At 46.4% G+C, this 72089-nt stretch overlaps 1 protein-coding gene across 2 annotated transcripts; it reads right to left on the bottom strand.

Moving 5' to 3' along the window:
* Positions 1-37870: 37870 nt before the first annotated feature.
* LOC125448412 (phospholipase A2 inhibitor CNF-like) lies at positions 37871-53072 on the bottom strand. 2 transcript variants are annotated; one of them, XM_048523727.2, is made up of 6 exons: positions 52850-53072; positions 49572-49688; positions 46407-46544; positions 44357-44479; positions 41300-41440; positions 37871-38216 (listed from the first exon to the last, which is right to left on the bottom strand). In XM_048523727.2, the coding sequence occupies exons 1-6, from the start codon at positions 52896-52898 to the stop codon at positions 38161-38163; spliced, it is 624 nt and encodes a 207-aa protein (XP_048379684.1). In that variant the 5' UTR covers positions 52899-53072; the 3' UTR covers positions 37871-38160. The 2 variants fall into 2 exon arrangements, with proteins under 2 accessions (XP_048379684.1, XP_048379685.1); XM_048523728.2 differs by lacking the exon at positions 52850-53072 and adding an exon at positions 52022-52120.
* Between the last annotated feature and the right edge of the window lie 19017 nt (positions 53073-72089).

Genomic DNA, 72089 nt, shown 5'->3' with positions numbered 1-72089 from the left:
ATTTTGCAAGAAGGTCTCCTCTCATTCTTTGAAACTTCAGAGGATTCGGAGGGGATGTGAGGGAAAAAGAAAAGACCACCCAGGGGGTTGGTGGGAATCTGGAACTTACTGCCTGTAAGGCTGGGAGAGGCAGAAACCCTCGTCATCTTGAAGAAGTGTTTAAATGTACAGTTGTGGTGTTAAGGCGCACAGGGGTGTGGGCCAAGTGCTGGAAAATGGGGTCAGAATAGTTAGATAGTTGCTTTTGCCTGACATGGACTGGATGGGCTGAAGGGCCGTTTTCTGTGGTGTAGATCTCTGTTGACTCTATATTCATTTCCTGTGCTGATAACCCAGCTCAGGCTTTCCGAAGAGCAGCAAAGAACTAACTGCAAGGTTAAAGATCAGCTTAGACCAAGTTTGTTCAATTAATTACTTTGTAGTTTAACATATTGAAACAGAAACTAATGCCTGGAAGGTTAACTTTCAATTTATCCATTCACTTTTGATTTCCCCGATCTTACTTATCTCAATCCTGATTGTGCAATTTTTAATTGTGTACTTTCACGCCAATTATTTACTTTACTGTATTTGACACAGTGCCACATGGCAGGTTGGTTAGCAAGTTAGAAATGTTTGGAATTGATGTGTCCTCAGCAGCATGGTTTAGATGTTGGTTAAAACAAAGGAAACGCGGGAAAGGTATAGGTGGGCATTTCTCAAATTTGAGTCAAGTGATGTTCCCGAGGGAGTGGTGTCGTGACGCTTGCTTCTTCTGAATAAATGGAGATCGAGGTTGAGGGCAAAATGTCTAAATTTGCAGATGACACTAAGCTAACAAGAATAGTGATTTATGAGAATGATGCTGAGCGACTTCAGAGGGACATTGATAAGTTGGTCAAATTGGCACAGGCCAGGCAGATACATTTCAATGCAGAGACATGAAAGGTAATGCATTTCCGTGAAAGAAGCATGGAGTAGGAGAGACAGTGCAGATAAAAAGTGTAAACTGTTGGCATTTAACACTACAAGCTGAAACTCTAATCCTTTTGTAAATGTACCCTTACATTCACACACAAGCATGTGCAAACATGCATATACATACACACACAGACACACACACACACAGACAGACAGACAGACAGACACACACACATACATACATGCACACACACACACACACACACACACACACACGGACAAGAAAGCAAAAACATGGGTGTTACAGATGGTGGGAAAGTCTGGGGAGGTGGTCTGATGGTTCCTGTTTACAGGATCTGTTGAGTTGGTTCCTGTGCTGGCCAGAATGCAGCTTTGAGATGATAATTATCGGATCAGCCTTGATCTCATTGAATGGCAGAGTAGATGTAATGATTGGCTTACCTGCAAACTATACGATAAATGGAAAAGCCCTGGAGAAAATTGATGCACAGAGACATCTGGGTGTTCAGGTCCATTGTACCCTGAAGGTGACAACACATGTCAATAGACTGGTCAAGAAGGCATATGGCATGCTTTCATTCATCGGATGGGATATCGAGTATAAGCATTGACAGGCCATGTTACAGTTGTATAGGACTTTGGTTCGGCCACATTTGGAGAACTGTGTACAGTTCTGGTCGCCACATTACCAAAAGGATGTGGATGCTTTGGAGATGGTGCAGAGGAGGTTCACCAGGATGTTGCCTGGTGTGGAGGGTGCTAGCTATGAAGAAAGGTAGAGTAGATTAGGATTATTTACATTAGAAAGACAGAGATTGAGAGGGGGGCCTGATTGACGTCTACAAAATCATGACAGGTATAGACAGGGTGTATAGCAATAATTTTTTGCCCAGAGTGGTTGACTCAATTACTAGAGGTAACGATTTCAAGGTGAAAGGGGAAATGTTTAAGGGAGATATGTGTGGAAAGTTCTTTACACAGAGGGTGGTGGGTGCCTGGAACGCGGAGGTGGTAGAGGTGGGCATCTTAGCGTCATTTAAGATGTATCTAGACAGAAACATGAATGGGCAGGAAGCAGAGGGATACAGATCTTCGGAAAATAGGCAACAGGTTTAGATAGAGGATCTGGATCAGCGTAGGCTTGGAGGGCTGAAGGGCCTGTTCCTGTGCTGTAATTTTATTTGTTCTTTGTACCTCAGCTAATGGTGAGTGGAATGTTGCTTTGATGTCAAGGACAGTCACTACTTGATTTATCCTATTTGCACAAAGAGATGCATGGGGCTAAGTGGTCTGAGTGGAACCCAAACTAAATGCCCACGAGTAAGTAGTTGGTATGTGGCTAATGCTTGACAGTATGTGCTTCTCGGGAGAGAATTTGCTGCTAGCGAGTTTTGAGAAATTTGTAGCTCAGGTTGAGGTTCTAGATGTGACTTTGCTCGCTGAGCTGGAAGGTTAGTTTTCAGACGTTTCGTCACCATTCTAGGTAACATCATCAGTGAGACTCTGACGAAGCGCTGGTGTTATGTCCCACTTTCTATTTATCTGTTTAGGGTTCCTTGGGTTGGTGATGTCATTTCCTGCATTGGTGATGTCATTTCCTGTTCTTTTTCTCAGGGATGGTAGATGGGCTCCAAATCAATGTGTTTGTTGATGGAGTTCCGGTTGGAATGCCATGCTTCTAGGAATTCTCGTGCGTGTCTCTGTTTGGCTTGTCCTAGGACGGATGTGTTGTCCCAATCAAAGTGGTGTCCTTCCTCATCTGTATGTAAGGATACGAGTGATAGTGGGTCATGTCGTTTTGTGGCTAGTTGATGTTCATGTATGTTTGATGTAGGGGAGAGTGGTTATGGTTTCTGGGCCCGTTTTGTCTGTTTGTTTGGGTTTGTTGCTGAGAAATTGGCGGACTGTGTTCATTGGGTACCCATTCTTTTTGAATACGCTGTGTAGGTGATTTTCTTCTTCTTCTCTTCTCCCCTACATCAAAGACATTTCTGAAATGACTGCCAGACTACTCGGACCTCTTGGCATCAGGGTAGCCCACAAACCCACCAACACACTAAAACAGCAGCTAATGAACTTAAAAGACCCTATACAGACAACAAATAAAACAAACGTCATCTACAAAATACCTTGCAAGAACTGTGACAAACACTACATTGGACAAACTGGCAGAAAGCTAGCCACCAGGATACACGAACATCAACTAGCCACAAAACGACATGACTCACATATCACTCGTATCCTTACATACAGATGAGGAAGGACACCACTTTGATTGGGACAACACATCCATCCTAGGACAAGCCAAACAGAGACACGCACGAGAATTCCTGGAAGCGTGGCATTCCAACCGGAACTCCATCAACAAACACATTGATTTGGAGCCAATCTACCATCCCCTTGAGAAAAAGAACAGGAAATAGCATCACCAATGCAGGAAATGACATCACCAACCCAAGGAAACCTAACCAGATAAATAGAAAGTGGGACATAACACCAGCGCTTCATCGGAGGCTCACTGATGATGTTACCTAGAATGGTAACGAAACATCTGGGAAAAAACCTTACAGCTCAGTGAACCAGCTTACATCTCGAACACAATAAAGACCCACTCTCTTGTGGACCGAGAGGAGGGGAGCGCTGTGTTGGAGGTGAAAGGAGGACGTCGGGTTGGCTGTGCACCCTTGCGACCAGTGGATCTTAATGCTGGCTTCGGCCTAACGCTGGTTCAGGGGAGCAGCCAACCTGCAACGACGGCTGCGGCAAGTGCTCGTGCCCCAGGTCAGGGGGTCCGGATCACCATCCGTGTTTCTGTAAAGAAGGTGGATGAAGGTGCACCTGTGGACCGCACCTTCTTCGTGAAGAAGGTCCTGTTGGACCGTTGTGGGTTTGCTGCTGCGGACATTTACTGCCTGCAGGATTTCCCCGGAGGAGGTTTTTACGATGTGACCTTCCGGAGTGCCAAGCTTTGCGAGCGCTTCCTGGAGGTTTTCAAGGAGAAAGGAGGTGAGGGCCCCCTCTCTGTATTGACCGCTGTCCCACTGTTTGTGATGCCAGCACAGAGGAGCCGTATGGTGACTGTACACATGTACAACCCACATGTGCCAGCAGTTGATGTCCTGACCTTCCTCGGAAGGTATGTGAAGGTGGAAGGGGACCTAACTGACATCGTGGACCCCTTTGGCATCTGGACGAGTAAGAGGCAGGTCAAGGTGATGCTGAGGATGGGCGCAGACGGGAATGTCGCACACCCACCGTCCAGCTTCGCGATTGGCGGGAGCAGGGGCTACCTGACCTATGCAGGGCAACCTAAAGTCTGCCATGCCTGTGGTAGGTCAGGTCACGTGGCGGCCGACTGCAAAGCCACCATCTGCAGGAACTGCAGGGAGGAGGGACACCTTGCAACGGATTGCCCACGAGAGAAAAGCTGCAACCTTTGCGGGGAAGCGGGCCACTTCTATAGGGCATGCCCGCGGCGGGGTACCACCTACGCCCAGGTCGCCGGCAGGGGCAATGCGGGGCCAGCCCCCCCGGAGGAGAGGAAGGCACCAGGGCCCAGCAAGGACCCCACTAATGTGCAGGAGGGCCAGGCCGTGCAGGAGGGCCCAGCCCTGCAGGATGGGCCCGAGGCCAGCAAAGCGCCCCTGCAGGCTCCGCTCCCCCCCGACAACCCGGAGCCAATGGAGGCGGCGACAGGCGACCCAGGGGAGTGGACAACAGTCCAGAAAGCGAGGAGGAAGGTGCGTCGATGGGCCCAGGAACCGCAACAATCAGGCGGGAAGAGGCAGCTACAGGGGGGCTATAAGAGCTCCTCTGACGAGGAGGATTCGGAGAGGGCCCACCCGAAGCAGAAGTTAAAGGTCTCGAGGGGGAAGGAAAGCAGCACCCCGCTTCCAGGTGACGGGAGGCGTCCTGAGGCTCACTCCGACACCCAGTGACGTGCCGCTGGAGCACTGGAGGGCCCCCCGGAACTTCCAGGCGGGAAGGAGGAAACAGCACGTCCCCAGCCTGACCCGGAGCCGGACCCTCCTGCCTCCGCACCCCTGATGGGGGGATGCCACCCGGAAGGCAGCACGGACGGTTTCCTGAGCCCAGAGAGCGTCCAGCAGTTAGCCCGGGCAATGGGCATGAAGGGACAGATGGAGGGGCTGGACCTTGGACTTGGGGAGGGTACAGTGGTCACTGCCCACAATGGGGGTACGAGTTGCGAGCATTAATGTGCGCAGCGTCAAGTCAACTGCGAGATGTGTGTCCACGTTGGCCTACCTGACCACCATCAAGTCGGACCTCCTGTTTCTGCAGGAGTGTGGGATACCGCACCTCAGCAGGTACAGGAAATGGTCCGGCGCCTGGACCTGTGGGCCTTCATCTGGTCGGAGGGTAACGACTGTCGCTCCTCGGGCCTGGCTATTCTGCTGCGGGGGCGCAACTTCACCATCTCTCAAGATCAGGAGGTGGTGGGGGGGCGCCTCCTAGTGGCTGACATCACCTACAGGAATGCTCCCCTGAGGCTGATCAACGTGTACGCCCCAGTGGTACGGAGTGAGCGGTTGGCCGTCCTGCAGCGGCTTCCACCCCTGCTGGCTACGTCCAGGCCGGTCATCCTAGGCGGAGACTTCAACTGCATCATCGATGCAGATGGAAGATCCGGCGTGGGGACAGCGGGTGGGGGGATTCAACTGGATGTCACGTCCAGATTCCTGATGGGCACGGTGAAGGACGCCAAGCTGCTCGACGTCTTCAGCACCCCTGCAGATGGAGTGCAGCGGAGGTACACCTGGTCGCGGCCAGATGGGTCTATCCGCTCAAGGATAGACTTCCTGTTTGTGTCACGGACGTTCTCGGTCAGATCCACCGGTGTCGAGCCGGTGTTCTTCTCTGACCACTGCCTCCTGTTGGCCGACTGTCACTTACAGGACGACCAGCCGGCCGGCATGGGGACGTGGAAGCTCAACACGACTCTGTTGACCCCAGAGAACGTCGAGGAGCTTAAGAGGGAGTACGCCGGTTGGAGAACGGTGAAACCCCTCTTTGAGTCTCCAGGCGACTGGTGGGAGACGGTGAAGGAGAACATCAAGAGGTTCTTTGTCCTCAAGGGTGTTCAGAAGGCAAGAGAGAGGCGGGGAAAGCTGTCGCGACTCCAGAAAAGGGTGCAGAGCCTGCTCCTTCTGCAGTTGATGGGGGTCGATGTCACGGAGGACCTCCGCGAGGTGAGGGGCCAGCAAGCCTCGCTCTTCGCCGCGGAGGCCTCCAGGATAATCTTCCGGTCCAGGGTCCGCTCCGTGGAGCAGGACGAGACGTGCTCGCGTTTCTTCTTTCAGAAGGTGCACAAAGAGTGCTCTGTGCTTAGCCGGCTGAAGGAGGACGACGGCTCGGTGACGTCGTCTCGGCCCGACGTTTTGAGGATCAGCAGATCCTTCTATGCCGGACTGTACGACACGAAGCCCACGGACAGCACGGCCTCCGAGTCGTTCCTGTCATCTATCACGGAGGTCTTAGACGACGGCACGAGGGAGTGGCTGGACCGGCCGATATCCCTGGACGAGCTGGCCAGAGCCCTCAAGTCCTTGCAGAGGAATAGGACTCCCGGAAGCGACGGCTTACCGGTCGAGCTGTATTCTGCTCTGTGGGGCCTGGTCGGCCAGGACCTGCTGGAGGTGTACGATAGTGCGCTTCGGGCAGGGGAAATGTGCAAGTCCATGAGGAAGGGCATCATTACCCTCATTTACAAGAGGAAGGGGGAGAGGGAAGAAATTAAGAATTGGCGTCCCATTTCACTTTTGAACGTGGACTACAAAATCCTGGCCAAGGTCATTGCCAACCGGGTCAGGTCTGTCCTGGAGTCAGTGATTCACCCTGACCAAACCTGTGCTGTGCCGGGCAGGAAGATCGCTGAGAGCCTCGCGCTCATCAGGGATACGATCGCCTACGTACAGGACAGGCGGGTGGACACCTGCCTCGTCAGCCTGGACCAGGAGAAGGCCTTCGACAGGGTCTTCTCCAAATTGGGGTTCGGGGAGGGCATCCGCAATTGGATCCGGCTGCTCTACTCCAACATCGTTAGCGCAGTCTCGATCAACGGGTGGGAATCAGACAGTTTTCCTGTTAGATCTGGAGTCAGGCAGGGCTGCCCGCTCTCTCCTGCCTTGTTCGTGTGCTGTGTGGAGTCCTTCGCCGCCTCCATCAGGAAGGACGTGAGCCTGAAGGGCGTGACTATCCCAGGCAGCGGAGGTCTTCAGGTCAAGACCTCCCTGTACATGGATGATGTCGCCGTCTTCTGCACCGATCGTCGGTCGGTGAGTAGGCTGTTGGACATCTGCGGCCAGTTTGAACTGGCCTCGGGTGCCAAAGTCAATAGGGGTAAGAGCGAGGTCATGTTCTTCGGGAACTGGGACGACCGCTCCTTCATCCCCTTCACCGTCAGGACAGACTACCTGAAGGTGCTGGGTGTTTGGTTTGGTGGAGCTGGGGCATGCACTAAGACTTGGGAGGAGCGTATCGCCAAATTTAAGCAGAAGCTGGGCAGGTGGACGCTCCGGTCCCTCTCCATCGCGGTTAAGAACCTGGTTGTCAGGTGCGAGGGGCTTTCGGTACTGTTGTATGTGGCGCAGGCCTGGCCTATTCCCTGGGCCTGCGCCGCTGCGGTCACCCGGGCCATCTTCCACTTCATTTGGGGGTCGAGGATGGACCGGGTCTGCAGAGACACCATGTACAAAGACCTGGAAAATGGGGGAAAGGGTGTACCGAACACCACCCTCACCCTGACGGCTACCTTTGTGTGTGGCTGCATCAAGCTGTGCGTAGATCCTCAGTACGCAAACACCAAGTGTCACTACTTACCGAGGTTCTACCTGTCCCCGGTGTTGCGAAGGATGGGCCTGGCCTCGTTGCCGCGGAACGCTCCGAGTAGTTGGACTGTTCCGTACCACCTGTCCTTCGTGGAGAAATTTTTGAAGGGAAACACCTTTGACCACAAGGCCGTCAGGCAGTGGTCAGCATGTAGTATCCTCGAGACCCTTCGGGAAAGGGAGAGGGTGGATCCCGTCGTGTGGTTCCCCACGCAGACTGCCAAAGTCGTTTGGCAGAATGCCTCATCACCGGAACTTTCAAACAAGCACAAGGACATTGCTTGGCTGGCAGTGAGAGGGGCTCTGCCAGTGAGATCCTTTATGCATGCCTGGAATCTCTGCACTACTGCACGCTGCCCTCGAGGTGGCTGCGGGGGGGACGAGACTGTTGATCACCTCCTTCTGGAGTGTGCCTATGCGCAGGAGGTCTGGAGGGGGATGCAGTGGTATTTGTCGAGGTTCGTCCCGAGCAGCTCCATGACGCGGGACTCCGTGCTCTACGGGCTGTTTCCGGGGACGCACACCGAGACCAACATCAACTGCGCCTGGAGGACCATCAATGCGGTGAAAGATGCTCTTTGGTCTGCCCGCAACTTGCTGGTCTGCCAGCTGAAAGAACTGACCCCGACCGAGTGTTGCAGACTGGCGCACTCCAAGGTCCAGGACTACGTGCTGAGGGACGAGCTAAAGCTTGGGGCAGCCGCAGCCAAGGCGCGGTGGGGAAAGACCACCGTATGAAACCCCTTGTCCAGAAAAGGGAAAAGAATCCTATCTGGTAACTGGGCCCAGCTGGCGCCTTCCCCAACTGGTCAGGGGGCCAAGTGGGACTGTGCGGGGTGACGACTGCCGGGGCGGTTTCTTTGCTTTTTTTTTTCTCTGTTTTGTTTTTTTTTATCCTTTAGTTGGTGTACGTACCCCCGGGTAATCCAGAGTGGCTTGCATGACTGGGTAGGTGTATAAATGTTTTATTTTTTGTACATTCTATGAATAAAGTATATTTTTTCAAATAAAAAAAAGGTGACGAAACGTCTGAAAACAAACCTTCCAGCTCAGCGAGCAAACTCACATCCAGAATTTGTTGCTTTTGATTTCTCTCACATACATGACCTGATTGATGGGACATAACTGGGCAATTTCCATTTTCTCTAGCAGCGACCAGCTGGTGCAGCTGTACTGCAGCAAGCTGACCCAGGGGAGTGGAGAGGAAGGGGTAGGGTATAGATTGTTCTGGAGCATTGGCCTTTCAAATGCTCCTCCTCTTGGTGAGAAGCTCAAAAGAAGTGGGCTGGTGGGGTTGGTAGGTGTACAGTTCTTATGACTTTACATACCCCTCTTTATTGTTCTCACTCCCCTGTGCCCCCTCCCCAAACAAGGGGAGAATTTATTCCAAGTCTTAGATTGGTTAGGAACTCCTGGACTGGCATCAGTGGACGTGTCTTTTACCAGGCAACAAACCACATACAGAATGAGAAATCCCCTTTACCCAAAGGAAACAAGTTCTTGAAATTAAATGAAGGACAGCACAGATATGAAACAAAGAAAGGCAGAAATTTTTGGAGAAATTCAGCACAGGGAGAGAATGTCTCCCAGTAGGGAGAGAAAATATTGCTAAAGTTCCAATTTCTTTTCTGATGAAAACGGTCACGAAGATTGAAAAATGAGGCAAACAAAAAAAACCCATTAATTCAATTCAGGAATTATCGCCAGCTCCCTGGAAGGAAATGATGGCCATTGTTGATTGTTAGGAATAATCCATCTGGATCACTAATGCTCCACTAATCACTTCAGGAAAAGTCCTTAGGATATCCTTAAGTTAGGACAGATACCATCTGACAGATTTTGCTTCCAGGCACTATTTTTATTCCTATAGCTCAGTTTTTTAAAAATTTAAATCAACCTCTTCTGTGCCTGTCAGGTGCCTGGAAATTTTTCTAGCCTCCCTTCCACAGGAAACAAATAAACAGGGCACTCAACATGAAAATTAACCTGAAATAAAAGTAATGACCTTTGTCACCAGTTAATAGGAATTTGGCTGTTGCAGCAAGTTTTCTCACTTCACTTCCCTCATCTTGTTTATAAATTTATGATGCTGTCAAAAAATCATTTCCCGTTTTGTTTTTGGGTCGATGTTCTGAATAGCTGTAGTGGATTTATGGCTTTGCACTGGAGGGAAAGCTACCAGACAGTCTAAAAAAAAATCTATCCTTGATATAAACAAGGTATGCTTTACTGCATGCGAAGAGAACCTAGGTACAAATTACATTCATCAGATAGATGTTATAACATGGCATCATTGGAGATCTGGGATAACTGGTCTGCCCCTTTCAAAAGCTGAGGGTCAGCTGCTTTCCTCACCACAAATCTTCACAGCGGCATCTGATTGGGTTGAATTCAATGCCGTCTTCGATGTTAGCCCTTCCAGGCCATTTCCTTACATGACCGCGGCCTCATAAAGCAGCCCTGGCACCAGCCAGTGATTGCTGATGTTGGGCACCCAAATTGGTACATGCATGAGGACACATACTGTGTTTCACCAATTCTGTCTAGGAGTTACAATATTCAGCTCAAGCGACACCTTCTGTTTGCATAAAATTCTGTCTCGGTTGAAGTAGCAATAGGGAATGTAGCTGAATGAACCATCCCAAGAGAATTCGCAGCAGGACAACAGCATAAAATGTGACACTGAGCCATCTGACGAGATACCAACTCAGATGATGAAAGCCTTGGTGAAAACTTACAGAGATTCTCACATGACAGCACGGGAAGCTGTGGAGGACTGATAGACATGAGAGAGAGGAGGCTGGCTGTATTTTTCACATCTGCTTCTTGAGTGGATAAACATTCAAGTCTTGATAAAGTTATGCATGTCCCTTTACCCAAGGCTTTGAAGAGCTGGTATTAGACAGTCGGAAGACTTCTGAATCATAGAAACCCTACAGTGTGGAAGCAGGCCATTCAGCCCATTGATGATCATACTACCCAGACCTACTCCTCCAATCCTACCCATGTAACCCTGCATTTCCCATGGCAAATCCATTTATCCTGCTCATCCTTGGATACTACAGGACTATTTAACATGGCCAATCCACCCTAACCTGCACATCTTTGGATTGTGGGTTGAAATTGAAGCACTCAGAGAAAACCCACACAGATGTGGGGAGAACATGCAAACTCTGCCCAGGCAGTTGTCCAAGGGCCTTGTAGCTGTAAAATGTCATAGTGCTGCACATCAGGATATGTGCACAGGAAGGATATTATCAAGCTGGAGAGAGTTCACAAAAAGTTCAGCAGGATGCTCCTGGGAATTGCGGATTTGAGTCATAAGGAGAGGCTGGAATTTTTTTCACTGGAACACTGGAGGTTGAGGCGTGGCCTATAGATGTTTTTGAATTCATGAGGGAAATAGATAGGGCAAATAGCAGGTATCTTCTGGCCGAGGATGGTGGATTTCAAGTCAAGGGGGTGTATGTTCAATGAGAGAGGAGAAAGATTGAAAGAAAAACAGAAAGGACAACATTTATACACAGAAATGGAACGAACTGCCAATGGAAGTGATGGATGTGGGCACAGTTACAATGTTTAAAAGACACTGGAACAAGTTCAGGAATAGGAAGGATTTGGAGGGATATGGGCCAAGTGCGGGCAGGTGGAACCAGTTTAGTTTGTGAATATGGTCAACTTGTACAAGCCTCACCCTTGCTTGTTTTACCAAAATGCAATACCAATTCAACTCCATCTGCCACTCCTCAGCCAGCCCATTGATCCAATTGATCAAGATCTCTTTGTAATTTTTGATAACCTTCTTCACTGTCCTCTATGCCACCAATTTTGGAGTCATCCGCAATCTTAATAACCATGCCTTCTATGTTCTCCCCTCAATCATTTCTGTATTTGTAATTGCGGTTTCACAAGCATTAATCATAAGGGTACTAGGAGCAAATGGTGAGAGAAGATAGAGTCATACAGCAAGGAAAGATGCCCTTAGTTCAACTTGTCCATGTTGATCAGGTTGCCCAAACTAAACAATCCCTATTTACTTGCATTTAGCCTATATCCCTCTAAACACTTCCTATTCACTTACCTCGCCAAAGCTCTTTTAAATGTTGTAACTACACCTGCATCCATCAATTCCTCTGGTGGTTCATTCCACTTGCGAATCACACTCTTTGTGAAAAAAGTTGTTCCTTGGGCCCCTTTTAAATCTTTCTCCTATCACCATAAAACTACGCCCTCTAATTTTGTACTCCCCTACCTGAGGGAAAAGACCTTTGCTATTCGCCATATCTGTACCCCTCATGATTTTATAAACTGTGAGGAAGTCACCCATCAAACTCCTGGAAAAGGAGGAAAGAATTCCCAGTCTATCCAGCCTCTCCTTATAACTCAAACCCTCCAGTCCCAGTACCATCCCATTCTGGATCTTTTCTGCACCTTTTCCTGTTTAATAATATCTTTTCAATAGCAGAACAACAAGAAATTTACACAGCAGTCCTGTTGGAATTAGAGGACACAGCACCATGCAAGTAAATGAGCTACGTCCTGTTTTTACAGTAAATGACTAACATATAGTTTATTTTATGTCAATGTTGCATGAAGCCATAGTGATTTAGGAATGTACAAATATCTTGTTTTGAGCTGTAAATGGGGACAGAGTAGCTTGGAGCTTGGCTGTGAGGCTTCTCCCATGCTGCTTCGGTACAACCTTGAATAAAGTCCACCCTGGTACATCCCCCTCAGACTGTAGACTTGATTTGTCTAATTTCCTCCAACACTACTGCCCCGGTCATTTTAGATGGTAGTAATCGTAGGTTTGGAAGCTGTTGTTTGAGGAGCTTGGTGAGTTACTGTGGCGCATCTTGTAGATGGTTCACACTGCTGCTACTGAGCATCGGTGGTGGGGGGAGTGAACGTTTGTGGATGTGATACCAATCAAAATGGTGTCGAGTTTCTTGAGTGTTGTTGGGGCTGCACTCATCCAGGCAAGTGGGGAGTATTCCATCCCACTCCTGACTTGTGCCCTGTAGGGTTTGGGGAATCAGGAGATGGTTCCCAGCCTTTGACCTCTCGTCACTGCAGCATTTATTTAGTGAGTCCAGTTCAGGTCTCTGGTAACCCCCAGGATGCCTGTGTCATAGAGTGTTAGAGTCATACAGCATAGAATGAGGCCTTTCAGCTCACAGTGTCTGTGTTAACCAACAAACACCAACCTACAGAAATCCTATTTCCCCGTGCTTGGTCCACATTCTACAATGCCTTGGCTGGGACTTATCCAAATGCTTCTTAAATGTTGTGAGAGGACCTGCTTCCACCATCCTTTCAGGCAGTGTGTCCACATTTCTACCAGCCCCTGGGTGGAAAAATCTTTTCTCAGTTCTCTTCTAAACCATTTACTCACCACCTTAAACTTATACCCTCTGGTCCTAGCCTTTGGGAAAATATTTTCACAATCTACTCTGTCTCTGCTTCTCATAATGCTGTATTTTTCAATCAGATCACCCTTCAACCTCCGCTGCTCCAGGGAAAGCAAGCCCAATCTCTCCTTATAACTGAGGCTTTGCATCCCAGGCAACATCCTAGTGAATCTCCTCTGTACCCTCTGCAGTGCAATCATGCCCTTCTCAAAGTGTGGTGACCAGAACCAACGCTTTAGAAAGATGTAACAAGACTTCCTTGCTCCTGTATCCTATGCCCAACTAATGAGGACAAGCATCATATATGTCTTATTCTCCACCCTGTCTACATGTGCTGACACCTTCAGGGATCTATGCACTTGTACACAAAGGTCACTTTGTTCCTCAGTACCACCTAGTGACCTACCATTCACTTTTGTATGTCCTTCCCTCATTAGGCCTTCCAAAGTGCATCACCTCACACTTATCAGGATCAAACACATTCTGATATTGCTCTGCCCAATTTATCAGCCAATAAATGTCAGCCTGTAGCCTGAGGCCATCCTCCTCACTAACACCAATTGTCATGTCATCTGCAAACTTATTAATTATAACTTCTACTTTCACATCCAAGTCATTAGTGTACATAACAAACACAAATGTTCCAGCACCAAGTCCTGTGTTACACTGCTGGTTACAGGCTGTTAATCACAAAAACAATCCACTACCATCACGTTCCAAGCCAATGTTGGATCTAGTTTGCCAGTTTGTCTTGGATCCCATTGGGTCTCACCTTTTGGACCAGCTTTCCATGCGAGACTTTGTCAAAGGCCATACTGCAGTCCACATAAACCACATCTACTGCATTACTCTCATCGATACATTTAGTCATCTTTTCAAAAAACTCTATTAAATTAATCCAGCAAGATCACCCTTGTACTAATCTGAGCATATTATCCTGGTCATAGAAGATCATCACAGAATCCCTACAGTATGGAAACAGTTCCTTTGGCCCAACAAGTTCTCACTGACCCTCAGAGCATTCCCATCTGGACCCATTCCCTATAACCCACCTAATCTGCACTTCCCTGAAAACTGCAGGCAGTTTAGCACGGCCAATCCACCCTAACCTGCACATCTTTGGACTGTGGGTAGAAACCCACACAGACACAGGGACAATGTGAAAACTCCACACAGACTGTTGCCTGACGGTAGCATTGAACCTGGGCCTCTGGCACTGTGAGGCAGCAGTGCTAACCACTGAACCACTGACTTGCTCCCATTTTTTCCACAAAGGAAATTCATGCCTTTCCAAGTAACGATTAACTACGTCCCTCAGAACCTTTTCCAATAATTTCTCCAGCACTGGAGTCAGAATAACCGGTCCGTAATGACCTGGCCTATCCCTGCTGCTCTTCCGGAACAAAGGAATCACCCTAATTATCCTCCGCTCATCTGGTACTTCACCTGTTGCCAGTGAGGCATTAAACATCTCAGTATTGACCTCCGACAGTGCGGCGCTCCCTCAGCACTGACCCTCAGAGAGTGAGCACTCCCTGAGCACTGACCATCTGACAGTGCTGCATTCCCTCAGTACTGACCCTCTGACAGTGCAGTGCTCCCTCAGCACTGACCTTCTGACAGTTCTGCGCTCCCTCAGTACTGACGCTCTGACAGTGCTGCGCTCCCTTAGTACTGACCCACTGACAGTGCAGTGCTCCCTCAGTACCGACACTCTGACAGTGTGGCGCTCCCTCAGTACTGTCCCTCTGACAGTGCAGCACTCCCTCAGTTCTGACCCTCTGACAGTGCAGTGCTCCCTCAGTACTGACGCTCTGACAGTTCTGCGCTCCCTCAGTACTGACACTCTGAAAGTGCTCCACTCCCTCAGTACTGACGCTCTGACAGTGCAGTGCTCCCTCAGTACTGACGCTCTGACAGTGCAGTGCTCCCTCAGTACTGACGCTGTGATAGTGCTCCACTCCCTCAGTACTGACACTCTGACAGTGCAGCACTCCCTCAGCACTGATGCTCTGACAGTGTTGCGCTTCCTCAGTACTGACACTCAGACAGTGCAGTGCTCCCTCAGTGACAGTGCTCCACTCCCTCAGTACTGACCCTCTGACAGTGCAGTGCTCCCTCAGCACTGACCCTCTGACAGTTCTGCGCTCCCTCAGTACTGACGCTCTGACAGTGCAGTGCTCCCTCTGTACTGACCCTCTGACAGTGCTCCACTCCCTCAGTACTGACACTCTGACAGTGCAGTGCTCCCTCAGTACTGACCCTCCGACAGTGCAGTGCTCCCTCAGTACTGACCCTCTGACAGTTCTGCGCTCCCTCAGTAGTGACCCTCTGACAGTGCAGAGCTCCCTCAGTACTGACGCTCTGACAGTGCAGTGCTCCCTCAGCACTGACCCTCTGACAGTTCTGCGCTCCCTCAGTACTGACGCTCTGACAGTGCAGTGCTCCCTCTGTACTGACCCTCTGACAGTGCAGTGCTCCCTCAGTACTGACCCTCTGACAGTTCTGCGCTCCCTCAGTACTGACCCTCTGACAGTGCAGTGCTCCCTCAGTACTGACGCTCTGACAGTGCAGTGCTCCCTCAGTACTGACGCTCTGACAGTGCAGTGCTCCCTCTGTACTGACCCTCTGACAGTGCAGTGCTCCCTCAGTACTGACCCTCTGACAGTTCTGCGCTCCCTCAGTACTGACGCTCTGACAGTGCAGTGCTCCCTCTGTACTGACCCTCTGACAGTGCAGTGCTCCCTCAGTACTGACCCTCTGACAGTTCTGCGCTCCCTCAGTACTGACGCTCTGACAGTGCAGTGCTCCCTCAGTACTGACCCTCTGACAGTGCAGTGCTCCCTCAGTACTGACCCTCTGACAGTGCAGTGCTCCCTCAGTACTGACCCTCTGACAGTGCAGTGCTCCCTCTGTACTGACCCTCTGACAGTGCAGTGCTCCCTCAGTACTGACCCTCTGACAGTTCTGCGCTCCCTCAGTACTGACGCTCTGACAGTGCAGTGCTCCCTCAGCACTGACCCTTCGACAGTGCGACACTCCCTCAGTACTGACCCTCCGACAGTGCAGTGCTCCCTCTGTACTGACCCTCTGACAGTTCTGCGCTCCCTCAGTACTGACCCTCTGACAGTGCGGCGCTCCCCCAGTACTGACCATCCGACAGTGCAGTGCTCCCTTAGTACTGACACTCTGACAATGTAGCGCTTCCTCAGTACTGACCCTCTGACAGTGCCCACTCCCTCAGTGATGATATGCAGATCATTCAGCTCCCCTCAGCCTCACGACTGGCTGCTGGTTGCCATTTGTTGCCAGCAGTGTGACTGGGCCCTGTACTATTCCCCTATGAGTCTGACACACCATATCAGTCTAACTACAGAATGACAGACAGTTTGTACCCTGCAGTGTGACCACAATCGCATCTGGACTTACTCTGCAGCACCTCTCTAATTGGTGGCAGAAAGTTCTTTAATCCTGTTTGTTCATCCTCTGCAGAATATTTATTTCCTGAGTGTGTTAAATTACTTTGTTGTACTGATGCTCTGACAGTGCTGCGCTCCCTCAGTACCTGGGAACTAGGCCACGGATGTGGTAACTATGGTAAGCACTGCATAATTACCAGACCACATCAGATAACCATCTCGCCTTTTGTAAACCTCTCATCTGAGGAACAGGGTGACATCTCGTTTCAAACATTGAAAGTGAAATTGAACAATTGTATGCTTTTTTCCCAGATTAATATGCATCTCATAGCCATAGACTCATAGAGTTCTGCAGCATGGAGACTGACCCTTTGCTCCAACTCATCCACGCTGACCAAGTGTCCTAAATTAATCTAGCCCTACTTGCCAGTATTTGGACCATATCCCTCTAAACCCTTCCTATCTGTGTAACCACCCAGATGCCTTTTAAATGTTGTAGTTGTACCAGCCTCCACCACTTCCTCTGGCAACTCATTCCATACACGCACCACCCTCTGTGTGAAAAAGTTTCCCCTAAGGTCCCTTTTAAATCCTTCCCCTCTCACCTTAACCTGCCCTCTAGATTTGGATTCCCATAACCTAGGAAAAACCTTTGCCGATTCACCCTATCCATGCCCTTCAAAATTTTATAAACTATATAAACTCACCCATTAGCCTCCAGAATAAACAGCCCCAGTTTATTCAACCTCTCCCTACAGATCAGACCCTCCAACCTCAGCAACATACTGGTGAAACGTTTCTGTAACCTTTCAAGTTTGACAACATCTTTCCTATAGCGGGGGAGACCAGAACTGAATGCAGTATTCAAAAAGTGGCCTAACCAATGTCCTATACAGCTGCAACATGACCCTCACAACTCCTGCCTAATAAAGGCAAGCATACCCATGCACCTTCTCCACTACTGTGTCTACCTGCGACTCCAATACAAGGAACTATGAACCTGCAGCCCAAGATCTCTTTGTTCAGCAACACTCCCAGGAACTAACCATTAACTACATTCGCCCTGCCCTGATTTGCCTTCCCAAAATGCAAAACCTCACATTTATCTAAATCGACCTCTGTCTGCCATTCTTCTGCCCAATTGTCCATCTGATAAAGGCTCCATTGTACTCCAAAATAAACTTCTTCACTCCGCCATCAATTTTAGTGTCATCTGCAAATTTACAAAGCATACCTCCAGTATTCGCATCCAATTCATTTACATAAATGACAAAAAGCAGTGGACCTAACGCTGATTCTTGTCGAACGCTTTGCTGAAGTCCATATAGACAACATTGTGCCTTCATCAATCTTCTTTGTCACTTCATCAAAAAACTCAGTCAAGTTAATGAAACATAATTTCCTACACACAAAGCCACATTGACAATCCCAAATCATCCCTTGCCTTTCCAAATACAGTAAACCCTGTCCCTCAAAATACCCTCCAACAAATTACCCACTGCTGACATAAGACTCACTGGTTTCAGATCCTGATTTTCCTTACCACCTTTCTTAAATAATGGCACCACATTAGTAACCCTCCAGCCTTTCGGCACCTCACCCATGGCTATTGATGACACAAATAGAGATAGTGGGAACTGCCAATGCTGGAGAATCTGACATAACACAGTGTGATGCTGGATGAACACAGCAGGCCAAGCAGCATCAGAGGAGCAGGAAAGCTGACGTTTCAGGCCGAGTCCCATCTTCAGAAATGGCGTGGGGTGGAAGGGGATTCTGAAATAAATAGGGATAGAGGGGGAGGCAGATGGAAGATGGATGAAGGAGCAGTCCTCCTTGCCACCTATCCCCTCCTCCCACCTCAAGCCCCACCCCCATTTCCTACCTACTCTAACCTCAGCCCACCCCCCTGACTTGTCCACCCTCCCTGGACTGACCAATCCCATCCCTAACTCCCCACCTACCATCACCTTTACTGGCTCCATCCCCACCTCTTTGACCTGTCCGTCTTGTTGATGCAAATATCTCAGCAAGGGGCTCAGCTATCACTTCCCTAGCTTCCCACAAGGTTCTGGGAGGCACCTGATCAGATCCTGAGGATTTATCCACTTTTATGCATTTTAAGACCTCCAACACCTCCCTCACTGTAAAATGAACACTTTTTAAGATAAAATAAGATGCAGAGCTGGATGAACACAGCAGGCTAAGCAGCATCAGAGGAGCAGGAAAGCTGACGTTTCGGGCCTAGACACTTCTTCAGAAACGGGGGAGGGGAAGGGGGTTCTGAAATAAATAGGGAGACGGGGGAGACGGATAGAAGATGGATAGAGGAGAAGATAGGTGGAGAGGAGACAGGCGGGTCAATGAGGCGGGGATGGAGCCAGTAAAGATGAGTGTAGGTGGAGTGTTATGAATGAAATAGGTCAGTCCAGGGAGGACAGACAGGTCATGGAGGCGGCATGAGGTTGGTAGGTGGGAAATGGAGGTGTGGCTTGAGTTGGGTGGAGGGGATAGGTGAAAGGAAGAACAGGCTAGGGAGGCGGGGACGAGCTGGGCTGGTTTTGGGATGCAGTGGGGGAGGGGGAGATTTTGAAGCTTGTGAAGTCCACATTGATACCATTGGGCTGCAGGGTTCCCAAGCGGAATATGAGTTGCTGTTCCTGCAATCTTCGGGTGGCATCATTGTGGCACTGCAGGAGGCCCAGGATGGACATGTCATCTAAGGAATGGGAGAAGGAGTTAAAATGGTTTGTGACTGGGAGGTGCAGTTGTTTAGTGCGAGCTGAGCATAGGTGTTCTGCAAAGCAGTCTCCAAGCCTCCAGCATCTGCAGTCCCTACTGTCTCTGAAACTTTTCAAGATGGCACCATTTATCTCTCCATGTCTCTAACACCCATTGAACTCAATAACTGTTTATTCATTCATAAGAAGTGACTATCCCTGTCAAGGTCAGCATTTATTGCCAACCCACCAATTGCCCCTACCAGAGATAAGAATCAATCAAAGTTTAGTCTTAGTTCTACAAGAGACCATTATTAGTCCTGGTGAACAGTGCAGAAAAAATCCCTTTCCTTATCACATCCACTCCACTCAAAAATAACCCTTCAACTATTTTAACCTCATTTTCCAGCACCTCTGGACTTGGTGAAACAGCCCCCATGTTTCACATAATGATGGTCATTTGTCTCATTTTGAAACTTAATAAGTATTCAATGATTTATTAAAAAATGATTTCTCATTGAGTTATTTCTATTGCATGGCTAAATGCCGACATGCTTTTTGCAACTTTTCACTGTTACTCATTTGGTACATGAGACAATAAAGCTAATTCAATTCAATTCAAGTATCTACATACAATATTGTGAGTAGTTTAAAGATTGGAAAGATTATCGACGGGCTGTTTCTGTAGTTTGATAAAATTTGATAAATTCTTCTTTTCATTTTTGTGAATCAGCACACAATATTTGCTGGAATTCATACGAGAACGATAGGATTTTAAGGAGTTTTTGGGTTGAGTTATAGTTTGTGGGTATGTAGACATTAGGCTATAACATCTCACCAGAATTCAGAGGAATACCTTAATTGTTCTATCATGAAATCAGACAGGACAGAACAGCCTTTTGGGTGGGTTGTCATTGGAAAGTTATCCTGACTTTTAGCCCGTATTTGTCCTTCAGTTCTCAATAGACTGTGAAGATTGCCTGAAAAGTGTTGGCAGTGAGTGGATCATGTGCAGAGATCCTGTTTACATTTGATTACCCCACCAGTGGCATGGAAATCAGAATTGTACTCTACAAGGTCCTAGATCCAGGCAGTACAGAGGGTACATATACAACATATGTGTACATATATACAGGGAGAGGGGTATTAAAGGGCAGTTTGGAAGATAAACAATGCTGAACTGAGTTGAATTGAAATAGCTTTATTGTCACATGTACCAAATGAGTAACAGTGAAAAGTTACAAAAAGCTGCTTACCCCACCGCCTTAAGTACAAAGGTACCCAGGTAAGATTCTTGGGTACAAATTCTTTGGGTAAAAATAGAAAAATAAAGGAATGTAAAGTCCAGCACTACAGACCTTCAACAGTACAAAATCAGCAATAATAAATGAGAAAAACCCTCCAGGAAAATGATAAAGCCAACTATTACTTCAGCGTGTGGACCAAAATTAAATCCAATGCTGCAATATGCTAGTCTCACAAATTTCCTGTCTCTTTCCATTTGGGGTGGGATTTACATATTTCCATTCAAAGCATGATTTATATTTCACCCTCTATGTGTGTAAATGTGCCGTGTTACTGAAGCCATTTTGTAAAAGGGCTGGTATGGTATATGATATTGAAATAAAAACCGAAAGAACGGGGGATGCTGTAAATCAGGAGCAAAAACAGAAGTTGCTGGAAAAGCTCAGCAGGTCTGGCAGCATCTGAGACAAAAAATAATCAGAGTTAATGTTTCGGATCTGGTGACCCTTCCTCAGGTTCACCGGACCTGAAATGTTACTACGATATTGAAATGTTTGTTATGTAGTTTAACATGAGCAGGAATGTGGTGCTGCCCTTCTAAACATGCATGGATATGTCAGAGCTATCCAGCTCATGGATGCAAGGTTAGATATGGCACTGAAGCATTTGGAATGGCTGGGGAAATCCTCCAAAATAAGTTGGGATATTTGGAAAACGGCACAGTCTCAAAGAGAAAATACGTAGGCATGATTAGTACATGATGGGGGGAGCAGGATACGTTCGCCAAATCACCTCGATTCACCATTAGCTGGGATAATGGAATTTCCTGCATTTATACATCCTCATTCACAACCTCAGGAAGTCCCTAATCAATTCAACAGCTGATCAAACATTCCAGTTCTGAGGAATAGTCACTGGATCCGAAGCGTTACATCTGATTTTTCTTCACAGCTGCTGCCAGGCCAGCTGAGCTTTTACGGAAACTTCTGTCTTTATTTCAGTTCTGTACCCCAGAGGGATCTGAACCCAGTTTGGAGCCAGCTGTGCCATTGGTATGGGATGGGATTATTAATTTTCTGTAATAGCTCATTATCCTATGGACCCAGTGGCTGTTAATTTGTAGGATACAGGCCTAGAAATTTGGTTCAGTCAGTGACCAGTGATAAAGGAAATTGAATTGATCAAAGTCTGCTTTTAAGAAAGAAATAATTCAATCTCGTTACTCTACTTGCAAAGCAGCAGCAGGGCTTTAAAGTGTGAAGTATGTGCTGGTCAGGCAAAGACAACAAGCTGGTGTGTATTTTGTGATTTTTGAGAAGAGACAGGTGAATGTATATTCACTCTTCATTCATTACCATGCTCCCTGACCTGGCCAACTCCATAATGATCCAACTCTAGCCCCTGAACATAGTTAGTTATTGATCATAGTCTGAATAAAGCATCGGGTATAAAAAAGGAGAATTTTATTCATAAAATGGACAGGTTTCTTGTGAGGAGTGTAAACTGTAGCAGAGATCGGATGTAAACGAGGGAATTCGATTTTTCCTGAGATATTGAACATCCTTCCCTCTGTTGTCAATTGGAATGCATCCTTCAACAAAATCGATTTGCTCTTCCTGATCCACCCAGGTGTCCATTCCCCAGGTTTGAACTGGCATGGGCTCAGGAAAGGGACATCTCTCCTTTTTAACTTGAAAGGTCAAGACAGATTAGTAAATGTAGAGCACTCCTGGCCCCTTTCCTCAACTTTCTCTTACCCCTTAGAGGTGTCCCATCGTGGACAGATGCTGACTTGCAAACATTCAGCTGCTGGCACTGTGGAGACTGTTCAGGAAGCTCTGAGGCTGGGCAGAGCACTGTAAGGAGGTAAATCCCTGCCGAGCTCAACATTCCTGTCAGTCAACAGGCTCAGATCCTCCTTCTGTGTTCAATGGAGTGACAGCCTGCCTTTGAAAGATTCCACTTGTCCTTAAATCAGAGACAGTGGAGAATAAACAGCGATAAAATGACGATCAGCTGTAAGCTATCAGTTTAACAGAGGGCTGAATGGTCTATCGTACCACAACCTAGTCAAAGACACAATCAGTGAGACTGCCAGTTATGGTAATGCCATTTATATCATTTAGCCTTGAGGTTGACCCGTCAAGTCATACTGATGTATGCATGAGGTTATTTTTCCAAAAAATACCATACTCCACGAAGCAAAATTTTTTTCACTGTACCTCAGTACATGTCACTTAATCCCTGATCTAGCAATAATCAGAATCTAACTGAACGTTGAACTTTGTGACCCTTAAATGAGTGTAGCATTCTATAGAGTTTAAAAAAATCTCAGTGAAAGGCGCTCTTTGGCTCACAGAATCCCTACAGTATGGAAACAGTTCCTTTGGCCCAACAAGTTCTCACTGACCCTCAGAGCATTCCCATCTGGACCCATTCCCTATAACCCACCTAATCTGCACTTCCCTGAAAACTGCAGGCAGTTTAGCACGGCCAATCCACCCTAACCTGCACATCTTTGGACTGTGGGTAGAAACCCACACAGACACAGGGACAATGTGAAAACTCCACACAGACTGTTGCCTGACGGTAGCATTGAACCTGGGCCTCTGGCACTGTGAGGCAGCAGTGCTAACCACTGAACCACTGACTTGCTCCCATTTTTTCCACAAAGGAAATTCATGCCTTTCCAAGTAACGATTAACTACGTCCCTCAGAACCTTTTCCAATAATTTCTCCAGCACTGGAGTCAGAATAACCGGTCCGTAATGACCTGGCCTATCCCTGCTGCTCTTCCGGAACAAAGGAATCACCCTAATTATCCTCCGCTCATCTGGTACTTCACCTGTTGCCAGTGAGGCATTAAACATCTCAGTATTGACCTCCGACAGTGCGGCGCTCCCTCAGCACTGACCCTCAGAGAGTGAGCACTCCCTGAGCACTGACCATCTGACAGTGCTGCATTCCCTCAGTACTGACCCTCTGACAGTGCAGTGCTCCCTCAGCACTGACCTTCTGACAGTTCTGCGCTCCCTCAGTACTGACGCTCTGACAGTGCTGCGCTCCCTTAGTACTGACCCACTGACAGTGCAGTGCTCCCTCAGTACCGACACTCTGACAGTGTGGCGCTCCCTCAGTACTGACACTCTGAAAGTGCTCCACTCCCTCAGTACTGAAGCTCTGACAGTGCAGTGCTCCCTCAGTACTGACGCTCTGACAGTGCAGTGCTCCCTCAGTACTGACGCTGTGATAGTGCTCCACTCCCTCAGTACTGACGCTCTGACAGTGCAGTCCTCCCTCAGTACTGACACTCTGACAGTGCAGCACTCCCTCAGTACTGACCCTCTGAAAGTGCTCCACTCCCTCAGTACTGACGCTCTGACAGTGCAGTGCTCCCTCAGTACTGACGCTCTGACAGTGCAGTGCTCCCTCAGTACTGACGCTGTGATAGTGCTCCACTCCCTCAGTACTGACGCTCTGACAGTGCAGTCCTCCCTCAGTACTGACACTCTGACAGTGCAGCACTCCCTCAGTACTGACCCTCTGAAAGTGCTCCACTCCCTCAGTACTGACGCTCTGACAGTGCAGTGCTCCCTCAGTACTGACGCTCTGACAGTGCAGTGCTCCCTCAGTACTGACGCTCTGACAGTGCTGCGCTCCCTTAGTACTGACCCACTGACAGTGCAGTGCTCCCTCAGTACCGACACTCTGACAGTGTGGCGCTCCCTCAGTACTGTCCCTCTGACAGTGCAGCACTCCCTCAGTTCTGACCCTCTGACAGTGCAGTGCTCCCTCAGTACTGACGCTCTGACAGTTCTGCGCTCCCTCAGTACTGACACTCTGAAAGTGCTCCACTCCCTCAGTACTGACGCTCTGACAGTGCAGTGCTCCCTCAGTACTGACGCTGTGATAGTGCTCCACTCCCTCAGTACTGACACTCTGACAGTGCAGCACTCCCTCAGCACTGATGCTCTGACAGTGTTGCGCTTCCTCAGTACTGACACTCAGACAGTGCAGTGCTCCCTCAGTGACAGTGCTCCACTCCCTCAGTACTGACCCTCTGACAGTGCAGTGCTCCCTCAGCACTGACCCTCTGACAGTTCTGCGCTCCCTCAGTACTGACGCTCTGACAGTGCAGTGCTCCCTCTGTACTGACCCTCTGACAGTGCTCCACTCCCTCAGTACTGACACTCTGACAGTGCAGTGCTCCCTCAGTACTGACCCTCCGACAGTGCAGTGCTCCCTCAGTACTGACCCTCTGACAGTTCTGCGCTCCCTCAGTAGTGACCCTCTGACAGTGCAGAGCTCCCTCAGTACTGACGCTCTGACAGTGCAGTGCTCCCTCAGCACTGACCCTCTGACAGTTCTGCGCTCCCTCAGTACTGACGCTCTGACAGTGCAGTGCTCCCTCTGTACTGACCCTCTGACAGTGCAGTGCTCCCTCAGTACTGACCCTCTGACAGTTCTGCGCTCCCTCAGTACTGACCCTCTGACAGTGCAGTGCTCCCTCAGTACTGACGCTCTGACAGTGCAGTGCTCCCTCAGTACTGACGCTCTGACAGTGCAGTGCTCCCTCTGTACTGACCCTCTGACAGTGCAGTGCTCCCTCAGTACTGACCCTCTGACAGTTCTGCGCTCCCTCAGTACTGACGCTCTGACAGTGCAGTGCTCCCTCAGTACTGACGCTCTGACAGTGCAGTGCTCCCTCAGTACTGACGCTCTGACAGTGCAGTGCTCCCTCTGTACTGACCCTCTGACAGTGCAGTGCTCCCTCAGTACTGACCCTCTGACAGTTCTGCGCTCCCTCAGTACTGACCCTCTGACAGTGCAGTGCTCCCTCAGTACTGACGCTCTGACAGTGCAGTGCTCCCTCAGTACTGACGCTCTGACAGTGCAGTGCTCCCTCTGTACTGACCCTCTGACAGTGCAGTGCTCCCTCAGTACTGACCCTCTGACAGTTCTGCGCTCCCTCAGTACTGACGCTCTGACAGTGCAGTGCTCCCTCAGGACTGACCCTCTGACAGTGCAGTGCTCCCTCAGTACTGACCCTCTGACAGTGCAGTGCTCCCTCAGTACTGACCCTCTGACAGTGCAGTGCTCCCTCTGTACTGACCCTCTGACAGTGCAGTGCTCCCTCAGTACTGACCCTCTGACAGTTCTGCGCTCCCTCAGTACTGACGCTCTGACAGTGCAGTGCTCCCTCAGCACTGACCCTTCGACAGTGCGACACTCCCTCAGTACTGACCCTCCGACAGTGCAGTGCTCCCTCTGTACTGACCCTCTGACAGTTCTGCGCTCCCTCAGTACTGACCCTCTGACAGTGCGGCGCTCCCCCAGTACTGACCATCCGACAGTGCAGTGCTCCCTTAGTACTGACACTCTGACAATGTAGCGCTTCCTCAGTACTGACCCTCTGACAGTGCCCACTCCCTCAGTGATGATATGCAGATCATTCAGCTCCCCTCAGCCTCACGACTGGCTGCTGGTTGCCATTTGTTGCCAGCAGTGTGACTGGGCCCTGTACTATTCCCCTATGAGTCTGACACACCATATCAGTCTAACTACAGAATGACAGACAGTTTGTACCCTGCAGTGTGACCACAATCGCATCTGGACTTACTCTGCAGCACCTCTCTAATTGGTGGCAGAAAGTTCTTTAATCCTGTTTGTTCATCCTCTGCAGAATATTTATTTCCTGAGTGTGTTAAATTACTTTGTTGTACTGATGCTCTGACAGTGCTGCGCTCCCTCAGTACCTGGGAACTAGGCCACGGATGTGGTAACTATGGTAAGCACTGCATAATTACCAGACCACATCAGATAACCATCTCGCCTTTTGTAAACCTCTCATCTGAGGAACAGGGTGACATCTCGTTTCAAACATTGAAAGTGAAATTGAACAATTGTATGCTTTTTTCCCAGATTAATATGCATCTCATAGCCATAGACTCATAGAGTTCTGCAGCATGGAGACTGACCCTTTGCTCCAACTCATCCACGCTGACCAAGTGTCCTAAATTAATCTAGCCCTACTTGCCAGTATTTGGACCATATCCCTCTAAACCCTTCCTATCTGTGTAACCACCCAGATGCCTTTTAAATGTTGTAGTTGTACCAGCCTCCACCACTTCCTCTGGCAACTCATTCCATACACGCACCACCCTCTGTGTGAAAAAGTTTCCCCTAAGGTCCCTTTTAAATCCTTCCCCTCTCACCTTAACCTGCCCTCTAGATTTGGATTCCCATAACCTAGGAAAAACCTTTGCCGATTCACCCTATCCATGCCCTTCAAAATTTTATAAACTATATAAACTCACCCATTAGCCTCCAGAATAAACAGCCCCAGTTTATTCAACCTCTCCCTACAGATCAGACCCTCCAACCTCAGCAACATACTGGTGAAACGTTTCTGTAACCTTTCAAGTTTGACAACATCTTTCCTATAGCGGGGGAGACCAGAACTGAATGCAGTATTCAAAAAGTGGCCTAACCAATGTCCTATACAGCTGCAACATGACCCTCACAACTCCTGCCTAATAAAGGCAAGCATACCCATGCACCTTCTCCACTACTGTGTCTACCTGCGACTCCAATACAAGGAACTATGAACCTGCAGCCCAAGATCTCTTTGTTCAGCAACACTCCCAGGAACTAACCATTAACTACATTCGCCCTGCCCTGATTTGCCTTCCCAAAATGCAAAACCTCACATTTATCTAAATCGACCTCTGTCTGCCATTCTTCTGCCCAATTGTCCATCTGATAAAGGCTCCATTGTACTCCAAAATAAACTTCTTCACTCCGCCATCAATTTTAGTGTCATCTGCAAATTTACAAAGCATACCTCCAGTATTCGCATCCAATTCATTTACATAAATGACAAAAAGCAGTGGACCTAACGCTGATTCTTGTCGAACGCTTTGCTGAAGTCCATATAGACAACATTGTGCCTTCATCAATCTTCTTTGTCACTTCATCAAAAAACTCAGTCAAGTTAATGAAACATAATTTCCTACACACAAAGCCACATTGACAATCCCAAATCATCCCTTGCCTTTCCAAATACAGTAAACCCTGTCCCTCAAAATACCCTCCAACAAATTACCCACTGCTGACATAAGACTCACTGGTTTCAGATCCTGATTTTCCTTACCACCTTTCTTAAATAATGGCACCACATTAGTAACCCTCCAGCCTTTCGGCACCTCACCCATGGCTATTGATGACACAAATAGAGATAGTGGGAACTGCCAATGCTGGAGAATCTGACATAACACAGTGTGATGCTGGATGAACACAGCAGGCCAAGCAGCATCAGAGGAGCAGGAAAGCTGACGTTTCAGGCCGAGTCCCATCTTCAGAAATGGCGTGGGGTGGAAGGGGATTCTGAAATAAATAGGGATAGAGGGGGAGGCAGATGGAAGATGGATGAAGGAGCAGTCCTCCTTGCCACCTATCCCCTCCTCCCACCTCAAGCCCCACCCCCATTTCCTACCTACTCTAACCTCAGCCCACCCCCCTGACTTGTCCACCCTCCCTGGACTGACCAATCCCATCCCTAACTCCCCACCTACCATCACCTTTACTGGCTCCATCCCCACCTCTTTGACCTGTCCGTCTTGTTGATGCAAATATCTCAGCAAGGGGCTCAGCTATCACTTCCCTAGCTTCCCACAAGGTTCTGGGAGGCACCTGATCAGATCCTGAGGATTTATCCACTTTTATGCATTTTAAGACCTCCAACACCTCCCTCACTGTAAAATGAACACTTTTTAAGATAAAATAAGATGCAGAGCTGGATGAACACAGCAGGCTAAGCAGCATCAGAGGAGCAGGAAAGCTGACGTTTCGGGCCTAGACACTTCTTCAGAAACGGGGGAGGGGAAGGGGGTTCTGAAATAAATAGGGAGACGGGGGAGACGGATAGAAGATGGATAGAGGAGAAGATAGGTGGAGAGGAGACAGGCGGGTCAATGAGGCGGGGATGGAGCCAGTAAAGATGAGTGTAGGTGGAGTGTTATGAATGAAATAGGTCAGTCCAGGGAGGACAGACAGGTCATGGAGGCGGCATGAGGTTGGTAGGTGGGAAATGGAGGTGTGGCTTGAGTTGGGTGGAGGGGATAGGTGAAAGGAAGAACAGGCTAGGGAGGCGGGGACGAGCTGGGCTGGTTTTGGGATGCAGTGGGGGAGGGGGAGATTTTGAAGCTTGTGAAGTCCACATTGATACCATTGGGCTGCAGGGTTCCCAAGCGGAATATGAGTTGCTGTTCCTGCAATCTTCGGGTGGCATCATTGTGGCACTGCAGGAGGCCCAGGATGGACATGTCATCTAAGGAATGGGAGAAGGAGTTAAAATGGTTTGTGACTGGGAGGTGCAGTTGTTTAGTGCGAGCTGAGCATAGGTGTTCTGCAAAGCAGTCTCCAAGCCTCCAGCATCTGCAGTCCCTACTGTCTCTGAAACTTTTCAAGATGGCACCATTTATCTCTCCATGTCTCTAACACCCATTGAACTCAATAACTGTTTATTCATTCATAAGAAGTGACTATCCCTGTCAAGGTCAGCATTTATTGCCAACCCACCAATTGCCCCTACCAGAGATAAGAATCAATCAAAGTTTAGTCTTAGTTCTACAAGAGACCATTATTAGTCCTGGTGAACAGTGCAGAAAAAATCCCTTTCCTTATCACATCCACTCCACTCAAAAATAACCCTTCAACTATTTTAACCTCATTTTCCAGCACCTCTGGACTTGGTGAAACAGCCCCCATGTTTCACATAATGATGGTCATTTGTCTCATTTTGAAACTTAATAAGTATTCAATGATTTATTAAAAAATGATTTCTCATTGAGTTATTTCTATTGCATGGCTAAATGCCGACATGCTTTTTGCAACTTTTCACTGTTACTCATTTGGTACATGAGACAATAAAGCTAATTCAATTCAATTCAAGTATCTACATACAATATTGTGAGTAGTTTAAAGATTGGAAAGATTATCGACGGGCTGTTTCTGTAGTTTGATAAAATTTGATAAATTCTTCTTTTCATTTTTGTGAATCAGCACACAATATTTGCTGGAATTCATACGAGAACGATAGGATTTTAAGGAGTTTTTGGGTTGAGTTATAGTTTGTGGGTATGTAGACATTAGGCTATAACATCTCACCAGAATTCAGAGGAATACCTTAATTGTTCTATCATGAAATCAGACAGGACAGAACAGCCTTTTGGGTGGGTTGTCATTGGAAAGTTATCCTGACTTTTAGCCCGTATTTGTCCTTCAGTTCTCAATAGACTGTGAAGATTGCCTGAAAAGTGTTGGCAGTGAGTGGATCATGTGCAGAGATCCTGTTTACATTTGATTACCCCACCAGTGGCATGGAAATCAGAATTGTACTCTACAAGGTCCTAGATCCAGGCAGTACAGAGGGTACATATACAACATATGTGTACATATATACAGGGAGAGGGGTATTAAAGGGCAGTTTGGAAGATAAACAATGCTGAACTGAGTTGAATTGAAATAGCTTTATTGTCACATGTACCAAATGAGTAACAGTGAAAAGTTACAAAAAGCTGCTTACCCCACCGCCTTAAGTACAAAGGTACCCAGGTAAGATTCTTGGGTACAAATTCTTTGGGTAAAAATAGAAAAATAAAGGAATGTAAAGTCCAGCACTACAGACCTTCAACAGTACAAAATCAGCAATAATAAATGAGAAAAACCCTCCAGGAAAATGATAAAGCCAACTATTACTTCAGCGTGTGGACCAAAATTAAATCCAATGCTGCAATATGCTAGTCTCACAAATTTCCTGTCTCTTTCCATTTGGGGTGGGATTTACATATTTCCATTCAAAGCATGATTTATATTTCACCCTCTATGTGTGTAAATGTGCCGTGTTACTGAAGCCATTTTGTAAAAGGGCTGGTATGGTATATGATATTGAAATAAAAACCGAAAGAACGGGGGATGCTGTAAATCAGGAGCAAAAACAGAAGTTGCTGGAAAAGCTCAGCAGGTCTGGCAGCATCTGAGACAAAAAATAATCAGAGTTAATGTTTCGGATCTGGTGACCCTTCCTCAGGTTCACCGGACCTGAAATGTTACTACGATATTGAAATGTTTGTTATGTAGTTTAACATGAGCAGGAATGTGGTGCTGCCCTTCTAAACATGCATGGATATGTCAGAGCTATCCAGCTCATGGATGCAAGGTTAGATATGGCACTGAAGCATTTGGAATGGCTGGGGAAATCCTCCAAAATAAGTTGGGATATTTGGAAAACGGCACAGTCTCAAAGAGAAAATACGTAGGCATGATTAGTACATGATGGGGGGAGCAGGATACGTTCGCCAAATCACCTCGATTCACCATTAGCTGGGATAATGGAATTTCCTGCATTTATACATCCTCATTCACAACCTCAGGAAGTCCCTAATCAATTCAACAGCTGATCAAACATTCCAGTTCTGAGGAATAGTCACTGGATCCGAAGCGTTACATCTGATTTTTCTTCACAGCTGCTGCCAGGCCAGCTGAGCTTTTACGGAAACTTCTGTCTTTATTTCAGTTCTGTACCCCAGAGGGATCTGAACCCAGTTTGGAGCCAGCTGTGCCATTGGTATGGGATGGGATTATTAATTTTCTGTAATAGCTCATTATCCTATGGACCCAGTGGCTGTTAATTTGTAGGATACAGGCCTAGAAATTTGGTTCAGTCAGTGACCAGTGATAAAGGAAATTGAATTGATCAAAGTCTGCTTTTAAGAAAGAAATAATTCAATCTCGTTACTCTACTTGCAAAGCAGCAGCAGGGCTTTAAAGTGTGAAGTATGTGCTGGTCAGGCAAAGACAACAAGCTGGTGTGTATTTTGTGATTTTTGAGAAGAGACAGGTGAATGTATATTCACTCTTCATTCATTACCATGCTCCCTGACCTGGCCAACTCCATAATGATCCAACTCTAGCCCCTGAACATAGTTAGTTATTGATCATAGTCTGAATAAAGCATCGGGTATAAAAAAGGAGAATTTTATTCATAAAATGGACAGGTTTCTTGTGAGGAGTGTAAACTGTAGCAGAGATCGGATGTAAACGAGGGAATTCGATTTTTCCTGAGATATTGAACATCCTTCCCTCTGTTGTCAATTGGAATGCATCCTTCAACAAAATCGATTTGCTCTTCCTGATCCACCCAGGTGTCCATTCCCCAGGTTTGAACTGGCATGGGCTCAGGAAAGGGACATCTCTCCTTTTTAACTTGAAAGGTCAAGACAGATTAGTAAATGTAGAGCACTCCTGGCCCCTTTCCTCAACTTTCTCTTACCCCTTAGAGGTGTCCCATCGTGGACAGATGCTGACTTGCAAACATTCAGCTGCTGGCACTGTGGAGACTGTTCAGGAAGCTCTGAGGCTGGGCAGAGCACTGTAAGGAGGTAAATCCCTGCCGAGCTCAACATTCCTGTCAGTCAACAGGCTCAGATCCTCCTTCTGTGTTCAATGGAGTGACAGCCTGCCTTTGAAAGATTCCACTTGTCCTTAAATCAGAGACAGTGGAGAATAAACAGCGATAAAATGACGATCAGCTGTAAGCTATCAGTTTAACAGAGGGCTGAATGGTCTATCGTACCACAACCTAGTCAAAGACACAATCAGTGAGACTGCCAGTTATGGTAATGCCATTTATATCATTTAGCCTTGAGGTTGACCCGTCAAGTCATACTGATGTATGCATGAGGTTATTTTTCCAAAAAATACCATACTCCACGAAGCAAAATTTTTTTCACTGTACCTCAGTACATGTCACTTAATCCCTGATCTAGCAATAATCAGAATCTAACTGAACGTTGAACTTTGTGACCCTTAAATGAGTGTAGCATTCTATAGAGTTTAAAAAAATCTCAGTGAAAGGCGCTCTTTGGCCTGCCCAAACCCTGCAGGTCTTGCAGCGCAAAGAGTTGACCCTGTATGAGTATTGCAGACTGGCACATTGCAAGATCCAGGACTATGTGCTGAGGGACACACTAAAGCTTGGGGCAGCTCTTGCCAAGGTGCAGTGGGGAAAGGCCACTGTCTATGCGAGTAAATGGGAGCCTGTTCATTTATCGGACACTGAAATGCATATAAATATAGTATTGTAAGGGTAAAAGTTGACTTTGGTTTGTTTGGATCGAGTGAAACTCCAATGTTTGTTTGTTTCCTTTATTTTCTACTTCACAGAATCGAACTGCATTTGTGACAATGTATATACACACAGAAATTTTTATGAATAAAGTTTACTTTTGAAATTAAAAAAGTCAGCTGGATCTGACCAACAGTTCTCATTCTATGCCGAGAACAAGCAGGGTGTCAGAATCAACAAATACCTGTTCAGTCCAACAGGTCCCTGCTTTAGCTTCACTGGTCTCAACGGAGAACTCTCCTTCTCAACCTCTCTCTGTGTCTGGGCATGGCAACCCTCTGATTAAACCACACCCCTCCCCACCTCTTGTCTTGTTGGACTTTGGGGAATTTCCTTCTTTCATGCCCTGAGTGATAATTACTTTGGAGAGTTTGCTCTATCAGTAACACTCCATTTTTGTTGGTAAATTGCTGTCCCAAGGAGACTGATGTTGTTTTGCAGGTTCTCTTTATTCAGAATATCCGTAAAAGAAGACAGCAACGTATTTTGACTGGAAACTGCAGCTGCTGCAATGAAATTCAACCTTTGCTCCCAAAATATGTTCAAATATTTGTTGCCTCATTGGAACTGAATTTCCAACAGCCTGGGGGTTACTATTGACCAGAATCCCAACTGGATTTCCAACAGCCTGGGGGTTACTATTGACCAGAATCCCAACTGGATTTCCAACAGCCTGGGGGTTACTATTGACCAGAATCCCAACTGGATTTCCAACATAAATACAATGGCTACAAGAGTAGTCGGGAGGCTGGGAATACCACAGTGAGTAACTCACCTCCTGACTTCCCCAAAGCCGATCCATCATCCTATCCAGAGATAGCAAGAACTGCAGATGCTGGTGTCAGAGACAACATAGTGTAGAGCTGGAGGAACAAAGCAGGCCAGGCAGAATCAGTGAAGCAGGAAAGGTGCAGGGATGTTTCAGGTCGGCATTAACCCACCACACCAGGTACCTTTCCCTGCACCTGTTGGAAGTGTTACATCTGTCCCTACACAGACCGTTCACCTCCTTCAGGCCCAAAACAAACCGTTCATATCTGACAGGAGTTCACTTGTACATCCTATAACTTGGTCTACTGTATGCATTGCTCCTGATGTGGCCTCCTCTACATTGGTGAGACCAGGCACAGGCTTGGGGACCATTTCAGAGAGAATCTGTGCTCTGTACATAACAAAAGACAACACCTACTGGTCACCAACCATTTTATGTCTCCCTCTCTCTCCTTTGGTAAGATGCCCATCCTGGGCCTCCTCCAGTGCCACCACACGCAAACTGGAGCAGCAACATCTCATATTCCATCTCAGGAGCCTACAGCCCAATGACCTGAACGTCAAATTCACCAGTTTTAAAATCTCCCAACCTCCTGCCTCAGCCCATCACCAACCCTCCCTCTGATCCCCAGTTCCTTGCCCTGACCTGACACAACCTGTCTATCTCCTTCCCACTGTCCAATCCTCATTATTTCCGACCTGCATCCAAGCTATCACCATCACACCTACCTTCCCTAGCACCCCTCCACCGGCTCATTTCTGAGCTCCCTTCCCCCTCCCCATTTCTGAAGAAGAGTCCCGACCCGAAACGTCAACTTTCCTGCTCCTCTGATGCTGCCTGGCCCGCTGTGTTTCTCAGCTCCACACTGTGTTATTCTGTGAACAGAAGTGTATGGTAGGATTGAACATTAGATTATTAAAAAAAGTATTTCATTTCTAGGAATATGTTGAGGAATATGACAAAGCTGCTCCACTTTTTCCATCGACAGATCATTTGTCAATGTTGCCGAGCAGCAACAGGAAAGGCCTTAGGGTCAGTGGTATGGGGAGCAGGTTTCAGGTGATCATGGTCTCATTGCTGTTGCTGTTAATTGCTTCAAGGATGCTGGTGTTAATATGCCTGTCCTCCCAGCTGATGTGGTGAATCCGTATCAAACAACATTTACGGTATTTCTCAAGGGCCTTGAAGGGGTTTCAAGACACAATCCAAGTTTCAGAGCCATATTCGGACAGTTGGATGGTTGAGTCCCTCATACGAAAGAAACATGCAAGCTTCTCCACAGCACCATGGTGGCCATTCACAGTAAGGATCTGGAGCACTGGCACAGGACTGGGGATTTTAGTTAAAGAAAGGCTGGAAATGCATTTGAGGCAGTTCAAAAAAACGTTTACCAGACTCCAATCTGGAGTGGACAGGGCAAAGAGTGGGAATAAGGAGAAATATTTTACATGGTAAGTTTTGTGATCAGGAGTACACTGAATAAAGGGGAGGGGAAGCAAATCCAGTCTTCACTCTCAAACGAAAGCTGCATAGTTAATTGAGAAACAGGAATTTCCAGGGCTGTTGGGAGAGGGTGGGGGAAGGGGGACATTGAGACAAATTGAAAAGCTACTTCCTGGAGTCTCCCCTTCCCCTACTGCATCCCTAAACCAGCCCAGTTCGTCCCCTCCCCCCACTGCACCACACAACCAGCCCAGCTCTTCCCCCCCACCCACTGCATCCCAAAACCAGTCCAACCTGTCTCTGCCTCCCTAACCGGTTCTTCCTCTCACCCATCCCTTCCTCCCACCCCAAGCCGCACCCCAGCTACCTACTAACCTCATCCCACCTCCTTGACCTGTCCATCTTCCCTTGACTGACCTATCCCCTCCCTACCTCCCCACCTACACTCTCTCCACCTATCTTCTTTACTCTCCATCTTCGGTCCGCCTCCCCCTCTCTCCCTATTTATTCCAGTTCCCTCTCCCCATCCCCCTCTCTGATGAAGGGTCTAGGCCCGAAACGTCAGCTTTTGTGCTCCTGAGATGCTGCTTGGCCTGCTGTATTCATCCAGCCTCACATTTTATTATCCTGGAGTGAACATGGCTAGAGTGATACAAAATCTGTGCAATTCTCTACTGCAGCAGGCTGTCCAAGCTGGATTATTCAGCATATTCAAGGCTGATGTAGAGAGGTTTTTAAGCAGTAAAGGAATTAATAGTTATGGGGGAAAGGCAGGATAATGGAGCTGAGGGTCATCAGGCCATTCCTAATGTTCTGAAGGGATTTGTCAGGAGACATTGTCGTTGGGGTGAAAAGTTCAACTGAAGTTCTCTCATATCACCAGACGATCTATTGAAAAACAACAGCAGGTTTGCACAGCGTCTGATGGCCTTGGTTTGTTGAGTATTAAGAATCTGAGCTCGCAAATATTGTGCGGAGATAAAGGAGAGATCTAGCTTTCACTTTCAAAGTACAAAGATGATTGGCTGTCCTCGTTGTTGATGATATTGCCATGGCTGAGAAAATCCTGCTGCAACTGGAGGAGATTTGATCACGTTTCCACTTTATAGCTTTGTGCTGCATTTTCCGTGGAAATTCAAAAACAGGAAGAGGATCGTGGCCATTCAGCATTGTGAATCTGTTCTGCCCTTCAATTCAATCTCAGCAGGTCCTGATTACAGTCTGAATTCTTTCATACAATCAGACAATCCTGACAGTGTTGAAAGAGGTCTTTCTGCCCATCAAGTGGGTCAGCCCACTGACTCTCCAAATAGCATCCCACACAGACCCACCTGCCAGCCCGACATTTACTATGACTTACGCATTCATCCGTGGAGAATACAATTTAACTTTGGCTAATCCCCACCTGCGCATCTTTGCACTTTGGGAGGAAACCCACACAGACTTGGAGCGGAAGTGCGAATTTCCCACAGCACGAGGCTGGAATTAAACCCGTGTCCCTGGTACTGTGAGGCAGCAGTGCTAATCTTTGACCTACCATGCTACCTGAGAGCATAAACCTGACTCAACCTTGAACATTAATCAATGGCCGTACCCTTTGGGAAACAGAAATGTAAAGGCGATTGAACATCTGAGAACGACCAAATTTTCTCCATCTTTAAATGGAAGATGCTTTGTTTTTGACTGTGCTCCATCCTTCTAGTTTCTAGAAGGAAGTGTCCTTTCAGAATCTTTGTTATAGCATCAATTGTTTTCAATGGCATAGAATTGACAGGCTCACCGCTCTCTGGGTGAAGACATTTCTCTTCAGCCTCTTCTAAATGGCCTACCCCATACCCTTGGACTTTGTCCCTCGGTTCTGGATGCTCTGCATCTTCCTGCATCTACTCTTTCTAATTATATTTTAATTTTCTATGAGATAGAGTCATACAGGACAGAAACAAACCCTTTGGCCTAACTCATCTGCACTGACCAGACAACTCAATCTGCTCTGTTCTATTTTCCAGAATTTGGACTATGTCCTTCTAACAGTTCCTATTCATGTTCCCATCCAGATGTGTTTTAAATGTTGCAATTGTACCAACCTTCATCACTTCCTCTGGTAGCTTGTTCCATATCTCTTAGTGTGAAAACCTTATCCCTCAGGTCCGTTTCAAACCCTTCTCCTCTCACTTTAAACCTGTGCCACCAATTCTGGACTCACCTACCCTTGGAAAGGATCTTGGCTATTTACCCTATCCATGTCCCTCATGCTGTTATAAACCTCTATAGGTCTGAGCCCTGACCCTCTGATGTGCCAGGGGAAAATGTCTTAGCTGACTCAGCCTCTCCCTCCAACTCCCCTTAGATCTGTGATAATGGGAACTGCAGATGCTGGAGAATCCAAGATAACAAAAGTGTGGGGCTGGATGAACACAGCAGGCCAAGCAGCATCTTAGGAGCACAAAAGCTGACATTTTAGGCCTGAGACATCAGCTTTCCTGCTCCTCTGATGCTGCTTGGCCTGCTGTGTTCATCCAGCCGCACACTTTGTTATCCCCTTAGATCTCCCCTGATTCTTACAAACTGTGGTGAATGTAACCAAACCGATTCAATCCCACTTCATTTGTCAGTCCTGCCGTCCCAGATATTGTTGTGGCACTCCATCCAGCATGCTGTCTCAGTGGTTAGCACTGCAGCCTCACGGCGCCAGGAACCCGGGTTCGATTCCACCCTCGGGTGACTGTCTGTGTGGAGTTTGCACATTCTCCCCGTGTCTGCCTGGGCAGGGTAGGGGTGTGGGAGTGTTGAGGGAATGTAATTTCTTAAGGTCCTGGGCAGAACAGTTGCCTTACCAAGCTGTTATGCTTATAGATCAAATGCTTTCAAGGGTGCATCAGTAGAAGCCAGTGAGGGACCTTCAAGGTAAATTAACTTTCATTTATTGAGTGAAGCTCCGATTGTTAATGAAACTGTGATGGTTTATTCATTAATTACAGAGCGCGGCGATAGACTTTTATTTTGAATGAGCCGTCCTGATACAATCAAAACACACAACAGAAAGTTAGGAAAAGCTGAGAGCGGCCTCGAATTGCGGATTTTGCTTGTTTTTTAATTTCATTTATTGATTTATTTCCTTCGTTCTGGCGGCTGAATCTTGCCGAAAGCGGGGACGTCCCAACTGCTGCCCCCTGAGGGATGTGTTAGGTTCCCCTTCACAACCACGTCGCCATGACAACAGCCGCCAGGATGGGGAGAGAAATCCCGGAGCCTGTGAGCAAATGGAAGGGTCACCAGGTCAGCATGTGATCTCGGAGGAGCGGCGGGCACCACCTCGACGGGCTGAACGACCTGACTTCTGGTTCATACCGCCATCCTCCGGGCCCCCGTGGGGCTTTTCATTTTTTAAAAGGAGGAAATTGACCGACAACACTGAGTCAGCAAGAACTTCTCAGGGCACACAATACATGGTACAACGGCATGCATTTAGGTAGCCCCTCTCAGCACGCGAGCCTGACACCAATGGGGCACCGGGACGCACTGAGGGAGATCTCAGGGTCCTGGACATCTGAACGTTTGGTCAAAGGGAGCAGTGTCTAGCTGTGGTGGTGGTGCTGGATGGAGTCAGGGATAACAGAGCCTTGCAGACAGGTGTGGGTAGGGGCTGGAAGAGGTGATGGAGGCAGAGAGGGGGCATTAAGGAGCTGGAGGAGGCGACGGAGGCACTGGTGGTAGGGGCTGGAGCAGGGAGTTGGGTAGGGGCCAGAGGAAGTGACAGAGGCTGTGAATTGGAGCAGACACAGCGATATACAAAGACATACATCAGAATGAATGGGCAGCAGTGACAGTGAGGCCAGGGCCTTTGGGATATTGGGTGGATGGAAGGGTGGTGGTGGGAACGCTGTGGGAATGTCGGTGGGGCAGGGGGTGGGGGTAGGAGTGCTGCAGGAATCTGGGCCGGGCAGGAGCACTGGGGAATACGGGTGGTGTGGGGGAGGATGCTACGGGAATGTGGATGGGCTAGGGGTACGGCAGTGCTAACGGAATGTGGGCGGGGTAGGGGTGTGGGAGTGCTGCAGGAATTTGGGCAGGGTAGAGCGGGACTGCTATGGGTGTGTGGTTCAGGTAGATGTGTGGGAGTGCTACAGGAATGTGGGTGGGGTAGGGGTGTGACAGCGCAGCAGGAATGTGGGTGGGGTTAGGGCGCAGGAGCGCTGTGGAAGTATGGGTGGGGTAGGGGCATGGGAGCGCTGTGGGAATGTGGGTGGGGTTAGGGCGCAGGAACGCTGTGGGAGTATGGGTGGGGTAGGGGCATGGGAGCGCTGTGGGAATGTGGGTGGGGTTAGGGCGCAGGAGCGCTGTGGGAGTATGGGTGGGGTAGGAGCATGGGAGCGCTGCTGGAATGTGGGTGAGGTAGGGGCATGGGAGCACTGCTGGAATGTGGGTGAGGTAGGGTTGTGGGAGCACTGCTGGAATATGGGGGGGTGCGGTAGAGGTGCAGGAGCACTGTGGGACTGTGAGTGGGGTAGAGGTGTGGAAGCGCTGTGGGAATGTGGGTGGGGTAGGGGTCTGGGAGCGCTGTGGGAATGTGGGTGGGTTAGAGGTGCCGAAGCGCTATGGGAATGTGGGTGGGGTAGGGATGCGGGAGCGTTGCTGGAATGTGGGTGGGGTCGGGGTATGGGAGCGCTGTGGGAATGTGGGCAGCTTAGGGATGCAGCAGAGCAGGAGTATTGGGGGAATGTGGGTGGGTTGGGGCAGTGTGGGTGCTCTGCAGGAATGTGGGCAGGTGCAAGTGCGCGGATGGGTTGGGAGAATTGGCGGGGCACTGGGTGGTTGCGCAGGCGTGGGCGGGAATGTTTGTGGAGTAGTGGGTGATGCAGCGCAGTGGGGACACAGGGTGCTGCAGCAATGCGAGCATGATAGTTGGTGGGGCAGTGAGGTTGGAGCGGGTGATGTGTGGGAGTGCTGATGGTGACTGGAACAGAGTTGGGGTGGCAGTGGATGAATAACTGTTGGGACCTGAAGAGTGAGATGGACATTTCTGGGACTATGTCTGACTGTATGCACATGTTCTTTTTGATGTGCGTGTCTGAGAGTTTGTCTTTGAGAGGATGTGCATGTATCTCTGTCCATGAGTGCCTATGGTTGTGAATGACAATGTATATGTGTCTGTCCATGTTTGTATGTGTGTATGCCTGTGCCTGTGCCTACATGCGTGTATGTAGCACTGCAAGAGTTTCTGTGAGTAGGTGTGTCTCAGTATGTGTATATCTGTGTCAGTGTGTTTGTGTGACTCTTGGCCTGTGTGGATATCTTTGTGTGTGTGTGTGTGTGTGTGTGTGTGTGTGTGTGCGCACCTTTGTGTGTGTGCAGATGTAAGAATGGATATACCTTTGTCCATGCCAGTGTGTTACCAGGATGTGTGTCTTTACGTGTGCGAGTGCATATGTGCCTGTGTGTTATTTTTGTGTGTCCTTTTTATTTGTGTGTGTGACTATGTGGGCATATCTGTCTGTGCATTTTTGTGTCTGATGCATTTGTATTGTTTTACGAGTGTGCCTATGTGTGGGATTGTACGTGAGAATGTGTGCCAGTATCCATGTATCTGCTTGCATGAAGGTCTGTAAGTGTGCCAGTGATGCGTCTGTGATCATTTGCATATACTTTCATCTGGTGTGTGCATCGCTGATCATATGTCTGTGTGAATATGTCTCTGTGCATGTTAGTGCATTTGTAGCCTAGTGTGGATATGCCAATTTGATTCTCTCTGTGACTGTGTGTAAGCACATTTCAGTGTGAATGTATCTAAGTGAGTCTCTCTGCATTTCTGTTTGTGTTTGCGAGAGTGTCTGTATGCGTGTGTATGAGTATTTTTCTTTCTCTCTTTGTGTGTTTGTGACGGTTTTCCATTTATGTGTGTATCACGCACACTAGTGCTATTGTGTCAGTCGTATTATCCATGCAATGAATCATAGAATTCTCTACAACATGGAAACAGGCCATTTGGCCAATATTGTCGCACTGATTCTTTGAACAGCATCCCACCCAGACCTGCCCCCTCTACCCTGTCCCTGTAACCAGCACTTCCCCAAACCTATTCCATATAGCCTGCACATCTCTGGGCACTGGAATTCAGCATGACCAATCTACCTAACATGCACATCTCTTGGACTGTGGGAGGAAACCAGAGCACCTAGAGGAGCACCATGCAGACACAGGCAATTGCCCAAGGATTGAACTGAACCCAGGTCCCTGGTGCTGTGAGGCAGCACCACTAACCACTGAACCACTGTGATGACTTAAGTGACTGGTTACTGTATATACAGACCTGAAATATCCGCCTTTCATTATTACCTGGAAGGAGAGTGGCTTTATTGCACAAGTTGGTCTCACAGCAGTTTGGGGTATAACTCAACTGGATCCCCATTTGTGATGTATCAAAGTTTTGGCAAATGAGCTTGGATGCACAACCTCTCATTTCCAGTTTAACTCCCCCTGTTGGGCACACAGACGCAGAGTCATTTATAACATGTTGATGTCTTCTTTATCAAGCAGAACTATTAAGTCATTCAATGTTACAATACCACCACAACTGAATGAGAGAAACTGCAGAGTCAAATGAGTTCCAGACACTTGGCACAGGAATTCAGGTCAACAAGCAAATCTAGAAATACATGCTCCTTACTAGAACTCGCACACAACTGAAAGTAATTTGGTGGCAATTTGTAAACTTCCAGTTGGATACCACAAGACAGAGGCAGGATCCTGAGGCAGGCAGTCTGCAACACCTGAGTGGAGAAAGCGGAAGATTGCTGAGGAAGACAGTCCGGAGCACCTAGAGAGGAGGATTGGTAGACTGGCCATGGGAAATGCAGGGGAACAGGGATGGTTGGGGGCGGGGGGGGGGGGGGGGTGGCGGTTGTTGGTAAGGCTGAATGCTCTTCAGAAGATTGGTGTGGACTCAATGGGCTGAATTGCCTGCTTCAATGTTTTAGGGATTTTATAATTCTATGATTATTGATTCATGAATTAATTACACGTGCAGAGGTGTGGTATCCCAAATGAATCATCAGGTGAGGCCATATGGGTTGAAATCAAAATATTTTTAAAAATTCTGAAAAGCCACTGTGCTAGGAATGTAGTATAGACTTCAAAACAGAAAGAGGAGCATATAAGAACAATTATGTAGGCCAATGTCTGAGTGCCAAAAGGTCACTAATAGCTGGGGGCTACCAGAATATCAATTTGAGTACAAGCAATGTGAAAGTTACAGAGAGAACGCCATCCCGGAACTGCACTCGAAGGAATTTGGTTTGAAGCTAGTAAATAGGGAGGAGGCAATTTCAGATTGAAGCTGAGGAAATGAAGGAAGCAATAGCAGTGGGTGTCAATTTTGGAGATAGTGATTGTAACACATGTAGCTTTTCCACGATTATTGCAAAGAATAAAGATAGAGGAGTAAAAGATCCCTGCTGGGGGAGCACAAAGTTTGTGAAGCTGCGAGGTGACCTGGTGGAGGGTGGATGAATGTATTCTAGGTAGCTGTGGGAGTCGGTGGGCTTGAAATGGATATCGGTTTGTAGGTGGTTGCTGGAGATGAAGAAAGAGACGTCCAGGAAGGAGAGAGAGGCATTTCAAGCCCACTGACTCCCACAGCCACCTAGAATACATTTCTTCGCACCCACCCTCCTACTAAAATGCCATCCCCTATTGCCAATTCCTTCGCCTCCTCCACATCTGCTCCCAGGATGAGACATTCCACTCCCATACGTTTCAGATGTCCTCGTTTTTCAAGGACCACAACTTCACCCCTTCAGTGGTTGAGAACGCCTACGACCATGTCTCCCGCATTCCCCGCAACTCGTCCCTCACATCCCCTCCCCGCAATAACAACTAAAACCTTGTGCTCACGTACCACCCCTCCAACCTGCGGATGCAACGCATCATCCTCCGATACTTCCGCCATCTGCAATCCGACCCCACCACCAAAGCCATTTTTCTCTCCCTACCCTTGTCTGATTTCCGGAGGGACCACTCTCTCCATGACTCCCTTGTCCGCTCCACATTCCTCTCCAGACCCACTTCATCCGGCACTTTTCCCTGCAACTACAGGAGTGCTACTCCTGCCTCCACACATCCTCACTCACCCCCATCCCAGGCCCCAAAAAGACTTTCCACATCAAGCAGATGTTTGCATCCCTGCCAATGTGGTATACTGCATCCGCTGTTCCTGTTGTGGACTCCTCTACATTGGAGAAACCAAGCGGAGTCTTGGGGACGCCTACGCTCATTCGCACTAAACAACTGCACATCCCAGTTGCAAACCATTTGAAATCCCCCTCCCATTCTACAGACGACATGTCCATTCTGGGACTCCTGCAGTGCCACAGTGATGCCACCCGAAGGTTGCAGGAACAGCAACTCATATTCCACTTGGGAACCCTGCAGCCCAATGGTATCAATGTGGACTTCACATGCTTCAAAATCTCCCCTCCCCCTACCGCATCCCAAAACCAGCCCACCTCTTCCCCGCCCCCTCCTAACCTGTCCTTCCTCCCACCTATCACCTCCGCCCACCTCAAGCCCCACCCCCATTTCCTACCTACTAACCTTATCCCAACCCCTTGACCTGTCTGTCCTCCCTGGACTGATCTATCCCCTCCCTAACTCCCCACCTATACTCACCTTTACTAGCTCCATCCCCACCTCTTTGACCTGTCTGTCTCCTCTCCACCTATCTTCTCTTCTATCCATCTTCTATCTGCCTTCCCCTCTTTCCCTATTTATTTCAGAACCTCCTTCCCCTCTCCCATTTCTGAAGAAGGCTCTAGACCCGAAACGTCAGCCTTCCTGCTCCTCTGATGCTGCTTGGCCTGCTGTGTTCATCCAGCTCGACACCTTGTTATCTCAGTGTTCTGTCCCACTTGTTATTTCTATGTCCCAGTTTGTAGGGGTGGTTGGTGTTACTTTCGGCGTCTGAGGTATTGGTATGGGAAGTGTAGCTGTTTGCAGGTTATGCTCAGTCGGATGGCATTTGTTTCCTATCCAGCAAACCAAGGTGTATAAATAACAAGTGGGACAGAGCACCGATGCTTCACTGGAGGTGCACTGACAATGTTACTGTGCAGAGGGACGAAATGTTTGCGACCAAACCCATCGGCTCGGGGAGCATGCCTACACCTTCTCTTGAGACTGTTTGTCAAACAGTCCTGCAATAGTTTAAATTTATCACTCTCTCCATCCTTATAGCTCTGTCTGAAATAAGTGACAGGGAACTCTCAGAATGTTTCCTGGATTTGTCCTCCACTCCCTCCATGATATCCCTTGTACCAATTGAGCTATCTCAGCGAACATCAATGAAGCATTTCAAACTGTGATTGTAACTTGGTAGTAATTTGGACATGTACTCACCAAACTGGGCTAAAACGTTAACGCAGCGATCCTGAGTTCCAGTACATTTTACAGTGCTTATGGCATTGGGGTCTTCAAGTGAAGTGGTATAGCACTCAAGGCCATTCAATTTGGAAGATTCCTCTGAAAAGTTGGCACAGAATGTTTAATATTGCATAAAATTCGGATGCACACACATAGACTGGCAGGCTTTGCAGTAAGTGTTACACCTCACCACTTTAAATAACAACTTTATTGTTTGTGAATTAAATTTGTGAAGCTTCTCGCATCCTAATCTCTAAGGACATTAGAAATGGGACATGGCTAGACCTTTTGAGCTTGCTCTGTCGTTTGATACAGCGGAGGCTGATTTTATGTATAAATTCCAAGCTCCTAGCCATTTCTCATATCCCTGAGTGTTTGTAAACTCTCCCAAGGTCTGACTGAAATATTCTTGATGACTCACGTTGAAACTCAAATCACACAGAAATCAATGAAATTAGCCAGCAGAATTTGATTTTATTATTGTCCAATGTACTGAGATACAGTGAAAATTATTGTTTTGTGTGCGAACCAGACAATTTGCACTTTACATAATCACATCAGGATGATAGAATAGAATGCAGAATATAATGTTACACCCACAGAAAAGATGCAGAGAAAGATCAACTTTAATTTGAGAAGTCTGATAACAGTGGGGAAGAAGTTGATTTTGAATCTCAAATTTTTATATCTTCCGTTCAGTATAACCAGTGTGGCAGGTTTATTGACTTTACAGCATGCCACTGAAGTCTCTCTCTCTCTTTCCTGTGCCCTGTCTCATCATTGTTTGAGATCTGACCGACTATGGCCATTGTTGTATTGAATGACAGAGCAAGTTGAAAGAGCGAGCAATGTCCCAGTCCTTCTGTCCTTAGAGGTGTACCCAATACACGCTTTTTTCTTGTCAGAGAAAAGACATTGTACTCCCGCCTCTTGGTAATTAAATTTCATCTGCTTTCCCTCCCATTCTCTCACTGCACTTGGCAGTATGGACTGCTGTTATTTCTGTGAGTACACCCTCCTAAAATGTTAACAATTATTGCACTATAAAGATATGTTTTCTGAAACATTAAGTTAGAATATCATTGACTGTACAATGGCTAATTCTGGAAAGCACAGTTTGCAAAATGAAACAGATTAACTGTGGTATCCCAACTTGCAAAGCAAATGACCTGGAGGGACTGACATTAAGGGAGAGGTCATTGTGAGTTAGGATTTTTGGATTTGAACACAGTCTGTTGCAAGTTTATTTTTCTCTTAAAACTCCTCATACTAATGTTTCTGAATTGAACACTCATAGGAAGGCATTCAAAAATAGACAGTACTGAAGGAGAATGTGGAATGTACTGTCACTGCCTCTACAGAGAGCATGTGAAGCCAGCCGGAGCTGATCCAGGAAGGTATACCAATGCTTATGGCTTGTGTACAAAGTGATTTTGGATGCTGATGAGTATTTGGAGCCACATTTGTTTTTCTTTCTGAACTTACCTGGCGCTTGGTGGTCAATATACTTTCCATGTAATATTCTACCATGTTTTCATATGTTTTCTCCACACCCGGAGAGGCTGTGTGCATGTGTGGGCATGTTAGTGTATGTGTGTCAGTGTGACTTTGTGCATCGATGTGTGTCAGTTTTCAAAGAATGATGCTGCATATACTTGCAGTTTACTCTTGGTGAATTATTTCTACACCTTTCCTCAAGTAATTTTTTGTTTGCAATCAGCTAGTTCTTCATTTGTTACCAAAATGAATTGCTGCAGATGCTGGACTTCTGAAATGAAAACATATTACCATAGTCTTTGGATTCGTCAGCAATACAATTCAATAATCACGCATCCTATATCCTTAATAGTGGCCTAGACTGGGTGGGCTAAACAGCCTACCTCTGCTCCGATTTCTATGTTTTGAATTTTGAGAGAGATTGAAAGCCAGAATGCAAGGGGTGATTAAACCTGAGGGATGCACCACAAAGGGTATGGTTTCATGACACTGAAGAGCTTTGCTCACTCGTCTCCATATCTCGGCTTACCTATGAAAGGCTCATTGTTACACAGATTGGAACTGCAGCTTTTGCAAAGCTGACTGAATTTCATGGAACCAAAGTGCATTGAGACATTTCCTTCACACATTCCACAGTTTTTTAAAATGACGTCATAGTTCACTCCACCTGTGAATTTAGAGAACATGGTTCACTTTTCAATATTCAAGGTACATCCTACCTCACTTTTCAACAATGTGCGTATTCCACCTGTTTCCCATCCACCTATCCATCCATTTGTTCATTAATGTATTTCTTCACTTATTTAGCTAGTAACTCAACAAATTACTTGACTGTTCATTTGTGAATTGATAATAATATTTCCAGAACATTCTTTTATTTGTAGATGTAAAGTTGCCATTGTCCTAGCAGATGCTCATTAATCTAGAAGACATTTAATTCGGTGTCCCATGCAGAGCTGAGGAAAGCCCTGAACGGGGTTTGGGGGAATGACATCATTCATTCAGAAACTGAAGAAACTGCAGACTGAAGATGCTGGAGGCATTCAGTTTAGGGAAATACAGAGAGAGAGTGAGAAGCAAAGGACCCATGGTCATCCGTATGCATTTATACAGTAAATGGAAAAGTCCTGGGGAAAATTGATGCAGAGAGAGATCTGGGTGTTCAGGTCCATTGTACCCTGAAGGTGGCAATGCAGGTCAATAGAGTGCTCAAGAAGGCATATGGCATGCTTTCATTCATTGGGCGGGGTATTGAGTACAAGAGTTGGCAGGTCATGTTGCAGTCGTATAGGACTTTGGTTCGGCCACATTTAGAGTACTGTGTACAATTCTGGTCGCCACATTACCAAAAGGATGTGGACACTTTGGAGAGGGTGCAGAGGAGGCTCACCAGGATGCTGCCTGGTATGGAGGGCACTAGCTATGAAGAAAGGTAGAGTAGATTAGGATTATTTTCATTAGAAAGACGGAGATTGAGGGGGGACCTGATTGAGGTCTACAGAATCATGAGGGGTATAGACAAGGTGGATAGCAAGAAGCTTTTTCCCAGAGTGGGGGACTTAATTACTAGGGGTCATGAGTTCAAAGTGAGAGGAGGAAGGTTTAGTGGAGATATGCGTGGAAAGTTCTCTACGCAGAGGGTGGTAGGTGCCTGGAACGCGTTGCCAGTGGAGGTGGTAGACGCAGACACCATAGTGTCTTTTAAGATGTATCTGGACAGGTACATGGATGGGCAGTTGGGAAAGGGATACAGGCCCTTAGAAATGACAGGTTTACACAGAGGATCTTGATCGACGCAAGCTTGGAGGGCCGAAGGGCCTGTCCCTGTGCTGTAATTTTCTTTGTTCTTTGTTCTTTGATTCTGTTCTCTGTGGACGGTGTTGGTAAGCATGACAGAAAATGCTGGAGAAGCTTAGCAGCATCTGTGTCATAGAATCCCCACAGTGTAGAAGCAGGGCATTTGGTCTCTCGTGTCCACACTGTCCCTCCGAAGTGCCAATATGATATGGCCTCAGTCCATCCCAGTACATTACACAGGAGGACGGCCTTCAGCTCCTCAAACCTGCTCTGCCATTGAATGAAATCATGGCTGACCTGTGGCCTAACTTCGTTTGGTCCATTGACTTAATACTTTTGCTTAAAAAACACATATATCAGATTTGAAGTTAGCAGCTGTTTTAGTATCCACTACTGTTTCTGGAAGAGAGTTCTAAACATTCAACACTCTTTGCAAATATAAATATTTCATAACATCTCTCCTGAATGGTCTGGACCTGATTCTCAGACTATGCCTCCTCGATCTAGAATTCCCAACCAGTGGAAATAATATATCTACCCTGTCTTTTCCTGTTAATATCTTCGATCAGACTGCCCTTTAACCTCCTAAAGTCCGGAGAAAATGGGCTTACTTAATTTACTAATTAATTAACATAACCCTTAAAGTCAGGATATCATCTTGAAAACCTATATTGTACTCCCTCCAAAGCCAATCTACCCTTCCTGAGGTGTAGTGCCCAGATATGCTCTGAGAAAGCCATGTGGGGTCTAACCAGAATTTTGTACAATTACAGCATGACGTCTGCATCCTTATACTCCAGAATTTGTAAAGGCCAGCATTTCATTTGCTTATCTGAGTATTTTCTGTATCTGTTCATGGCATTTAACTCCCAGTCTCTTTAGTCCTTCATTGTATTTAACGGCATACCATCTAAAAAGTATCCTGATTCTGTGTAAAAATGGATGACCTCACATTTGCTCACATGTTAACTTCACATGCTAGCTCATGTAACATTTAACTCAATGGTTAGGTTTACATTGCCGATACTGGTTAGTGCATTGACTATAGGAGTTGGGAGGGTCATGTTGTGGCTGTACAGGACATTTGTTCGGAGAATTTTGGAATATTACATTCAGTTCTGGTCTACCTGCTATAGGAAGGATGTTGTGAAACTTGAAAGGATAAGGAAAAGATTTACAAAGATGTTATCAACTTTGGAGGATTTGAGTTCTAGGGAGGGACTGAATAGGCTGGTTCTCCCTGCCGTATCAGAGGCTGAGGGATGATCTTATAGAGAATTATAAAATAATGAGTTGTATGGATAAGGTAAATAAACCAAAGTCTTTTTCCCAGCGTAGGGAAATCCAAAACTACAGGGCAGAAGTTTAAGATAAGGGGAGAAAGATTTAAGAGACCTAAGGAGCAACTATTTCATACAGAGGGTGGTGCATGTATGGAGCAAGCTGCCAGAGGAAGTGGTGGGGGCCGGTACAATTACAGCATTTAAAAGGCATGTGGATGGGTATATGAGTAGGAAGGGTTTAGAGGGATATGGGCCAAATGCTGACAAATGGGACTAGATTAATTTAGGATATCTGACTGACATGGACGGTTGGACTGAAGGGTAAATTTCCGTGCTGTACAGCTCTATGACTCTATAAAGGCGGATATCTTGAAGTTTAATCACAAAAATATTTACATTACAATAGTACCACAAATTTGTACAAAAGATGGGCTCTATGTTTACTGATATCACTGTACATTACATGCAAATAACTGACTAAACACACTCCCTTGTCCCCATTGTACTCCGCTAGTGACTGTTTTAAGTGTACACTGCCTCCCTAGCCTAAAGTCTATGCTCTGACACGACAGATTCAATCCATCATGACAAATGTTAGAATCCTAAAAAATTACCACCACTTGCTGAGACTGATTGCGTGATGCAGCTGTTGATCCTGGGCGTGCAAGCAATTTCTTCGGTCGTGCATGAGCGCCCTTGTGTGGTGCAGGAGTAACAGGTCAGAGCTTGCACTAGAAAGAGAGAGTGAGATGAATTCAGCTGGTTAAATACTGCGGCTACAGAAGCAAGTCAGAGATTCTGAAATCTGCGACAGATAGCCTGCACACCATCTACAAGGCACAACACAGGAGTGTGATGGAATACTCCCCATTTGCCTGGATGGGTGCATCTCCAAAGACACTCAAGAGGCTCAAAACCATCCAAAACAAAGCAGCCCTCTGACTGGCACCACATCCACTGCCTCCACCATTAACGCTCAGAAGCAGCGGTGTGTGCCATTGACAAGATGTACTGCAGAAGTTAAACAATGCTCTTTAGGCAAACCCATAGCTACTATCATCTGGATGGACAAGAGGATCACTGCTTGAATTGCATGGGGAAAGAACTGAAAATGCAGATGTTTCAGTGTCAGAAAGTAAAAAATAAAGTTGCCAGCTGTTTTCTGTGACTACAGGGAATTTCCAAGAGGATTTTAGTACTCACTGTTTCCCTGTTTGCAGTGTTGTACATATGAGGGATTCAGTCTGAAAGCTAGGTGGATGTTGCGTGATGAAGAATGTTTCTAACAATCAGGAAATTGGTTGTATGATTAGCAATGAGGAACAAGCTGTGTAATTCAGGATGGTAACAGGAGAATGAGCTGAGTAGGCAGAGGCTGTCTTTTTGGAAGGCAGAAGGGAAATTTGATTGTGACATGTAAAATTATGAGGAAACGTGAAGTGGATGAGAAGGACCTATTTGTGCTAGCAGGGTTTTCCAAGTAGTTCATACAGGTTTTGAAGGGAAGTTGAAGAGATACTGTTCCACTCAGAGGGTAGAATAAGTGTACTCTTGAAGGTTCAATGTGTCCATAAGACTGAACCTTGAATAAAATCACACAAATTTTGTTGCCCATGACTGCAAGAAATTACAGACAGAAATTACAAAATCTAGCCCAGTCCATACGCTAACCAACCTTCCTTCTATTGACTTCCTTCTATTCCTGCTGGCTCTGGAAAGCAACCAATGTAAACAAAGAACAAAAACAAAAGCAACCAACATGAGCAAAGAACTCTCTCACCCCAGATATACTGTCTTCCACAAACATCCGTGGTGCAGAGGATACAAAGGTTTGAGGACACGTGCCAACCTATCGCAAGAACATCTTCTTCCCCACTGTTATCAGATTTATGAACTGGCCTCATATATTTGAGTTGGTCTTTTTCTGCACCTTTTTTGTGGCTGTAACACTGTTCAACAATTTGTTCCTCTTGTACTTATGTAAGTTGCTATTCGTCTGGATAGCTGACAACCACTTTTTGCTGTATCTCAATACATGTGACAATAATAAATCAAATCAAATTTAGGAGCAAGATTAGACCATTTGGCCCTGAGCCTTCACCACCATTTCAATGTTGATCTAGATATAGCCTCAAATCCATGTTAACTGCTTGTCATTACCTATCACCACTCCAGTTATTCAGCCCCACCTTAAAATATTTTCAAAGATTTTGAGACAAAAGTATTTCTTGCTCTGGTTTAAATGGGCAACATTTGATTTCAAAACAGTGCCCCCTTTTTCTAGAGTCTCCCAGAAATGGGAATAACAGCTGCTCTGTCAAGGCCCCTGAGCATCTTTTACATTCCCCTCCAAGCCACTCGCCATATTGGGTTGGAAATATATTGCCATTCCTGCAGTGCCACCAGGTCAAAATCCTGGAATTCCCTTGTTAAGTCATGTGGACTGCAGGGTCAAAGCAGGCCACAGGGGACAGGCAATAAATGCTGGGCCCAGCCAATGACACCATCTTCCCATAAGACAATTTAAAAACGATGAAGTTACCTTTACTCTTTGAAACTCCAACAGATACAAGCTTGGCCTGTCTCGCCTTTCCTCATAAGGCAGTCCACCCATTCCAGTCCTAACCCATGAACCCAGTCCACAAAGCCTTCTCTGAACTGTTTTCAATGCATTTGTATAATTCATTAAATCAGGCAACCAAAACACTATGCAGTACTCCACGTGTGGTCTCACCTGCATAACTGAAGCACAACATCCTATTTTTTATATTCAGCTCTCCCTACTTTGAATGATAATACTCTACTGGCTTTCCTAGCTATTTGCTTTACTTGCATAGTAAACTCCTACGATTTAGGCAGGAGGATCCCTCTGCACTTCAGAGCTCTGTAATCTCTCACCACTTGGAGATCATACTTCTTTCTAATACAATGGGCAGTTGCATGTTTCCAACACATTTGTGCACCCCCATGGCTCATCTGCAACAGCTTCGCAGGCTCTTTATGCCCTCATCACAACTGTCTTTCCAAATCATTTTTGTATGGCTTGTAATTTTCTCAACCATACCTTCCATTCCTGCATCTTTTTGACTTGATTTGATTCGTTGCTGTCACATGTACCGATACACAGCGAAACGTATTACTTTACAGGCAGATCATACCATACAAAGTGCGTCAGGGAAGCAAAACAGAGAGCGGAATACAGAGTTACAGCTGCAGAGAAGGTGCAGAGAGAGACAGATCAACATTAACTTTCAAAAGCCTGATAACAACAGAGACAAAGCCGTTCTTGAATGTATTTGCATACGCATTCAAACTTTTACTTCTGCCTGACAGAGGGCCGAAGAGACCATAACCAGGTGGAAAATGTTATTGCTTTTTGTTGGTTGCTTTCCTGAGGTAGCAGGAAATATAGATGGAGTCCATGGACGGAAGTCTGGTTTGTGCTATGAACAATGCTGGGTTCACAACTTGCTGTATTATGTTGGGAAGAGCAGTTGCCAAACCACGCTGTGACACATCCAGATAGGAAGCTTTCTGCAAACTTCTACGAACTGGTAAGAATCCTTGTGGATATTGCAAAGTTCACCTATTTGTCAACTTTTTTGATTTAAAAGTGATATCACACATAACTAAACACTGTTTCTACCCCACACCGCAAGTAAATCACCCATCTCCTCCCTAAATTCACAGACATTGCCCGACATAAAAGACATCTTGCCTATGTGCTTGCTGCATTCTGTGGTACGCAATTATCTCGCTTTGAGGCACTGCTTATCATTCAGTTTGGGTATTGTCTTAAGTTTAGATATTTAAGCGACTGAGAGTAATTACAAGTTATTCAAATTTATCGGAGCCACATAAATCACAAATAATTTAATCGATAAAATCTCACCTTCAGCAACAAAAGCACAGATGATAAGGGTGCTTTGAAAGAGCTGCATTTTGAACTTTGACTTTATCACAGAGCAGGAGGTCTTTACCTGTGCAAATGCACCGTCCTTGTGCTTGCAGACCAGAACCTGCTGTTTTTACTCTGCCTCCCTGTGATAACCGCAATTTGTTGAAAATTTGCTTCAAAGGTCAACGTCAGCAGCGTGAGTAAGCGCACTCATCAAACTGGGTGGGTTTATTTTGATGTTAGCAAATGCTTTTAGTTGGTCGAATAAAGGAGAGGAATGAAGTTTTGTTTGGCGCACAGGATCTCTGAAAGATTGCAGAATACAAGATATTACACAAGTAAATAGTTGGGTGCTGCCAATTTTAAGAAAAGTCACGGGTGTGTAAAAACTGGAGGAGAGCCAACATGTGTGATGACGAACGGATGCCCTGAGATAGCAAAGAGAAGAACATTGGAGCATGAACAATGAACAAAAATCACAGCGTACTAGTCGAAGAAGTACATACAAGAGTAGGCTATTCTGCTCCCAGGATGGTGCGTTCTATTGTAGGACTGCCCAGATAGCCTCCCACTTTAGAGATCATAGTTTCTCCTCCACTGTTACTAAGGATGCCTGAAACTGCATCTCCCATTTCCTACGCTTCTGCCTTTCCCCCAACAACAATAAGGATAGAGTCCCCTGAGTCCTCACATACTACCCCACGAACCTTCAAATACAAAGCATCATCCTCCGATATTTCCACCACCTACAATCAGACCCCACTAGCAAAAAGATACTTCCTTCCCCACCCCTGTCCAAGTTGCGCAGGGACCCTTCACTCCATGACTCCCTTGTCAGCTCCATGCTCCCCACTAACCCCTCCACCACACCCAGTACCTTGCTCTTCCACCACAGGAGTTGCAACACTGCCCCCACACCTCCCCTCTCACCTCCATCCAAGGCCCCAAACAATCCTTCCAAATCCAGCAGAGATTCACCTGCATTTCATCCAACATCGTCTATTGCATCCGTTGCTCGCGATGTCATCTCTATTTCGGGGAGACCCAACACAGATCTGGGGACCATTTTGCAGTGCGTCTGCACTCTGCACATATCAACCACCCAACCTTCTGGTTGCCACCCACTTTAACTCCCCCTCCCACTCCCCTGGTGACATGTCCATCCTTCACCTCCTCTACTGTCAGAGTAAGGCCAAATGCAAACTGGAGGAACAACACCTCATATTTTGCCTTGGGAATGTACAGCCCAATGGCCTGCTTCTAAATCTCTCCACTCCAACCTGTCCATCTTCCTATGCACTATACGTTGCACTCTTCCCACAGACCAACCACAGTAACCCCCTAGCTGCATTCACCTACCCATCCCACCTACCCTTCCCCCCAAGCCCCACCATCCCTGTTTATGTTTGGGCTCCCTCCCCGTATCCAGTCCTGATGAAGGATTTTGGTCTGAAACATTGACTTTCCTGCTCCTCAGATGCTGCCTGACCTTTTCCAGCTTCACATTTCTTGACTCTAAGCTTCCAGTATCTGCCAACCTTACTGCCTCTGGGCCATTCAGCCCATCAAGTCTGCTCTGCCATTCAATGAGACCATGGTTGGCCTGATCACCAGCAATTGCATTTTCCTGCCTTTTCTCCATAACACTTTATTCCCTTACTGATTAAAAATCCGTCTTGAAAATACTAAATGACTGCTTCATGCCCGCCCTCTGCCATAAAGAATTCCGCAGATTCACTCCCCTCTGAGTGAAAGAATTCCTCCTTATCTCTGTCTGAAATGGGTGCCCACTTACTCTGTGATTATGTCTTTGGTCCTAGACTCTCACACAAGGGGAAACAATCTCTCCACATCTACTTTAGCAAGGCCCCTAAGAATCTTTGTTTCAATACAGTCTCCCCTCAATCTTCTAAACTTCAATGAGTACAGCCCAATCTTAAACCCTCCTTATGATACAAAAATTTGTGGGGTGGTAAATAATGAGGACGCTAGCCTTAGTCTACAGGAGGATATAGATGGGCTGATCAGTGCCTTGTGGGGTTCATTTCAGATAATTGTGAGGGGATGCCCTTGGGCAGAATAAAAATGACAAGGGAATACATGATGGGCAGTGGGACCCTGGGAAGCACCGAGGGATCAGACGAGCCTTGTTGTGGATGTTTAACTGTCCCTTAAGTTACCACGACAGGTAGACAAAGTGGTTAACAAGGCATATGGGATACTTGCCTGGATTGGCCAAGGTACAGTATTTGGGAGCTGACTGTTTATGCCGGAGCTACCTGAAACATTGGTTAGGCCACAGTGAGCGTATTGTGTGTGTTTCAGGAACCCACATTCTAGGAAGGATGTGATGGCACTGGGAGAGGGTGCAGAGGGAGATTTACCAGAATGTTGCCTTGGGCGCTGGAGAATTTCAGCAATGGAGAGAGGTTGGACAAACTGGGGTTACTTTCCTTAGAGCAGAGGAGATTGAACGGGCACATGATTGAGATGTATAACATCAGGAGGAGCAAAGGCAATGTAGAGAGGAAGAAACATTTCTCCTTAATGGAGGGATCAATGAACAGGGGAGAAAGATTTAATTTAAGGAGAGAAGGTTTGGAGGTGATGTGAGGAACAGTGGCTCAGTGGTTAACACTGCAACCTCACAGTGCCAGGGACCCAGGTTCCATTCCACCCTCCGTGTGGAGTTTGCATGTTCTTCCCATGTTTGCGTGGGTTTACTCCAGGTGCTCCGGTTCCCTTTCACAGTCCAAAAGTGTGCAGGCTGGGTGGATTAGCCATGCTAAATTTCCTGTAGTGGGTCTATGTAGGCTTGTTGGGCGGAAGGGCCTGTTTCCACACTGTAGGGATTCTATGAGGAAAAAAAGACCACCCAGGGGGTGGTGGGAATCTGGAACTTACTGCCTGTAAGGCTGGGAGAGGCAGAAACCCTTGTCATCTTGAAGAAGTGTTTAAATGTACAGTTGTGGTGTTAAGGCGCACAGGGGTGTGGGCCAAGTGCTGGAAAATGGGGTCAGAATAGTTAGGTAGTTGCTTTTGCCTGACATGGACTGGATGGGCTGAAGGGCCGTTTTCTGTGGTGTAGATCTCTGTTGACTCTATATTCATTTCCTGTGCTGATGACCCAGCTCAGGCTTTCCGAAGAGCAGCAAAGAACTAACTGCAAGGTTAAAGATCAGCTTAGACCAAGTTTGTTCAATTAATTACTTTGTAGTTTAACATATTGAAACAGAAACTAATGCCTGGAAGGTTAACTTTCAATTTATCCATTCAGTTTTGATTTCCCCGATCTTACTTATCTCAATCCTGATTGTGCAATTTTTAATTGTGTACTTTCACGCCAATTATTTATTTTACTGTATTTGACACAGTGCCACATGGCAGGTTGGTTAGCAAGTTAGAAATGTTTGGAATTGATGTGTCCTCGGCAGCATAACCTGATATTCAGACTCATGCCACATGGATTCCAACTGAAGTTTCATCCCTCATGTTTTGAATCCTCCCAGGATCACAGGTATCTCTGTGATGTTCACTGTTCCACAGACAGCTGCTCTCGCCGCATCCTGAGATCCACACTCGGTGTCATGCACTGCCACATGGACACTCTAAACCTCTCTCTCCAACAGCATTGCAACACGCTGGCTCAGGATTGCACTGTTCTGCAGTTCCACTTCATCTGCCGGTTCATTCACCGTTGTAGCAAGGAACTTTTTCTCTTCCTTTCAGGCATTAAGGCCCAACAGATACAACAACTCAAAAACACCCATAAGCCCTCTGGAACCTTCCTCTCCTCAACTTCTCTTCGAGTCTATCCCCTCCCCCCCCACCTCCTGTCGGGTATTCACCATCCCTCCTAACCTTCCGCTGTCCGATGCCAAATGCTCTGTTCTCAGCAAAAGCCTCAGCTTTATCCCTCTGAGTCCCCTCTTAATGAATTTCAGGCTTAACATGACGCGGAACTGCTCTTCCGCCATCTTTCCCTCCGTGCTCATTTCTTCGGACAAGAGTCCTCTCCCCATCCCACGTACCCCTTTGCTCGACTCCAACACTCTCCCTCCACCTGGACCCCTCCCTCCGGCCTTTTACCTGTGCTTCCCTGAAGGTGACAACGCAGGTCAATAAGGTGGTCAAGAAGGCATATGGCATGCTTTCCTTCATTGGACGGGGTATTGAGTACAAGAGTTGGCAGGTCATGTTGCAGTTGTATAAGACTTTGGTTCGGCCACATTTGGAGTACTGTGTACAGTTCTGGTCGCCACATTACCAAAAGGATGTGGATGCTTTGGAGAGGGTGCAGAGGAGGTTCACCAGGATGTTGCCTGGTATGGAGGGTGCTAGCTGTGAAGAGAGGTTGAGCAGATTAGGATTATTTTCATTAGAAAATCGGAGATTGAGGGGGCACCTGATTCCGGCTTCCAACTGCAACTCATTCTCTGATCCATTAATGATATCATTGGTGCTGCTTCCCTCTCTTGTATGGAATTGGAAAACTTCATCCAATTTCCACCCTGCCCTCACTTTCACCTGCTCTATCTCTGACTCCTCCCTTCCCTTCCTCATCATTACTGTTTCCATTTCTGGGTATAGACTGACCACTAATATCCATTACAAACTCACCGACTCCCGCAGCTATCTGGACTATACAACCTCACACCCTACTTCCTGTAAAGACTCCATCCCATTCTCTCAGTTCCTCCATCTCCATTGCATATGTTCAGATGAGGCCAGTTTTGACAAGGGAGAGTCTGAAATGTCCACCTTCTTCCTCAACCAAGGATTCCCCAGCTCCGTTGTCAATAGGTCCAACCTATCTCCTGCACTTCTGCCCTCACCCCTACTCTTCCCTCCCGCAACAGTGATAGGGTCCCCCTTATGCTCATCCACCATCCACATCCAGAAGATCATCATGCGCCATTTCTGCCACCTCCAGCAAGATGCCACCACCAGACACATATTCCCCTCCCCTCTTTTGTCCGTGTTCCGCAGGGGCCATTCCCTCCAGGACACCCTGGTCCATACTTCCTTCACCCCCAACACCTTCCAACAGCCCCTGTAACCGACGAAGGGGCAAAGCCTGCCCATTTACCTCCTCCCCCTCCAGTATCCAAGCACCCATACGTACCTTCCAGGTGAAACAAAACTTCACCTGCACTTCCCAGAATCTAGCCTAATGCATTCCTGCTCACAATGTGATCTCTTCTCCATTGGGGAAACAAAGCATAGACTTGGTGACTGCTTCGCAGAACAGTCTACCTGTTGCCAGCTACTTTAACACACCGCCCTGTTCCCTGGCCAACATCTCTGTCTCTGGCTTGCTGTGGTGTTCCAATGAAGCCCAACGCAAGCTGGAGGAGCAACAGTTCATTTTCTGCTTGGGGACACTACAACCCTCCAGACTCAATATTGGGTTCAATAAATTTAGGGCCTAAACTCTCCCATGTCCCAGCACCCCACCCCACACACCAGGCCCTGTTACCACACAGCCTGTCACTACACACCCCCTGTTGTTAGTCACTAACAGTCCCCATTAACAACTATTCACTCTCCCAGCCTGATCGTTAGCAACTCCTTTGTCTACCCAACTGTCTTTCTCTCTCTTTGCGCTCTATCCTATCATTTACTCCCTATCCCACCTATCTCCTAATTTTCTGCATATACACTGATGTTTTCCCAGCCACCATCAGTTCTGAGGAAGGGTCACCGGAACCAAAACATTAACTCTGTTTTCTCCCTTACAGATGCTGCCAGACCAGCTGAGCTTTTCCAGCAACTTCTGTTTTTGTTCGTTGTTTGTGACCAGATATTCTCCATTAATCTAGTCCCATCTTCCAGCTCATATCCTTCTAAATCCTTCCTATTCAAATACCCACCAGATGCCTTTTAAATGCTGTAATTGTACCAGCCTCCACCAATTCCTCATTCCGTATTTGCATCACCCTCTGTGTGAAAAATGTACTGTTTCGGTCCCTTTTAAATCTTTCCCTCTCATTTTAAACCTAAAGCCTCTAGTTTTGGACTCCTCTACTTGGGAAATAGACCTTGGCTAATCACCTTGTCCATGCCCCTCATGATTTTGTAAGCCTATTTAAGGTCACCCCTTAGCCTCTGATGCTTCAGGGAATAAAGAACGAGCCTTTTCAGGAACAAAAACAAAGTTGCTGGAAAAGCTCAGCAGGCCTGGCAGTATTTGTGAAGGAGAAGACAGAGTTAACGTTTTGGGTCTGGTGACCCTTCCTCAGAGCGTAATTTATCCTGTGAACATACTTTAACAGGAACTCACCAGCACCACGCTTTGTAATTTCAAGGTGCAATACATCTCTCATTCTATGACTGCCGTTAAGTCTGCTATAGGAAAGGGACCGAAGCGGTACGTTTTTCACACACGATGTGGTGCGTGTACAGAATGAGCTGCCAGAGAATGTGGTGCAGGCTGGTACAATCCTTCCTGTATATAGATTCTGTGTTGAAATATCCTTTTCATCTGTTGGTTATCAAATTGCCCCTCTCTATAGCTTACTGCTCTAGCATGGATTTATCTGAACCTTTAGATACATCCACTGCTGCCCTTGTGGCATTGTTTCCTGTACAACTTGTCGAGTGAGTGTTGATCCTGGACTTACTGGCAGTCATAGAATGAGAGATGTGTTGGGCCTTGAAATTACAAAGCATGGTGCAGGGGAATTCCTGTTATGTTCTAAATTATGTTCACAGCACTAGTTCTGATTCACTACCTGTTTTCTGTCTTCAGAGTGGTGACATGATCATGTCCACAATATTGAGAGAGAAGTTTATTTCCAGAAGATCCATGCATTTGTCAGTCTTGGCGATATTAAAAGGACAGAGGCATCAATCAGCAAATGACTGAGAATCAGTTCAAGTAGGATTATCTGACAACATGAGGTAGAATCAGATTAAAGCTCTCTCTGTCCCCATCAAACACTCCCAGGACAGGCACAGCAGGGAATTGGATTCAGAGTTAAGCTCCCCCTGCACTATCGCCAGCAAACACTCCTAGGACAGGGGCAGCACAAGGTTAGATACATTAGGACAGGATTCTGCACCCACCTACTCTCACTTGGGTACGGGTCACGCATACACACTGACTCTCACTGAGGTGTGGCTCCCACATGCAAAGATTCTTACTGCAATATGGATCCACACACTGATGAAATGCCTTCAGAGATCGATAAATTCTTGATCTCACAAGGAATCAAGGGCTGCGGGGAGAGTGCAGGGAAGTGGAGTTGAAATGCCTATCAGCCATGATTTAAATGGAGGAGTGGGCTTGATGGGCCGAATGGCTTTACTTCCACTCCTATGTCTTATGGTCTTATAATTCTCAATGAGGCAGAGTCCCACACACACATTGACTGTTGCTGGGCTGTGGGTCCCACATGAACTGACTCTCACTGGGACAGAGTTCCACATACATAATGACTATCACTGAACTATGGCCCCCCCACACACTGACTCTCACTGACCTATGGGTCTCACACACACTGACTTTCACTTGGTTTTGGGTCCCACTCACGCTGATTGTCACTGAAGTATGGGTCCCACAGAAACTGACTGTCACTGGGGTATGGGTCCCACTTATACCAACTCTCACTGGGGAGTGGGTCCCATGCATGCCCACTGTCTCTGTCTCTGGGACAGGGCCCCACACACACTGACTGTCACTGGAGTAAGAGTCCCACACACACACATTGACTCTCAGTGGAACTTAGTGGTTATGTTTAATGTGTCATTTCCAGCTTAGCAATCTGTAATTATCGAACGTGCAACTGCACATCTAAATACTTCTTAAATGTTCCATAGATTTGGTGCTTTGGCCTCTGCTATGTACGATGTGTATTAATAACTTGGATGTAGAGACCAACAGTTCATAGAAATCTTGCAAAGCAGTGAGAAGGCAAGACAGTTCAAAAGAGATAACAAGGTATAGAGCTGGATGAACACAGCAGGCCAAGCAGCGTCAGAGGAGCAGGAAAGATGACATTTTGGGCCTAGACTCTTCTTCAGAAAATGTCAGCCTTCCTGCTCCTCTGGTGCTGCTTGGCCTCCGGTGTTTATACAGCTCTACACCTTGGTATCTCAGATTCTCTAGCCTCTGTCATTCCTACTATCTCCGAAACAGTTAGGGTGTGGGTGGTTTGAATGAGTGGAAAAAAGCATACAAGATGGTATACAATGAGTGCAAACCATGGCGCTGTCACATTGGCAGGAGGATAAATGCACCAGTACATTATTTCAAGGGAAAGAGATTGCAGAATGTGGCCTTCCTGAGGGATTGAATATAACAGTAGGAAATGTTGGATCAACCGACTGAAAGCATTGGTGATTATTTGATTTATAGAACATAGAACAGTACAACACAGAAACGGGATAACAAAGTGTGAAGCTGGATGAAGACAGCAGGTCAAGCAGCATCTTAGGAGCACAAAAGCTGATGTTTCGGGCCTAGACCCTGAGTTAGGGTCTAGGCCCGAAACATCAGCTTTTGTGCTCCTAAGATGCTGCTTGGCCTGCTGTGTTCATCCAGCTTCACACTTAGTTATCTTGGATTCTCCAGCATCCGCAGTTCCCATCATCTCTGAACATAGAAACGGGCCCTTCGGCCCACGATGTTTGCCAAACATGACACGAGATTAAACTAATCCCTCCTGCCTGCCCTTTGTTCATATCTCTTCATTTCTTTCACATCCATGTGTTCATATAAAAGCCCCTTAAACGCCCCCATCGTATCTGCTTTCACCACTACCCCCAGCAGAATGTTTCCGACTTGTACCACTCTGTGTGCAAAAAAAATGTTGCCCCCTCATCTCCTTTGAACATGCCCCTTCTCACCCTAAATGCGTACCCCCTCGTATTACACATTTCAACTTTGGGAAAGAGATTCTGACCATCAACGCTATATATGCATCTCATAATTTTGTAAACTTCTATCAAGTCTCCCCTCATCCTCCACCACGTCAAAGGTAAAAGAACTGAGTTTTTCTACCTCTCCTTATAGCTCATACCCTCTAATCATTGCAGCATCCTAGTAAAGCTGTTCTGTACCCTCTCCAAAGCTTCCACATCCTTCCTATAATGTAGTGCTTAGAATTGAATGTAATACGCTAAGTGTGGCTTAACCAATGTTTTATAAAGCACGACATCCTGAGTCTTGTACTTAGTTCCCCGACAAATAGAGGCAAGCATGCTATACACCTTCTTTACCACCCTATCTATTTGAGTGGCCACTTTCAGGGAGTGATGAACTTGAAGTCCAATATCCCTCTGCACATCACTGCTGCTCAGGGTCCTGCCATTAACTGTAGACTTTTCCTAAAGTGCAGCACCTCACGCTTATCCACATTAAAACCCATTTGCCTTTTATTCTTTCATGGGAGAGGGGAGTCACTGACTGGGCCGGTATTTACTGCCCACAGGCAGTTAAGAGTCAACCACATTGCAGTGGGTCTGCAGTCACAGGTAGACCAGACCGAGTAAAAATGGCAGTTTTCTTCCCTAAAGGACATTAAGGAACTCGACTGGGCTTTCAGACAATTGATAATGGATTCATGACCATGATTGGACTCTTAACTCCAGGTTTTCTCTATTGTTATTGAATTCAAATTCCACCATTTGCCATGGTACGATTTGAACCTAGGCCCCCAAAATATTATCTGGGTCTCTGGATTAACAGTCTAGTGAAAATACCACTAGGACATTGCTTCCCTTTCTCAGCAATGCTGATGCTGCTAGATATGGTACTGGTTTTTCTCTGGTTAGCCCACATCCGAAACTTGCATTGTACTTGTGTCGGAAACAGTTCAGAGAAGTTTCATTCAGCTGATTCTTGGTGTGGTGAAACATTGTCTTCTTAGGTCAGGGTGAATACATTGACCCTGTTTCCCGATGGAGCTGAAACAAATGTGAAAACGTTGCATTGAAAGAGATAAGAGCCTTGATGGGATTGATGCTGAGAGAATGCTCTTCCTCTTGGCAAGAAGCTCCAATGTGGGGAGTACAATTCCTATGAGCTTACAGTCACTTCTTTATTGTTTTTTTCCCCTGCTCTAAACAAGGGTAGGGTTTATCCCAAGTCTTAGATTGTTTAGAAACCCCAGAATGGGGTTAGTGGACTTGTCATTTACCAGGCAACAAACAACATCCCTCTTCAAGATGGCAGCTGATGCCTCAACAGGAGTTTGTCTACTCAGCCCATTTCTTACTTTCTTCTCCCAGACTCAGTGCAGACCTTGTGAGGCATCCTCTTGGCCTGGCGTGGTGGCCTCCCGGCCTGGCATGGGAGTCTTTCAGCAGTCCTTGGTAGCGTCCTGGCCTGGTGGCCGGGGGTGGGGGGGGGAGTGGTGCTGAGAGCGAGACTCGGGGCGGACCCAGCAATTGGAGGTTGTGAGCGTCTCTTACCCAGAAATGTTCCGGAAACAGCAGGAGGAGATTGGAGGTGGCAGTAGCAGCAGGGATGGCAACACCGCCCGAACACGGGAGGAGGGAGAGGCTAAGGAGGTTCCATCGTATCTGCAGCAGCGGTGGCATCGGGAACGGGCAGGCTTCTGTCTCCTGTAGGGCCATCTAAGTGAAGGAGATTGGCGCCCCATCATGCACTCATCAAAGACTGTTGAAATTTTAACTTTATTCCTTTCTTTTAGCTTTATAGTAAGAAGAATTTTAACCTTAAATATTAGCATATTTGTTTATCTTTCTACTGATTCTATGAAGGTCTGTGATGCTCATCGATTTAACTTTGTTTGTCTTCCTACTTGTACCTGCATTTTTGGTATCTTTGTGCCTCAGCTGGCAACGTATGTGGTGACATTAGATAGTTTTCACTGTACTCCTGTACTTAAGCGTATGTAACAACAAAAACCAAATTTAAATCTGAACATATGGAATGCAAAAGTCCCTCCACCCAAAAATAAAACAGAGCACAGCAGAGTTCTGAACCAAAGCGAAACAGAAATTGCTGCAGAAATTCAGCATCTGTGGAGGTACAGAAAACAGCGCTAAAGTTTCTGAAGAGCGATCAAGCCTCAAAATGTCAGCTTGCTCTCTCTCCATGGATGCTGCCCGTCCCACTGTGATCTCCATTTGATGTTTTCAGTTGAAGTTTTGAGTCCTGTTCAGATGAACGGGTCACAAAGATTGAAAAATGAGGCAAATTAGGCAACAAGATTATCAATTAAATTGAGGAAATGTTGCCAGTTCTCTAAAAGAAAATGGTGGCTGTTGTCAATTTACAGAAAACAATCCATCCTTTGAGTGAAGGACCCTAGGAATAGCCTTAAGAGAAGACAAATGGTATTGTTTACAGGTTTTGTTTCCCAAGCTCACTTTGTATTTTTGTTTAATTCAACCTTTTCTGTGCCTCACTGCTGCCTGGGAATTCTCCGAGATCAACTATATAAACAATGACTCTGTGCTGAAATGTTCCAACTTGGCAATGAAACCTAACCAGAAACAGAAATAACAACCTTATCACAAGGTTTGTTTTTATAAATTGACTCCCTGAAGCAAGAAATCAAGCTGCCTTGCATTACTTCCTCTGTGAAATGACATAGGGCTGTACAACAGTTCCACTTTTCTCTTCAGTTGTATTTTTTCAAACCAGACCTGGTGCAGAATGCTGTCAACCAGTCTTTGGATAAATGTTCAGAGTAGCTGTAGAGGACTTATGGATTGTATGGAAATGAAAGAATTTAATTTAAAATAGACCGAGGAATGGTGACCAGGCCTGAAATATTAAAACTGATTTCCATTCATAGACAGACCTGGCAGGAAGAGGGATTGAGTCACAAGAGAGCACAACAGCATGTTCTCAATGAGAGATGGGCAATAAATGCTTGCCTAGCCACCACCTTCATGGCAAAAGAAGTGATTCACAGAAATTGGGCGTCATTGCTTGGCTCTAGCATTAATTGCCAGCCACACATTGCCCTTGAGAAGAAGATGCTGAGCTGCCTTCTTGACCGACAGCAGTCCATGTGCTGTGATCAACCCACAGTGCCTTTAGGGAGGGAATCCCTGGATCTTGATCCAGTGACACTGAAGAAAGAGCAATACATTTCCAAGTCAGGGTGGCAAGTGGCTTCGAGGAGGAATTGCAGGTGATGGTGTTACCATGTGGTAGATGAATGAATGAATTAACTTTATTGTCAAATGGACTCAAATGATTAGAATGAAAAGTTTACTAGTCACCACTTCTGGCGCTATATTAGGATCAAAGGTACCTAGGGACAGATTTTACAGTACAAGTTCTTAAGGAAGGAAAAATTAGAAAAATAAAGACATTCAAAAGTCCATCATTCCAGATCATAGGAATAAATTAGAAAATAGAGAAATAAAGTGTTAAGAACAGCAGCCTTCCAATCCAGTCCCTGCCAGGCCTTGACTCCAGACCTCATCAGGCTTCACCTTGAGGTTCTTGAGGCTAGGAGATCGCTTCGGAATTACCTCAAAACCAGAAGCCCACGCTGAGGCCACGCCGGGCCGAGAGACCGCCACACCACGCCCAGAGGACATCTTGCTGGGTCCGGGTGTCTGAGGCCAAGGCTCCAGGGCTGAACCTGCACTGAGGCAGGGAGAGAAATGAAAAGGGGAGAAGGAAAGAAAACACAAAAGAGAATAAAGGAAACAGACGGAGTGGACACGCTCTGGCTGAAATGTCCTATCCCACCGCCATCTTGGATTATAAATTTTAAATTTTAAATGGGTGCAGAATTGGACTAACATAGTTTGTGGAACGTTCTAGAGCATGGTGTTTGGGAGACTGCAAGCAGCTTAGGCAAACAATTTGCTAAGATATATCCGTTGAAGGAAATAGTGTAGTTCGGGTAGTTTACTGCTTCTCTATAAATTACAATTAGCATTTTATAGCTTAAGTTAGTCACACAAGCACTTAATCATAAGGAGGGCTTGAGTGCTAGGAACAGTTGGGGGGTACAAATAAGATACAGTCACTAAGATATAGAGTCATACAGCATGGAAGCAGCCTTTCGGTCCAACCTATCCAATCCATGCCAACCATAATCCCAAACTAAACTAGTCCCACCTGCCTGCGCTTGACCCATATCTGTGCAAACAATTTTTTATTCATGTGCATCTCCAAATGTCTTTTAAACGTTGTTACTGTACCCACATTCACCACTTCCTCTGAAAGTTCATTCCACCAGCAAACCACGCTCTATGTGAAAAAAAAGTTGTCCTTCATTTCTTTTTTAAAATGTTTCTTCTCTCAACTTACAAATATGCCCCCTAGTCTTGAAATCCCTTTCCCTAGGGAAAAGATACCTGCAATTCTTCTTACCAATTCCATAACCTCTGTAAGGTCACCTCTCAACCTCCTCTGCTCCAGTGAAAAAAAGCTCCAGCCTATCCAGCCTCTTCTTCTAACCCAAACCCTCCAATCCCGGTCGCATCCTGGTAAACCTTTTCTGAACAATCTCCAACTGAATAATATCTTTACCACAAAGGGTAATCAGAACTGGGCACAGTTCCCCACAATAGGGTCCCCAACATTTTTTTTAATAATTCAAAAATATACTTTATTCATAACAATAACTCTCTGCATACGCACATTGACACATAAGAAGTTCAGTTCGGCTCAGTTGCAAATCAAGCAAACAAAACGTTAAACTTTGACTCTATCCCAAAGAAACCAAAGTCCTCGCTTACACAAAACTAAAATTTACATGTATTTGAGGTAGTACAAGGGTCTGATAATGGAACAGACCTCCATTTACCTTCAGCAGGAAGCCCTCAGACCGTGGTCTTTCCCCACTGCGCCTTGGCAGCAACTGCCCTGAGCTTTGGTGTATCCCTCAGACTTTGGACTGTGTCAGTCTGCAACTCGGTCAGGGTCACCTCCTGGATCAGGAAGATCAACAAGGTTTCAGGCAGAACCAAAGAGCATCTTTCACAGAGTTAATGGTCCTCCAGACACAGTTGATGTTTGTTGCAGTGTGTGTTCTGGGAAGCAGACCATAGAGAATGGAATCCCGCATCGTGGAGCTGCTCGGAATGAACCTCAACAAAAAACATTGCATCTTCCTCCAGTCTTTCTTTGCAAAGGCACATTTCAGAAGGAGATGCGTGTGACAGCCTCAATTCCACCATTGACACTTTGAGGGCAGCTTGTGGTGGCGCAGGCCGACCTGGTGTACATACAGGATCTCACGGGTACTGCCCTTCTCACCAGTACCCTTCTCACCACCCGCCAAGCAATGTCTTTGTGCCTGTAAGAAAGTTCTGATGATGAGGCATTCTGCCAAATGGCTTTGACAGTCTGCTCAGGGAAACAGGCGACAGGATCCTCCCTCTTCTTTGGATGGGCCAAAACTGCACCACGTACAACAGAGATAGTGCCTCACACCTGAAGTCCAGGTTTTTACCCAGAATGGAGAGGGAACAGTGCTTCCAAAGGACCAGTTTCTGCTTCACTTTTGTAGTGTGCTACTCCCAAGATTTTGTGCACGGCCCAGTCCCTCCAAACCATATTCCAACCACAAAAACATCCCTCTGCTATCACTTTTTGCTTCCTGATTGTAAGCCAATTTTGGATCCAGTTTTCCAACTTGCCTTGAATTCTTTTGACATTTTGGATTACCCTTCCCTGTCAGACCTTGTCAAAGGCCATGTTGCAGTTCATGTAAACCATATCAGCTGCATTACTCGCATCTATACACTTCGCCAACTTTTCATAAAACTCCACTAAATTAGTCGAGGCAGGATCACCTACTGACAAATTTGAGCTATAATCCCTGATCAATCCCTGCCTTTCCAAGTATTGATTACTCCTGTCCTTCAGAATTTTTTTCCAATTATTTCCCTGGCACTGATGCCAGAATAACTGGTCTGTAATTACTGGTCTATTTGAACAAAGGAACCACACATTATCTATCCTCCAGTCATCTGGTACTTCACCAGTGGCCAGCGAAGTATTAAATATCTCCCCCAGGGCCCCAGCAATCTCCTCCCTTGCCTCCATTGGCAGCCCTGGGGAGTGATGCGCATTCACACTTGGAGAAACATCAAATACCTCCTCCTTTTTAAACTTAGAATCTTCTAGAGAAATGTTGAAATATTCATTGAGAACCTCACTCATATCTGTGACCTTGTCCACTTATTCTGCATTTCCCTTTTCTGGCCCAGCATCTTTTTAAAATCTGAATTCCTCTCCTGTGTATGAGTTTTATAAATGCAGGAGTCTGAAATATTTGAAAAGTGGAATGAGGTTAAACTCTGTGTGGTGATATGTGCCTTTAAGAGAGATTTATCTTCTCCTGTTTCTCTTGAAAAGGGCTCTTGCCATCCTGGTGTTGAAGTGCTCTATGGAAACTGGTGGTTTTTGAAATTAGACAATGGAAGCATCAGTGTGTTGAATCAGGCTCTCACAGACCCAGGGTTTTGGATTTTACTTAATGTTGAGAACTTGGGGATTTTGGACTTGAAGCTGCTAGATACTGCTCTCTCCCTCTCTGCTGCTACATTCATTCTGTCGGTGTTCCATCACCTGGTCAGAAGGAAGAGGGCAAGTGACGGAAATCTGTATGCTCTGAGGAACGGTCACTGGAGCCGAAATGTTAACTCTGATTTCTGTTCACAGATCCTGCCAGACCTGCTGAGCTTTTCCAGCAACTTTGTTTTTGAAATCTGTTTTCTTGGATTTATCTTTGCCGAGGGTGCGTTTATGGGATGCTGTTTACTGGAACAGTTGATGTATAGTAGTTAAGTGATGCATTACTTTGTTAAGTATTTCGATAGAGTTCAACTAATGCCAAATCTTTTCTTGTTTGTATTTTCACTGTTTTGTAAGAATAAAGTGTGCATTTCTTAAAGCCTAGTAGTTTGGCCAATTGAATCACAACTAAGACACATGCCTGTAACTAAGATGAAAGTTAGAGTCTAGGCTATCTCTCTTTGATGTGTTTTGAAGGGGGTCTGTTCTGATCCATAGCATTTGACAACTCCCATGAAGTATTAAGATGTTTTTAATGAAAAGTTTAAATCTGTTCAATGTACAAGTATGATGGCGTGTACACATTAACTTCGAACACAGCATTAGACTGCAGTGGTGCAAGAAGGCAGCTCACCGCCACCTTCTCAAGGGGTAACTAGGGGCAGGACAATAAATGCTGGTCCCAGCCAGAGACACCCACATGAATGAGGAGAAGAACACTTATGAGTGTGAGCAAGTCTGTCATCTTAAAGATTGGCTTCTTGCTCAAGCTATAATGATTAATGAATCCCTCGGCAAATCCACTGAATTCTTGATCAATTTGTCCAAAATCCTGAATTATTTTAACAAACGACATCTGGTTTAAAACCATACACTGCACAGAAACAGGCCATTCAGTGTCTCTTTGTCCTCGCAGCGGTGATAGTCCATCTGAGCATCTGAGTGGGAGAAACATCCACATTTGAGTTGTCCACGTCCTTCAGCTAATGAGCTCACTGTGCAGAGGAACATTTCTGCTGTATTTTGAGAGCATGGCTTGGGAGCAATTACATGGCAATGACTCTCTATGGTCTTTCTCAGAAATGGAAACATCTGTTTCACAAGATTTCTGAACGTCAGCTTCCCGTTAAAGAGACCAGCTGTCAGATTGTTCCTCTCTCTATTCATGTGGGTGTCTCTGTATTTACTAACCCCTCCCCAGAAGGTGGTGGCAAGCTGCCTTCTTGAACCGCTGCAGTCTAATGCTTTAGGTAATGATGTTAGGGAGGGAATTCTAGGATTTTGACCCAGTAACATATATATATGTATATATATATATTTCCACGTCAGGATGGTGAGTGGCTCGGAGGGGACCTCGCAGGTGCTAGCGTTCTGATTTATCTGCTGCCTTTGTTCTTCTCAATGGGTTTGGAAGGTGATGTCTAAAGGAGCCATGGTGGATTTCTGCAGTGCATCTTGGATATGGTACACACTTCTGCTACTGAGCATGGATTTGATGTCAATTAAGAGGGCCGCTTTGTCCTGGATGGTGCTGAGTTTCTTGAGTGTTGTTGGAGCTGCACCCATCCAGACAAGTAGGGAATATTCCATCCCACTCCTGACTTGAGCCTTGCAGATGCTTTGGGAGTCAGGAGATGAGTTAACTCATTGCAGTATTCCTAGCCTCTGACATGCTCTTGTAGTTTCTGTATTGATCTGGGCCAATCCAGTTGAGTTTCTGGTCAGTGGTGACCGCCAGGATGTCGACAATGGTGGATTCAATGGTAGTAATTTTACACAATAGGTTCCTTCATCTCCATGCTTCTTTTCTCAATCTGAATGATTATTTGCCCTGTCTCATAATCAACTCTTGTTAAAGATTAAACTTTCTTTTGAGAAGTTTATCATGAAAACACACATTCTGAAATTCCACACAGTTTTACAAACTTTGCTGTGTCACAGTAACAGAGTTCTCAAGTGCAAATGCTTTGCATTCCGGTCCTTTGTTCTCATACATTAGATGCATTCCAGAGTTGACTGATCTGTGGTGCCTTCTCAATCACAATGTTGATCTCAGTTGCTGAATGATTCCCGATGTCCGAATCCAGTTTTCTGGCAAACCAATCTGAAATCCCACTAACTACAAAGAACAGTTTCCATTTCTACTAGCTGTCCCCCTGCGATATTCCAAAGCATTTAAAAGGGAAAGCTGATGAAGGAAGACATGGGGAGAAGGGGAACAAAGGAGGGTGTTGATGGAGGGCGATGAAGGTCAGTGAGAGGGAAGGATTTGGAAGAGCTGAAAACGTAGCACTGAAAAGATGGACCAAATGATCAGCTAATTCATATTTGCACAGAAACATCTGAATTTGGAAAGAGTCCTGACCAGATCCAGGAGTGTGCATGAATGGGATCAGAAATCTCCCCAGGTACAGGAGAGTGGGTGTGAGGGATTTCCCCAGATACAGAATCTGTACAACAGGGATCACCCCAGATACAGGAGTGTGTGTATGTCTGAGTGAGAGGGATCTTCCCAGACACAAGAGTCTACTGGCACATCACTCGTCATGATCGAGGGGCCTTGCAGTCACTTCCCGAGATTTTCACAAAGTTCTGGGATGCACCTGATCAGGCCCTGGGGACTTGTTCACCTTTCTGTGTTGTAAGACATCCAGCACCTCTTCCTGTAAAATGGACACTTTTCAAGATATCTCTGTATATTTTTCCCAAGTTCTCTAAAACATCTACCCACAGTTCTCTGCTTTATTCATTCTCAAAACTTGCTATTCACAGGATGTGATTAGATTAGATTCCCTACGGTGTGGAAACAGGCCCTTTGGCCCAACAAATCCACACCACCCCTTGGAGCATCTTACCCAGATTCAACCCCCTAGAACCCACACACCCCTGAATACTACGGGCAGTTTAGCATGGCCGATTAGTTTCATAATGTTTCACTGGAATTCGGGGAATGCCTTAATTGTTCTATCATAGAATCAGACAAGGCAGATCAGGCTTTTGATTGGGTTGCGTGCGTCATTGGAAACTTATTCTGATTTTTAGCCCATATTTGTCCTTCAGTTCTCAACAGACTGTGAAGATTGCCTGGAAAGTGTTGGCAGTGAGTGGGTCATGTGCAGAGATCCTGTTTACATTTGATTACCCCAACCAGTGGCATGGAAATCAGAATTGTACTCTATAACATCCTAGATCCAGGCAGTACAGAGGGTACATATACAACATATGTGTACATATATACAGGGAGAGGGGTATTAAAGGGCAGTTTGACAGATAAACAATGCTGAACTGAATTGAATTGAAATAGCTTTATTGTCACACGTACCAAATGAGTAACAGTGAAAAGTTACAAAAAGCTGCTTACCCCACCGCCTTAAGTACAAAGGTACCCAGGTAAGATTCTTGGGTACAAATTCTTTGGGTAAAAATAGAAAAATAAAGGAATGTAAAGTCCAGCACTACAGACCTTCAACAGTATAAATTCAGCAATAATAAATGAGAAAAACCCTGCCAGTAATGAAGCAAACTATTACTTTAGTGTGAAGGTCAAAGTGAAACCCAATATTACAGTATGCAACTCTCACAAATTTTCTTTCCCATTCTGGGTAGGATTTATATATTTTCATTATCTGAGAATGATTTATATTCCTCTTTCCACGGGTAGAAATGTGTGGTGCTAATGAAGCCATGTTGTAAAAGAGCTGAAGCAGTATACGACATCATGAAGGCTCTGATGAAGGGTCTAGGCCCGAAACGTCAGCTTTAGTGCTCCTG

Source organism: Stegostoma tigrinum, chromosome 41 (genome assembly GCF_030684315.1).
Source record: "Stegostoma tigrinum isolate sSteTig4 chromosome 41, sSteTig4.hap1, whole genome shotgun sequence".
Classification (NCBI taxonomy): domain Eukaryota; kingdom Metazoa; phylum Chordata; class Chondrichthyes; order Orectolobiformes; family Stegostomatidae; genus Stegostoma; species Stegostoma tigrinum.
Note: the sequence above shows the minus strand (reverse complement) of the source record. Positions and strands in the feature narration are given on the sequence as shown.

What these genes read in the sequence shown, in the direction of transcription:
- LOC125448412 (XM_048523727.2), bottom strand. Translation starts at nt 52,898, where the DNA reads ATGCAGCTCTTTCAAAGCACCCTTATCATCTGTGCTTTTGTTGCTGAA. An exon ending in ATCAGTCTCAGCAAGTGGTG is followed by an intron (nt 46,545 to 49,571) that starts GTAATTTTTTAG and finishes CTAAATTCACAG; the next exon opens with GTGGAGTGAACTATGACGTC. An exon ending in TAACAATGAGCCTTTCATAG is followed by an intron (nt 44,480 to 46,406) that starts GTAAGCCGAGAT and finishes CCAACTTTTCAG; the next exon opens with AGGAATCTTCCAAATTGAAT.